Genomic DNA, 72,089 nt, shown 5'->3' on the forward strand with positions numbered 1-72,089 from the left:
GATTTCAGCTAATTATTCTCCTACATAATGGATCAAGAAAAATCTATATGTTGTTAGAGAAGAGACTATGATAGAGAAATAGTCCGGATACAAGGATTAGGCTAGATTAGATAAAGCATAATCGAACTTGGGCTAACCCTAAATCCACTTGGATAGGATCCAATTGGGGCCCAATCAACCAAAAGCATATGTGCCCTACATTATATGTGTCTATTAGAAGGCTCAACCACCAAGGTGCATGCTTCTAGAAAAGGCTTGTCCCTAGGGCCGGCACCCCTTGGCCTCCCAAAGTTAGGGTCCAAAATAGACTCCTTAAAGTGGGGCGGCATGGATGACGGTGCCAATTCCTTATTCTATCTCCTCTCTTCTTTGAGTCCTAAATAGGACTCTTTAGATTCAAACTTAGAAACCTTTCACCTCTCCTACTCTATAAATAGAGGCGGCACGTTAGTGTTTTGGGTAAGGGGATACACACCACCAAGAGCGAGGTAGAGAGAGGCACAAGGTTAGGATTTTTTCTTCTCCAAAAGAGAGAGTGAGAGAAAGAAAGAAGGCTTGTGAGATAAGTTTTTCTTATAAAGTATCCATTTGGCATGCAATTGCTAGAGACTAGGACTAGGTAATACTCTAAATAAGCATGTGGATTGAAGTGGCCGAGGATAGTAATTTTTAGAGGGCTTTATACTTTCGTGGCCTCAGTATCTCTTAACCAATATACTTTGCTTTTATTATGCATGTAATCTATATATTCATGGTGATTTATCAAAAAGAGCAATCTTGTTCCATATTTTAGATTTTAATCTGCTATATAATATTGTGTTGGATAGCACACCACACCCTTCAAGTGGTATCAAAGTGCCAAGTTTCCCTTTAGGTGAAAAATAACTCCCAATCTAGTAATAGATCTATGTTGGTATGGTTTCATGCTTGTTTGGGACATTTTAAATGGTGTATAATGTAGATCACATGAGATATGATCTATTAATTGTTTTTCCATCTTTAACTTGTGGTGATGATTATAAAAATATGATTTCCTAATTTTTCCAAATTTGATGTATATTGATTTACAACAAAATTTTATTAATCATGCATAGTGTAGCACTATATCAAGCATGGGGTGCAATTTGTTTTGGCATGAATCTCATTAGATGAGAATAGAAGGCCATGGATCTAATTTTAATCCACAAGAGAAAAGTTCAGATCTGATTCTAAATTAATAGATATGAAGGTATTCTTCTCATGGGGTGATAGAAGAAGGCTTTAGTTGCATGAATCAGTGGTCGGAATCATATAGATCCAGTTTCATTAAATCTATTTCTTACTTTTACACGATTGTATCTTATGTAGATAATTTCTAGATCTAAGTTCTTAACTCTTCTTCTTCATTATATAAGATAGGAAGGTCCATCTTCTATGCCCATCGTGTCCTATTAGGAATAGGACACGTGTATGTTTATCAGTTTGATTAAAGTTGGCAAAATCCCTTGTGTTGAGGCTTTTCAGTTTGTTGTGCTTATATCTTGTATTTCTAAGAAGCCATGGAGGTCTTTATATGTCTATGAATCACATATAAACTTACATAATGAGTTTTATGAGCCCTAGATGTGAGAAAAGTAGATTCTAGTAGGAGCAGGACTCCAAGGTTTCTTATTGGATCCTTAAGATCTTCATGATCCGATAATTTCTTTGCTTTTCTATCTTTCTCACATTGTTTGGAGGTGATTTTTCTTTAATTTGGTGGCTAGGACCTTGTTCTCCCATATCTGCACACTGAGAGAAGAAAATCTACAACTAGTAGCTTGGTCAAGGCCGGAGGCACTAATAAAGGGAGCCTAATGATCAGACAAAAGGCATCAAAATGGTATGGAAAACTTGTACAAAAGGGACCATGAATGTTAATCCCCCCCCAAAAAAAAAAGATTGAAAGATCAGAATAGGGCAAGGAGAAGTTGGGGTGCGACCATCACTAACATCAACCTCAACAAAAAAATTTCTCCAGCCAACAAACATATGGATCCAAAAGATTGCATAGTGTAACACATGTTTAGCTTCATAGACACCTTAAATCTTATATTTCTATTATGGAATGCTTTTTCTTTTCTTTTTTTTGATACACCAGCTGCTCACACTAATCTCGTGTGAGCATAGCCAATAGAATCAAGAGAAAGAAGACATCTCAGTGGAGAAGGAATGGTAGAATGTCGAGTCCAAATAACTTCTCCAGAATGGTGGGCGATATGGAGGTGTTAGAGTGGGAAAATGACTACATCCCGACCAGAGATATTGTCCGTTTTGGGGAAGTGTGTATGTATCGCGCGACGCGTGTCGTGTGCAACTCTTAATGGGCAATATTCCCCTCACGACTTTGTCCTTTTTAAAAGGGCCTTCTAGAAGGAAAGGGGTGGCCCCTCCTTATAAGGCATAATCCTTTCCGCTCCTCTTTCAATGTGGGACTGAAGTCCCGGATCTCCCATCCGCCCTCCAACACTACCCCCCAGCGGGAAGGATTCGTGCGGAAAAGTTTCGGCAGGGCCCTTTCTCTAGCGCCATCTGTTAGAACAGAAAAGTGACTGCATCCCGACCAGAGGTATTGTCTACTTTGGGGAAGTACGTAAGTATCGCGCGACGCGTGTCGTGTGCAGCTCTTAATGGGCAATATTCTCCTCACGATTTTGTCCTTCTTAAAAAGGCCTTCTGGAAGGAAAGGGGTGGCTCCTCCTTATAAGGCACAATCCTTTCCGCTACTCTTCCAATGTGGGATTAAAGTTTCGGATCCCCCATCCGCCCCCCAACAGGAGGCAACCCAGTCCACAGCCTTCTTTGCCTCTCGGTACACATGTACGGCCTGGAATGCATCACACTCTCTCACCAGCAACCGAATATCGCCAAGAAATGGATGGCCATCCCCCTCTGCCCCTCCTTCAGTGTCCACTCAATCACCATGGCTAAGTCCCCCTCAAGGATGATGCTCCTAGCCCCTAACACCTGTCTCGCGTAGAAAATATCCTCCCACACCGTCCTAAGCTCCGCTCCAAAAGCTGATGCCTCGAAAGAGCGTCGCCCTCCCACCACAACCAACTTAGATCCTGATCCTTGATCACAAATGCTACACCAGCTCTGTCACCACTATTAAGCAGGCTGCCATCAAAATTCACCTTAAGATGACTGGGGTTGAAGGCTCCCAAGAAGCAAGCACAGACCTGGGAGGTGTAGTAGTAGAGAGGGGGTCTCAGATTTTTCTAGTTATTTCATATGAAGCATCCAATGTAGCCTCAGTGACTGCAACAGCCTGATAGAGTGCCTTCTCCACAATAGTCCTTAGAGGTGCCCTCCTGTCCTCAAAGATCCTGTCGTTTTTATCTAGCCGGATGTGATAGGCCAAATAGGCACAGGTAATACCCTACCCAGCTGTGCTCGGTGACTGCATGGTTGCTCTTATATGGCGCAAAAGATTCTCTGCTGACTCAGTGGACCTAGGGAGGAAAAATGAGGCCCTCCTCCAAATCTGTGCGGCCCGTGGAAAATGAAGCAGAGCATGGCTGACCAACTCCACCAACTTCGAGCAGTCTGCACACACCGAGGGAGTCTTGACTCCTCTCCTCGACAACATTCTCCCAGTCGACAGGCAATCTTAGGCCACCTTCTAGATGAACAAAGTCACTCAGGGGTGGACCCACCTCCCATAACCACCTGTAGGTCTGTTGAGCATACCTTGGCCCTCCCAGTGATCGTCCAGACTAATCTGTCCTCTGAAGCACCATAAGATAGCGAGATAGTTAGAATCCTCTAAGCCAACTGCTCCCCGAAGGCCTCCCTGATCAATGCCTCATCCCACTTGCCCTCCCCAGAAACGAGCAGGTCACAGACTCTAGAACCAGCCAGTCTCGTTGCATCAACCATCGTCGGCAATCGACTTAGCGGTTGCTCAGTCACCCACATGTCCTCTAGAACATCAACGGCTTGTCCATTGCCGATCACCCATCTGGTCACCGTGAGCACCGACGGAGCATGTTAGCAGATCTCCCTCCATATGAAGGAGCAATGGTGCCCTGCCTAGAAGCAAGTCGCCATCACCTGCACTCCATACTTGGCGCTTAGCAGTGCGCTCCACAAGTTTTCCAACTCCACAATTTGCATGGCGATATCTCAATAGAAAGGAGCTCGGTATTACAACTCAAGGGTTGAGGTTATGCTCTTCCGACCTAGCGACCTCGTCTTGAAAAAGATCGAAGCATCACAACCAGAGAAACTTGAAAAGCTGAGCCCAAATTGCCAAATTGGAAAGGCCCATACTGAGTAGCCGAAGCAATACGACTAGGAACGTATAGGCTGGAGGATCTTGACAGCACTCTAATCCCACACTTGGAACTCCAAAAACCTTCGTATCTATCACTAGTAAGGTTCATTGTATACTGAGCTTATTTCTAATAAAGACCTTCTTGTTATGTTTCTATCTTTTAGATTGGACAATTATGATAAGCATATTTGACTTGGATAAAATAAGGAATACCTCAGAAATGCCTGAGCCCCGACCTAAGACTTCCAAGGTCAACGATAGTTCGGTAACAAAACCAACTATTTTGGTGGAGATACCTCGGACCTGTCCGGGACCTCCTTAAGCCTAGCTTGCTCGGAATTCGAAGTAAATCTGGAGACAAACTCTAGAAAATCAACTGAGGAGCCTAAGATTGGCTAGAAATCCTTGCCGATCATCTGGTCGTAATTATCAGAAAATCAACCGACCCTAAGATTGGCTGGAAATTCTTGTCGATCCTCTGATCAGAATTATCGTAAAATCAATTGAGGAGCCTAATGGCTGAAAATCCTTGCCGATCCTCTGGTTGGAATTATCAAAAAATCATTCGAGGAGCTCAAGATTCGTTAAAAGTCGTCGTCAATCCTCTAGTCGGGATTAAGCTAAAAAAAGGCACCAAAAGAAAGTTCGGTACAATGAACCGGACTCAGATGAAGAAAATAAATCATGCAAGAATGAACTAAAGATGGGTACTTGGAAAAAATTTTACTTTCATTACTTTTAAGTTTATACATCAACCTCAGAAAAAATGGAGCAAAAGCAAAGTACATTAAGCTCCATCTATTTGAGCAAAAAGAAACAAAAGAAAAAAGAAAAAAAAGACTTTATTCTTTGAGCCGCTGTCTTCATCGTTGCCGTCTTCATCATCGTCGTCTTCATCGCCGAGGTCAGGTTGAAGGTCGAAGAAATCCATCCTCGAGAAGAGCCGATGTGCTTGAGCTTAGCACTCTTCAAAGCACTTCGCGAATGCATCGGTCGCATTCTCAACGGACCATATTTGAACCGATCCGAGGAGAGATACTCCTCGGCTTGGACGACAAGCTCCTCTCCGGCTCGGCCCGAGCAAGTTTCATAGAAAGCTCCAGAACCTTCTGTTCGGCAGCTAGGAAGGCCTCCCTAATCGTGGACAAACGGTTGTCAGAGTTCATCACCTGGCTCCGCGCGGCTGAGGCTTTAGCTTTCGCCTACTTGATCTTATACTTGGCCTTCCTTGCTCGCTCCTCGGCCTGCCGAGCCCACTCCTCGATTGGCTCTCGCTTCATCTCGAGCTCCGAGCCATGCCTCTTGAGTGCCAGGATCGACTTGTACATGTAGCTGACCTCATGAGCATGCTGAAAAGAAGAAGAATTAGTGACCGAAGTCAAAGTGAATGACTTGGCAAAAGTTCACAAATTAAAAACTTGCCCAGATGACCGAGAAGAAGGCCCCATCGATCAGGTCATTGACGGTGAAGGAGCACATGAGCTTCTTGTTGTCCCCAAGTTGGATAGTTTAGACCACCTCCCTAGCCACCCCGAAGTTTGTCAAAGCTGAAACGGTCTCTTGGATCGACCACCTCTTGATGTAGGTCCTGGAAGCGCAGGCTAAGGTTGAAGGGTCGTTCTCAGCTGAGGAGGGCGAACTCGGATAGGACCGAACCATGGCATGAGCTCGGAGGATGACAGACGTGAAGACGCGGCAGCGGCAGACGGGTGGGCGAGGACGACCCCTTCGGAGGGGCCGACCTAATTGGAGATACAATTTCAACCTCAAGGTCGAGCTCCACATTTTGCTCCCAAGATACGAGCACTCGAGGGAGACCTCTGGAACCGAGTCCTTAGCAGCTTCGGCGACAGGGGCCGAGGAGGATTCTCCCCTCAACTTCTTTCTTTGGGGGGCTTCACCCCTGAAAACTGTGGCTGACCTCTTGCGCATCTTCTTGCGGATCAGCGCCAGGTCAGTCTTCATCACTGCAATAGTTGCAAGGCCAAAGACAAAGGCAAGAATCCCAAAGAGAAAAGATAGAACAATTTCTAAAGAAGTTTACCCTGGGGTCAGCTGGGCTCAGACCGATGTTGATCAACATTCCTCTTGGACAACAATGTTAGATGTATGCCCTAGAAGCCAATTTGGCTGACACATTGTTGATTCTAGGGACATAATTTTGTACTTGACTGTTTATTATTGAATAAATAAAAGGCATCTTTTCATTCATATTATTTATGTGTCTATGAATCGTCCAAGAAATTAATAAGATGATGATACATATTCTCAAGAGTTGAGAATTTGAGCCATGTATCATTGGTGATTAATTTCTAAATGCTCCTGATCAATGGATCATCACGAGGACGGTAATCGATCCGATCAGTGCACAGATCACTTTCCTTCTGGATGGACGAGACTTGAGTCCACAGTGTAGGGACACTGAAGTGATAGTGCAGGTGCTTGTTAGAGAACAAGGGTACTGAGCGTGACCAAGACAAGAAGTCACTTGGATGTCTATCCACTCGTCAGTGACTTGCTTGATGTTGTAGTAGTGTGACTGGTCCTTTGACCTGCGGTGCTTCGGCTACTCACAGTGAGGTTATTGTAGTTTGACTGCACACATACATGGTCTCTAGCCATATGGGTCCATGCAGTGTAGATTGGCTGCAGTAAGTTCACTGTAGGAGTAGGGTATGCGCCTATAAGGAATCTATCGACCTTGATAGAAGAGGAGTGATCCTATGTGATTTGTTAGACTGAGTTCTAAGACCTTGGCCAGGGCAGTAATATAAAGTGGAAAAAGAGTTTTCCACTATCGAACTCAAGTCGAATAAATCTTGACATATGACAGACGATGGGGTTTGACGAGTTGTCCATGACCTCCGTCCTGTAGGGATCCACGATAGTAGGACTGTATCACATGATAACTGCACCTAGAGGTTCATCATTCCATTCTGCTGGGTAGCCACTACATGCTGCTAGGTGTCACTGGTGGATGGTGAGACTCACAGGGATTATCTCGATGATCGATAAACCCTAATGAGTTGAGTTGGAATCGTTCCAACCCATTGAAAGGAGTTTTCAATGATATTGTGATAGAGATCGCAATATATCTCACTACCAGTCAGAGTAGAACCTATGGGGTCACACACACACTAGAAGTATTGACCGATCCGATGGTTGAAAAGTGATTATGAATCACAAATAATCAATTCGATTGATAAGAAGCTGAAGAAGGAACAAAGGGAATTAATTAATTGGACTTAAACACAAATCCTACTTCGGGTAGGATTCCTAGAGTCCTAATTGGATTAGGACTGGGAATCCTAGTTCGAGTAGGACTGAAATTCCTACTTGAAATAGGATTCCTACAATCCTAATGAGATTAGGAATTTTGAATTAAAATCGGATTCCTACTTGGAGTAGGATTCCTAGAGTCCTAATCGGATTAGGACTTCGAATTCAAATATAGTCCTAATTGGATTAGGACTAAAATTAAATATGTCCTAATTTGGATTAGGATTCCTTAAGTCCTAATTAATTATTAATCTAATGAATCAACATGACTCCTAATTGGATTAGGATTGAAGAGTTCAATTGAGTCATGGTTCATTCAAGTCCTAATTGGATTAGGACTAGCATAGATTAAACCCGATTGATTCATGATTTGGTTAATCCTAATTAGATTAGGACTAAACCATGAGAAGGGCACCTAATCCTCTTTGGAAGAGGATTGGGTTAACCAAGTAAGAGGGGCATAAGCCCCTCTCATCCTTGATTAGGTGCGGCATGAAGAGAGGGGGCCGGCGCCCCCTCTTGGAAAGTATTCAAGGGCTCCTAACTTGTTGGAGCCCTTCATCCTTATTAAAGGAGGACTAGGGCCGGCGCCCTAGTTGAAGCTTTTCTCCTCCTCCAAGCCGTGGCCATCCCTCATCCTCCCTTGTTTCAGCCGCAAGCAAGAGAGAAGGCAAAAGAAAGGGTGGCGGCCTCCTTCCCCTCTCTTCCTCCATCCAACGCAGGGAGATAGAAAGAAGGCTGCAGGGGCTTGAATCTTCTTCCTCTTCTTCATCCTTCTTCTTCCTCCTCTCAAGTACAATCAAGGGTTGATTGAAAGAGAGGAGATCAGCCATCAAAAGAAGTCTTTGCAAGGGAGCTAGCACTCCGGGAAGACAAGAAAGATTTGATCGGTCCTCTACTTCGTGTGGATACCCGTAGAGGCCGGACGTTTGAACGGCTTCAAGCGAACCCTCTACCGAAAACCACGAAGTCAGATTTGCGGTGATCATCTACCCGCGCAAGGTGAAGATCTGATCTTCCTAATGGTTTTAAAAGTTTTAATTCTTACCTAATTACGAAAGGTCTCGAAACAACGTTCATGCGATGAACGTTGATCCCGCACATGCCCCCTTTCCGCTGCCATCTGATTTTTGTTTTGAAATATCAGCGGCATGGGCGGGTTCACAACAGTGATATCAGAGCCTAGGCTACGTAGATTAAGGTAAGAATTAAATATCTAAAGGCTTATTAGATCTAAAAATTGAATGATCATGCATGCTGAAAATTTCTGCATGCAGATTTTTCAGGGGTGCTGATTTTTGCATGCTGATTTTTATGTGATAAAATGATGATTCTAATTGCGTTGTTAATGAGATTACAAAGTTTAGAATCATGATTAGCATGATCAGCAACCTATGTCATGACATAATCAGTTAGTTTTCAGATCTGAAAATTATAATTGTTGCATATGGTGATGATCATAGGATTCAAACCCTTTTGGTATCAAATGTAAATGACCTGCGATGTGATCTGCGATGTCATGTAATTTTTCAGATGCTTGCATGCATCTTATTTGATGTTTTGAGAGGCCTGCGTGCCTCCTAAAAGGAGATGTAATTTATTTTTATTTTTATTTTACATTTGGTTGTATTTCTGTGATGTGATGTACGTCAACGATCAAGTCGAAGACGATGCATGAGATGAACAGGGGTCTAAGCGGTTGATGGCGATTGGATCAAGAGTTGGTCAAGGATCGAATCAAGGAGGCTTGGAACCAATTCAAGAGTTGAAGACCAGTTGATCGATTGACGTGCATGTGCTTGTAATACGACCTAACTAGAATCCATGATCATCACCTATTTAAAGTTTAGCTTTATTTGATGCTGCGATTATAACTGCCTGTGATGTGCCGTTTGCATGTGATGTGAATGCGAGTCGGGTAGATAGGTTTACATGTGATGTAGCAAACCCAATTGAGACCTAAATCAAAACCTCCTCAATCAAGTCGAGAGTGAACCGACATGAGCGAGTCATATTAGATTAATTGATCTAATTGGTGTCTAGGAAAGCATAAAAGGTGGTTACTTAATTAGGACCTTAGTCTCTGAGTAAGGGGAGCCTCCCACCTGCTTACCTGGCCAATTGTTCGATTACCTCTTATGAAGGGCTCAAGTTGCAAACACTAAGACCTGATTAACCAATATTAAGTCAATAGGTCTTCCACTGTAGTAGAGCTGCTAAGGCCTTTCTGATGTTGATTTGTCTCGGCTGGACACAGTGGTCAAGTTGCATCGGGGGGCTGGACCTCTCTATAGACATGAGATGTTGTAGGGTAAAGGTGGGGTTGGGCACCAATAACTGTTAGGTGAGGACCCAATGACAACTTTATTCCTACGGTTATACGGTGGGTCTGACTTAACTAAGAAATGGGACCAATAACTGTTAGGTGAGGTCTTCATGGCTTAGAGACCAAGTTACACTGCACCATGCTTGAGAAGCATTGTACAAGAGTTGTACACTCATCCATCTATGTGTCACCAATAACTGTTAGGTGAGGTGGCATGTAAATCGGTGGGGCCGCAGTACCCACTAGAAACCCTAGTCGTGTGGGATTTCCGTTTTCCTACCAGGGGAGTGTGAGGGATTCGAGAAAATAGTGGGAGTTACATTTGTTCTAAAAGACCTTAGAACAGATTAGGATCAAGTACAAAAGTCTAACTAGAATCTTTACTCTCTGCAGATACAATGTCAGCTTCAAACCCTTTGACTCGTATTCTTGAGACCAACCGACTGACCGGAACCAATTACAAAGACTGGCTTAGAAATCTCAAAATTGTTTTGGACTGTGAGAAAATAGGCTACATACTCGATTCAGATATCCCCACACTACCAACACGTCCTACTGATGTTCAGCGTGAGATGCATAAAAAGTGGTTGGATGATGACATTAGAGTAAAATGCTATATGATGGCATCCATGTCAAATGAACTCCAATGCCAGCATGAAAATATGAAGACTGCTAGGGACATACTGGCACACCTGCAAGAGTTGTATGGTGAGCAGAGTCGCACAGCTCGTTTTGAAGTGTCCAAGAGGCTTTTCAAAACAAAGATGCGCGAGGGGCAGTCTGTCCATGATCACGGTCTGACTATGATCAAGGATCTGGAGGAGCTTGAGAAGCTCGGTATGGACATGCACAAGGAATTACAAGTGGATTTGATCCTACAGTCACTTCCTGATTCATTTGGTCAGTTTATAGTAAACTACCACATGAATAAGATTGAATGCACTAAGACTGAACTAATCAACATGTTGGTAACTGCTGAGGGAGCCTTGAAAGGTTCAAGGGGTAATGTCCTTGCTGCTGAGTTGACTTCTGGTTCCAAGAGAAAGTCTACTTGGAAGAAAAAGAAGCCTGCTAAGAAGCAGAAGAAAGACAAGAAGCCAAAGAAGGAAGTTCAAAAGAAAAAGGCTAACGACAAAGGAAAATGTTTCCACTGCAATGTCGAAGGCCACTGGAAGAGAAACTGTACTTCATACCTCGAGAGCCTGAAGAACAAGAAAGGTGACACGCCTTCAGAAGGTATAGACTTGCTCATAATTGAAACTAATCTAACGGTTTCTTCTACTTCTAGTTGGGTTATAGATTCTGGTTCTAGTGCTCATTTGTGCACTACCATGCAGGGTCTAAAGGAAAGTAGAAGGCTGGCGGAAGGTGCGGTAACCCTTCGGGTTGGCAACGGGGCAAAAGTTGCTGCTGTGGCTGTGGGCACCTACCATCTGCGACTACCGTCTGGATTTAGTTTATTACTTAGAGACTGCTATTGTGTACCTGCTGCTAGCAGAAATTTGATTTCTGTTTCATGTCTAGCACAGGAAGGTCATGTTTTTACTTTTGACAAAGACTGCTGTTCTATTTATTTAAGAAATAAAATAGTCGCACGTGGTTTCATGATCGACAGTCTCTATCATTTACATATGGATGTATCTGTGAATATTACCGAGCAAGAAGTGAGTGCCAAAGGATCCAAAAGATCTAGAGATGAGATAAACCAAAGATATTTGTGGCACCTCAGACTTGGCCATATTGGAGAGGATAGGATGAACAAAATGGATAAAGATGGGCTTCTCGGCTCATTGACTTCCGAGTCATATCCAGTTTGCGAGTCCTGTCTTCGAGGAAAAATGGCTAGACTGCCCTTTGTAGGACATGGAGAGAGGACCACTGAAATACTTACCCTAGTACATACAGATGTATGTGGCCCATTCGATGTGCTAGCCAGGGGATGTTATTCTTACTTCATTACCTTTACCGATGATTATTCACGATATGGGTATGTGTATCTTATGAGACACAAGTCTGAATCTTTTGAAAAGTTCAAAGAGTTCAAGAATGAAGTAGAAAAACAAACCGGAAAATCTCTTAAGGCTCTTCGATCAGATCGAGGAGGAGAATACCTTAGTGGGGAATTCCGGGACTATCTCAAAGAAAACGGCATAGTCTCACAATGGACACCTCCGGGTACACCTCAACTCAACGGGGTGTCAGAGAGGAGGAATCGGACCCTGTTGGACATGGTCAGGTCCATGATGAGCTTTACTGATTTACCTATGTTCCTTTGGGGGGATGCCTTACTCACATCGATTTATTTATTGAATAGAGTTCCCTCTAAATCCGTTCCTACCACACCGTATGAGATATGGCATGGTAAGAAACCAAGTCTGGGTCATCTCAAGATTTGGGGATGTCCGGCCCACGTCAAGAGACTACAGGCGGACAAGTTAGAGGCTAGGACCATAAGTGCTCGTTTTATAGGATATCCTAAAGAGTCATTAGGATACAATTTTTACGTCTCAGAGGATCACAATGTGTTTGTGAGCCGTCATGCCATCTTCTTGGAAAATCAGTTTATCCTTGATAGAGGCAGTGGAAGAAAAATTGAGCTTGAAGAGAAAATCTCTGAAAAGCAACGAGTCATGGATCCTATAGAACCCATTCATAAAGAGCCAGTACACGATGTCCCTCGACCACCTCGTAGATCTAGTAGGGTCTCCCATCCTCCCGATAGATACTTAGGTATACTAGAAGAGGATATCGAGGAAATGTTCCTAGTGGAAGATAGGGATCACATACAGGATCCCAAAACCTACAACGAGGCGATATCTGATATCGATTCCGAGAAATGGCTGGAAGCCATGAAGTCAGAATTAGACTCCATGCATTCCAACCAAGTCTGGACCTTAGTAGACCCACCAGAAGGTATTGTACCTATTGGATGCAAATGGATCTATAAAAGGAAGATAGGTTCGGATGGAGAGGTAGAGACCTATAAGGCAAGGCTTGTGGCGAAAGGGTATAGTCAGCGCGAAGGCATTGACTATCAGAAGACCTTTTCACCTGTAGCCATGCTAAAATCCATCCGAACATTGCTTGCTATTGCAGCATTTCATAATTATGAAATCTGGCAGATAGATGTGAAAACTGCCTTCCTGAATGGACATCTTAATGAAGATATCTATATGGAACAGCCTTTGGGTTTCACTTCCAGTGATGGAGATCACAAGGTCTGCAAGCTGCAAAGGTCCATCTATGGACTAAAGCAAGCCTCTCGGAGTTGGAACACTCGTTTCGATGACGCAATCAAAACGTTTGATTTCATCAAAAACGAAGAGGAACCGTGTGTTTACAAAAAGGTTAGTGGGAGCGCTGTCGTATTTCTCGTATTGTACGTGGACGACATCCTACTAATAGGGAATGATATTCCCATGCTAACCTCGGTCAAGGTCTGGTTGTCAAAAGAATTCTCCATGAAAGACCTTGGGGAAGCATCCTATATTTTGGGAATAAAGGTCTATAGAGATAGATCTAAAAGGATGCTTGGCCTTTCACAGAAGATGTACATAAAGGAGGTGCTGAAGAGGTTCAGCATGGAAAACTCCAAGAGGGGTCTCTTACCCCTTAGGCATGGAATTCATCTCTCCAAGAAGATGTGCCCCAACACATCTGAAGAGATTCAACGCATGAGCAAGATTCCCTATGCATCGGCAATAGGAAGCCTCATGTATGCCATGCTGTGTACACGACCTGATATAGCTCTTGCTGTGAGTGTCACAAGCAGATATCAGTCGAATCCAGATGAAGAACACTGGACAGCTGTGAAGAATATTCTCAAGTACTTGAGAAGAACTAAAGATTTATTCTTGGTTTTTGGAGGATCATCAGAGTTAAAGGTAAAAGGGTACACAGATTCAGACTTCATGACTGATGTCGATGACAGAAAGTCAACATCTGGATATGTGTTCTTGTGCAATGGTGGTACGGTAAATTGGAAGAGTTCTAAACAACCGATCATTGCTGATTCTACTATGGAAGCTGAATACATCGCCGCCTCTGAAGCTGCTAAGGAAGGCTTCTGGTTCAAGAAATTCATTACAGAGTTGGACGTGATGACATCAGATGCCATAACACTCTACTGCGATAATAATGGCGCCATAGCCCTTGCTAAGGAGCCAAGGTCTCATCAGAAGTCTAAGCATATAGAGCGGCGCTTCCATCTCATACGCGACTATGTTGAGAAGAAATATGTAGAGGTGCAGAGAGTAGACTCCGCGGATAACGTGGCAGACCCGTTCACTAAGCAGCTGAGTCAGCAAAAGACTGAAGCCCACCTTGAGAAGATGGGCCTAAGATATATGACCAATTGGCTTTAGTGCAAGTGGGAGATTGTTAGATGTATGCCCTAGAAGCCAATTTGGCTGACACATTGTTGATTATAGGGACATAATTTTGTACTTGACTGTTTATTATTGAATAAATAAAAGGCATCTTTTCATTCATATTATTTATGTGTCTATGAATCGTCCAAGAAATTAATAAGATGATGATACATATTCTCAAGAGTTGAGAATTTGAGCCATGTATCATTGGTGATTAATTTCTAAATGCTCCTGATCAATGGATCATCACGAGGACGGTGATCGATCCGATCAGTGCACAGATCACTTTCCTTCTGGATGGACGAGACTTGAGTCCACAGTGTAGGGACACTGAAGTGATAGTGCAGGTGCTTGTTAGAGAACAAGGGTACTGAGCGTGACCAAGACAAGAAGTCACTTGGATGTCTATCCACTCGTCAGTGACTTGCTTGATGTTGTAGTAGTGTGACTGGTCCTTTGACCTGCGGTGCTTCGGCTACTCACAGTGAGGTTATTGTAGTTTGACTGCACACATACATGGTCTCTAGCCATATGGGTCCATGCAGTGTAGATTGGCTGCAGTAAGTTCACTGTAGGAGTAGGGTATGCGCCTATAAGGAATCTATCGACCTTGATAGAAGAGGAGTGATCCTATGTGATTTGTTAGACTGAGTTCTAAGACCTTGGCCAGGGCAGTAATATAAAGTAGAAAAAGAGTTTTCCACTATCGAACTCAAGTCGAATAAATCTTGACATATGACAGACGATGAGGTTTGACAAGTTGTCCATGACCTCCGTCCTGTAGGGATCCACGATAGTAGGACTGTATCACATGATAACTGCACCTAGAGGTTCATCATTCCATTCTGCTGGGTAGCCACTACATGCTGCTAGGTGTCACTGGTGGATGGTGAGACTCACAGGGATTATCTCGATGATCGATAAACCCTAATGAGTTGAGTTGGAATCGTTCCAACCCATTGAAAGGAGTTTTCAATGATATTGTGATAGAGATCGCAATATATCTCACTACCAGTCAGAGTAGAACCTATGGGGTTACACACACACTAGAAGTATTGACCGATCCGATGGTTGAAAAGTGATTATGAATCACAAATAATCAATTCGATTGATAAGAAGCTGAAGAAGGAACAAAGGGAATTAATTAATTGGACTTAAACACAAATCCTACTTCGGGTAGGATTCCTAGAGTCCTAATTGGATTAGGACTGGGAATCCTAGTTGGAGTAGGACTGGGATTCCTACTTGAAATAGGATTCCTACAATCCTAATGAGATTAGGAATTTTAAATTAAAATCGGATTCCTACTTGGAGTAGGATTTCTAGAGTCCTAATCGGATTAGGACTTCGGATTCAAATAGAGTCCTAATTGGATTAGGACTAAAATTAAATATGTCCTAATTTGGATTAGGATTCCTTAAGTCCTAATTAATTATTAATCTAATGAATTAACATGACTCCTAATTGGATTAGGATTGAAGAGTTCAATTGAGTCATGGTTCATTCAAGTCCTAATTGGATTAGGACTAGCATAGATTAAACCCAATTGATTCATGATTTGGTTAATCCTAATTAGATTAGGACTAAACCATGAGAAGGGCACCTAATCCTCTTTGGAAGAGGATTGGGTTAACCAAGTAAGAGGGGCATAAGCCCCTCTCATCCTTGATTAGGTGCGGCATGAAGAGAGGGGGCCGGCGCCCCCTCTTGGAAAGTATTCAAGGGCTCCTAACTTGTAGGAGCCCTTCATCCTTATTAAAGGAGGACTAGGGCCGGCGCCCTAGTTGAAGCTTTTCTCCTCCTCCAAGCCGTGGCCATCCCTCATCCTCCCTTGTTTCAGCCGCAAGCAAGAGAGAAGGCAAAAGAAAGGGTGGCGGCCTCCTTCCCCTCTCTTCCTCCATCCAATGCAGGGAGATAGAAAGAAGGCTGCAGGGGCTTGGATCTTCTTCCTCTTCTTCATCCTTCTTCTTCCTCCTCTCAAGTACAATCAAGGGTTGATTGAAAGAGAGGAGATCAGCCATCAAAAGAAGTCTTTGCAAGGGAGCTAGCACCCCGGGAAGACAAGAAAGATTTGATCGGTCCTCTACTTCGTGTGGATACCCGTAGAGGCCGGACGTTTGAACGGCTTCAAGCGAACCCTCTTCCGAAACCCACGAATTCAGATTTGCGGTGATCATCTACCCGCGCAAGGTGAAGATCTGATCTTCCTAATGATTTTAAAAGTTTTAATTCTTACCTAATTACAAAAGGTCTCGAAATAACGTTCATGCGATGAACGTTGATCCCGCACATGCCCCCTTTCCGCTGCCATCTGATTTTTGTTTTGAAATATCAGCGGCATGGGCGGGTTCCCAACAAACAATTCTTACAATGCAGAAATTTTGGATTGAGATTTAAGAAGAGCGTCCAAGGACCCTTCATTGCCAGACAACCTCAGGGTTCGATTCAAAGATTTTTGAGGTGCCTTCCACAGGATTTCAAACCGCCATGGCTGCTCGGAGAAAACAAAGAGGAACCTCCTTTTCCATCCATGAATGGAAGAGGGAGTATTTCGGATCAACTGGTGGCCCTTCTAAGAATAAAAGTACCACGGGTTGCTGTTCCAAGGATGCCTCTTCAGAGTGAAGCATCCTCGGAAGAGGGAACTTGAGGCCCGGATGTTCAAGAAAAGACAAAAAGAAAGAAAAATGACGTAGATTCGCCAGGAGTTCGAAACTAGCTGGGTTTGGACGAGGCTGTAAACCCTCATAATTGGACAAAGAAGGGATGAAGAGGTAATCTCAACCCATCCCTGAGAGTTTCCTCATACAGGACAAGTCGAGAGGGAGAAGGACTTGTTACCTGGTCATCAGGACCGACAAGTTTAAAGGTGAACTTAGGAGGTATGAAGTGTTGAGTTTGGATAAGGTCTATTTCCTCTTGGATGAGGATGGACACCTTATAGTCTGGTCCAAAGCGGACCTCGGGCTCCGCCTGACCTGGAGGTGAGGACTGCTAAGCTCAGGGAGAATGGTTGAACGACCAACTCCCTGCCGAGGCGTTGACCTCGGCATCACTCATGCTAGCGAAAAAAGGGAAGAGAAAAGATGAAGGAGAAATCAAAGGAAGGAATTCGAGCAACCAAGAGTGGGTACCCACCGAAAAATGGAGGAGCACGGAGGACACCGAAGCCAAAGAAGAGAAGCCTCGTCGGAGCGCCACCTGAGAGCTTGCGCACTCATGCACTCAGGAAGATCTGCAAATGAAGCAAGGGTGCTAACTGAGGGAGGGAGTTACTCTTATATAGAGGCACAGACGACCCTGATCAAAGCAACAGTTTGACTACTCGAGCAGATTCAGCCACGTGTTAAATTGAGATATGACGTAAGCGATTCACCAGAATTGCTGCATAAACGACGCCTTGGGATAATCCCGGAATAATAGCTCCTCGGGATAGCTTACAATATGGTGACGATTCGGAAAGATCAACTGGCACATTAATGCTCTCTTTTAGAAGCTTTGCCCTCGATCGAGATGATGATATGACTTCCGATGCTCGAACTAAAATGCAGCTCGGTCTCGAAAGTGGAGGGCAAGTGATGAAAAAAATGTTGGACATATCGACCTCAGATTAGGCCGACTTTCTTGACCTCAGTATAAACCGAGGTGAACAATATTTTGATCTTAGATTAGGCTGACCATCTTGACTTCGGTGTAAACCGAGGTGAACAACTTTGGTGATAACCGAGGAGCTAATCGGCACGTGCCGATAAAGACCGACAGTTTTAGCAGCCAACAATCATGACAATACTATAGTCGCCGCATGATCAGTGTCGTATGCCGCCCAAGCTGAATGATTTCCACGCTGTAAATGTACAACTAGTCATTAACACACGTCACATCAAATCATGTAATGACAAAATAGACTATCCTATATACAAGGGTAGTTTAGGGGCCCTCATATATATGATATTCACTCAGAGAGAACTTCACTCTGCTAAATTTTTTTTTTCTTCCACAATATTGCCTTTCTATTCTAACTTAGGCATCGAAGAGTTCTCCGCCGGAAACTCTCCGACAAGCAAACTTCTTGTAGGCCGTCTCCAGAGGAGATCAACTTCTCAACACCTCGGCTGCCTTGTTTAGCTCGATTCTCGTCGATTTCAAGATCAGCCGAGCTGCGCTCTGACCTCGGTCCGGAATTCCGTGGCAACATATGGTATCTAAGCTCTCTTGCTTCTCTATCATAGCATCCAGAGCACTCCTCTTGGGACAATTTCTAGTCTAATGTGAACCATTCCATGGGAAGCAGTTACCTCCGGGCTTCTTCTCTTGGACCACCTTCTCTGCCTTTGGGGCTTTCCTCCACCCTTGAGGTGCCCAACCTTAGAGTGGTCTTCCCCCGCGTAGTGAGATGATTTTGGCTATTGCCCCCCAACTCTTGGCATAATCACCTTCGGACTCTTTGGTTTGAAAGACTCGAGCCCTTCGAACTCCACCAAGGAGCAATTAAACTATCTTTCATGCCACGCCTATGCAGCTCGATTGCTGCCCATGGTTTAAGATCATTCAAGATAGTGAAGAACTGGAAACTTTTGGTCAAGAAATACAAGTACTGTGGTTCCATCTAGGCCAAAAAACTGATATCTTATAAATAGGATTTATCAATCAAGATGCCAGTAAACAGGTCAAATAGAATGTTGGAAAACTAAATTGTTTCTCATCCCAGCTAGCACTATGATATCATGTCGGGAGATAAATAGAGATATATTGGTTTAAACCAGCCAAGATAACCTGGCGGAGATGAAAATCTCGCACCAGCTAAACAAGTTGGACTTTCTTTAATCAAAATATATAATTAAAGAAATAAAATTTGTTGAAGATGCATATCAACCCAATCAAGGCCTATTTTTCATCGATAGCTGTCTTAATCTGATCCTAATTATTTATAGAATTATCCTCCTAGGAGGTCTCAATCTCTCCTTTTCCATGGTTTTAGGGTCACTTTCAAGTTACTCAAGAGGACGTAAATGCCTAAAAATATGACTAACAAACAAGTCTCCACGGATGAACTGATTGTCTAATACTCACAGCTCAGTCCTTATAAATTATTCCCTAGCATTATGTAACTTGTGCCATAAACTTTATACCTACTTTGCCAAGCATCCTAAAACTGAGATTTCCTCGGACGTGCCGCTGCTAAAGTTGCCTTGTGACAAGATTTCACTTACAATATTCACACTAACCAGTTAGGACCATGGAGAGGTCTTGTAGGTTCACATTTTTGGTCATTTAGTATATTTGTGGAATCATAAATGGTGAATTGACAAGTGGGGCCTCTAAACATTGAATAATAGATGGAGTGAGCCTTTCAGGCCAAGCATGTCTTTCGTGAAGCTAATGAAATTGTGGATTGGGTGGCCAGCTATACGGATAGTACCGTGTGAACTGGGGATGAGGAGCTGCCTCTGGCACTTGGAGATATTCTATTTTCTGACTTTATTGTATGTATTCATACTCGTCAGACATGAATCGCTCGTTTTAGCAACAAAAAAAAAAAAAACCTAGATAAATTGCATGATAGAGTGAAACTAAACAAGTACCAGCTGGCTTTTCCATTTTGGATCAGATTGAGAAGAAGGCAGCAAAGCTTTCGAGGGTCCCTGTTTGGAAAGGGCTCCTAAAAATAATTGCTCATGCCATACATCAAAGAGGTAAGAGAGGTTTGCGACAGCTGTCAAGCGACCAAAGGGCCGTCCTTTTCACCCCAGGGTCACCCTCTCTCCGATAATAGGTGGACGCGTGTCAGTAGCTAGAGTGTCGTAATGCGTGAAAGGGGCCAACCGAAGCCACACCTAACATGCTGCACCCAGGGAATGGAGCCGAGCATTGGCCTGCCCACGTCTACTATGGATAGGGTTTGTCCCCCATGGGCTCATAGAGTGGTCCAACCATTTTCCTGGACCGTTTGATCTATGATGGCAGTCGTTGGCAATAGAAAGAGAGAGAGAACATATAAATATACATGTGACGAGGTCGAGATTCCTAGCCCATACGGTGACGTTGTCTCGTTGGAAAACAAAGGCTAAATTTGGTGACAGAGATGACGGCATGGCTGCCGATTATTTTTCCTCTTCTTTCCACCGGAAGAGGGGATTTCCGGCGGACTTCAATGCAAGAGCTCAGCAATCATACATGGACCGGCAACCTCCGGAGGCCAATCAGGGAGGCAAAGGGCTCGTCAGCCCCTTGTTTTTCAGAAAATACGAGCAGACAGGAGGACGTGGGCTGAGTAGTTTTCGAAAGTGACCTAAGCTTTGGATTTGTATAAGCTACAGGCCAAGCAGACTTAGCTCAGCTGATTAGCGTCTATCTTTTTCCCGTGGAAGATCCTGGATCCATCATTTCAAAACCGAAGGCCGAAGGCTAGTGACGATGGGTGGTGGGCCTGACAGCGGCCTGGTTTGCTTCCCGTACGAGGGTCCAGAGCTATGATGGCTCCGCCTTCCAGATGTTGGGCACACGAGGAAGCAAAAGAGATGGGTAGGGCTGGGGGTTGGGGGGTCGCTGCTTTCCCAAAAGTAGATATCATAATTGCAATAATTACTACTCCGTCATCGGTGTTAGGGGCTATTACTGTTTGTCATTATTAGAAGGACCCTGGATTGCTTTATTCATGGCCAAGGATGATTCATGCCTTCACACTCCAATAAAGGGTCCCCACTTTTAAAAGGGAAGCGTGTAGCCTTCGTGAAAGCTTCAGGGTTTCTTCTCAGTAACAACATTCGTGAACCCAAATTAAAAAAGATGGCGCAACGACTGTGGTGGGGAGGGAGGGGATGTCGCCATCTTGGAGGCAGGACCAGGGGCTTTTTGGCGCATGTTAGATCCTAAAGGGAACGCAGAGGCTAACGTGCGCTTCAGATCCCGAGAGGGAGAAGGATAAGGACGGCGCGCTTTGGCATAACGGGCTCTGAGATGCCAGCTTGCGAAGCCTGGGAAGTTTCGAGAGAGGGGTACTTCCGTCAATTTATCAATTCGCTTCGGACCATGGAAGCAACGTTCACGGTGCTCGAGAGCGTGCCGTCATCAAACCCGCGTTCCGTTTTTTTTTTTTTTTCCAATATTATACTTTATCGAGATCTAAAAACAATTATTAAAAAAAAGGAGGAGGACATAAAAGGGGAGGAGAGAAACCTTTATTCCATCGCTTGTCATCGCTGTTTCCCTTTAAGAAACCGCCGCTGCCGAAGCTTGTTCAGTTGGAACAACATGAACAAAAATAAATTATTAATTAATTAAAGCTGAGAAATGAAATGAAATAAAATTACTATAAACGCGTACCAGATGCTGGTCGGCCGGGGCGCCCAAATTAGATATTTACAAAAGATATGTTACTCTATGATAATATCATATTAATCAAGGGGAGTTTCTCTTCTCACAAGCCCACAAAAGGGCGCCAAACCAAAAAAAAAAAAAAAAAGAGGAATTTTTCCGGTTTTATCTATTTTTCTCAGGAAGAAAAGCCAAAAATTCGAAGATCAGGGTTTCTCTTTGAGAACAGAAGCCAAACCGGTGACTACCTTCGCCCCACTATGAGCGGCCTTCGGCTTCACCGCCGGCGGCTGCCACGGCAACCCCGCCACCGTGACCTCCTCCGCTGCCGCCTCAGCGGTGGCTACTACTTCCTTGGCCACGATCGAATGGGCAGCGCCAGCGCCGCGGCCGCCGCTGTTGTCATTCTCCTTTCCATATTCCGACTCTCCTCTCGCTTGGACTTCTCCTTCGCCGTTGGATCGTTGTTCCCTGGTTTCTGAGGAGATGATCGGGGCCGTTCGCTCGTAGGAGGAGAGCCACTTGGCCCGCATGTACTCGGGCTTCCGCCACGGCGGAAAGTGGAGGCCCTTCTTCTTGAGGCTCTGCCGCGCCGCCTCGCAGACGACGGCGACGATCTGCTGCAGCCGGTCCTCCTTCCCGACGAAGATGCACGGGAGCGATTGCAGCACAGCCCGATAGCTCTTCGTCGACCGTGCGATCTCGAACTCCGATCGGAAGTCCACGTCCACCAGCAACCGCTCCCTGGTCACGATCACGTCCACGTACACGTATTCCCCTGCCGTCGAGTGCAACATAACGCCGTCAATCGATCGAACGAAAGAAAATATTTAAAAAGTTACGGCGATTTGGATCGAAGTCTACCGGCCGGAAAGGAGGTGGATTTCTCCCAGCGAGACTTGCAGACGGCGGCGTCGTAGCCGAGGGCGCGGAGGCCGTCGGCGACGGCCCTTCTGGAATCTTCTGTCCATTTTCCGCCGATCTTGGTATTCTCCACGATTCTCGACGCGTCCGCCAAGAGATTCCTCTCCGCCACACTCGTACAGAGCACCAAACCCTGGAGAGCATGTCGATCCCATAGAGATGAGTAACGATTTGGGGCTCAAAGAAATAGAGTGAGAAGCGATTGAAGATCGAGGTGTTCCTCCTACCTTGACGAACTCAGCGGCATCGGAGGTGGTGGGGATTATCGGAGGGGCGTCGCCTGTGACGGCAGGGAAGTCAGTGTCCACGTCAGGGCTGTCGTCGCAGTTACCATGGAAGCAGTTGCAGCGGTGGCGGCCGCAGCGGGACGGCTTCTCGCTGTTGTTGTCCTCCATGAAGCTCTGGACCATCTTGTCTAGGCACAACGAGCTCGGCTCCGAATCAACGGCCGCGGCGGCAAGCTTCTCGGCCGAAGATATCCTCCGCACGGCCGGGAATTGGAATTGCCGCTCGAAGAGCCGCTTCAGCCGTGATTTCGCCACCGGCTTGGCCCGCTCGCTCCTCAGAATGTCCATCGCATCGATCGGTTGGATCTTCATGGGAAACGGCATGGTTTCCCCAAAATCCAAGCACCCTCACTCCTTAATCTCTTTATCTCAACCCAAGCTAAAGAAATCGAGTAGAGATCACTACCGCTCCATTTCTAAAGTTCGGAAGCCAAAAATCCTCCCTTAAATGGAGCCAAAAATGGTGGAATTAACCCTACGAAAACGACTCCAGAGCACGAATTAACGCAACGACCAAGAAAACTCGGATGAAAGAAAAGGCCATCAGGAACTCATCAAATAAAGGGGAGGAAAAGAAGAAATCAAATGATCGCGACCGACGCCATTAATAACCCATCCCAGCTGCAATCGCCGCGCTCGACTTCCAAAGCAAAAAGAATGGAATAACTTCCCACCGCCATAAAGCGTGTCACTTTCGGAGTCCTCCGGTGGCCGTCCGGCGATACTACCGGCCGGAGAATTCGAATCTCCTGTTCATCTCTTCGGCCTTTTTTTCCCAACGAGGGCGATCGGACTAGTTGGGGTTTGGGGTTGCGAGGAAGCGAAATGGGGAGGGGGTTTTAAAGGGGAATTTGGGGAAGTGGAAGTGATGACTAGGACTCTGCTTGCCTACGTGGCACGATGACATGTCCAAGGTTAATCCTTAAGCGTCTCGAGGACTGGTAGCTCGGCTACGTGCCGAAGCCTCTGGGGATGGTTCCCATCTCCCACCACGGTCTCGCCGCGTGTCCCTCACCTGAGCCCATGGATTGAAATGCCCAATTTACCCTCGTTTCTTCTCGCTTATTACGTACTGCCGTGAACCTGGACGGTGCGGACAGTTGAGGATAATAATCAGTGGCATTTTCGTCGTTATCTGATTTTTTGAGGGGTAGTTGTAGAAGAGGAGCCTGTACTGGGCTCCGGTTTTCGGAACCGCGGCCCATGGGTTCATACTTGGACAGCTGTGACTCGCCACGTAGCACTACAATGTTCTCGCTTGAGCTCTAGAACTCACCAGAATATTATTTTTTTCAAAATAATAATAATACGGCGAAAGTGACTTAATATTGATAAGTGATAACCCTGGGGCATTTTCCAATAATTAATTGAATAATTATATGATAGCGTGTGGATAATGTAGCTCCATCCAATGAATGATGAATGCTTCCACTCAAGCTTTGCCTGCCAAACCAGACCAGGCCAGTTTGGAGATGGGGAAGAAGATGGGAGTTACCACGCCTGCAAGAAATTTGTCTGGATCAAGTCATTAAAAAGCTTGGTCGTCTCACAAGTTTGTACTTATCCCTGCCTAGGATATACAATTTATAATGCGCTACGTATTAAACAAAGTATAGTATATGATTAAATTCCTTGTGATAAGGGTTTAGCTTCTAAACTAATAGGAATGAGTTTAGAATAATGCATGTTCCCTTCCGCGTGCATTCACATTTTAATTCTCGACAGCTAAGATGTGGCGTCTTTGAACCGTAAGGTTGCACGTAGTTTAGTATCGTTCAAGTTAATGAGGCTCACGTAGTTTAGTATCGTTCAAGTTAATGAGGCTCGATCTAATTTGCATTAGATTTTTGTACGTGGTTTCCGTCCATTGGTACGACGAATTTACTTTGTTTGATGAGTTTGGGGTTCAAGTTTAGCTTGTTCCTATAAAATCTAAGCCAGCATATGATTTCCATATTGCAGCTTCAATCTCAAATTCTCATTCATATTGTGTTTCAGGGCAAGTCCATGTTTTAGAGGCTCAACTTGAAATTCTGAACTAACTTATGTAGTATTGATTCCAGTCCAATGAAGTTTGATTTGGTGAAATGGAATTTCAAGAAATGATGAAATCTAGACCCCACAAGACATGCCCAGTATGGCATTTTGTCGGATTAATGTCTATCCAAACTACTACCACGTAATATGTGAATGACAACTAGCATAGAATAATATATGTCTGGGGAAGACCCAGCCTAGATTGGAAAGGACCAGGCCTAGACAAGCATCAAAATGGCCTAGCTCCTTCCGGGACATACCCTGTTCAAGTTGAAGGAGATACTTTGGATCCTCCCTGTCTTCGTTAGCCTCCACTTTTATCAAACCACCCCCAAACCTACGATGCATCACGATGGCCGCCAGTTTCTTCTTCAATTTTTTTCACTATACTATGCCAAGCCACTATCTCGTCGGCGATCCACGGGGCTCATCGGTCTCAATATAAACCATTTTGGCCAATTTGGAAAGAAAAGATTTGGTCTAAGAGCTAGATTTCCGTATCGGAAAACCAAATTATGAGCCAAACTTCTAATGATCATAACTTGTATATGAGATCCGATTAAGATGCCCTATTTTTTGAAGCTTTTCGAGCTTTTTACGATATGACACTACCCCGTAAAGAGTATAACGTACTAAGCGATCGGGACTAAATTCCATCATTTATGCTCTATTACATGCTGGTCAAACCAATTTTTTTTTTTAGAAAAAAATTTAATCAGATGTATCTTTCAATCAAGAAAGAATTAGACGAAGCAACTAAAAGCAAAGTCGATGTAGAAGTCTAATATACCTCCTATAAGATTTAATTTCTTCTTTTTTTATAATTATTTCTACTAGTCATGCCTATTTTGAGAAAGTTGTGTTCTCTTTTAGCTAGAAGAGAAATTTGATCTGATTGTGTAAGGGTGGACTTTACCAATATAAATAGGGATTGTGTATCTAAATTTGATATATATTAATGAAAGAAAATGGGACATGGATCCAACTTTCATGATTTTTTTTTTTAAAAAAAAATTTATTAAGAGATTTGTGTTGAGCAGGTTGAAGAAACTATTACTTTTTTTTGATTGGATTAACCAGAGTTGATGTCGTCACTACTGATGCCCCCTCCACTGCTATGATTCTCTCTCTTTCCCTTCGTAACCTTGCATGGAATCGTTACCACCAACTTGGATCTCATTGCAAAATCATCAAACCGCATCAATGGTCTCCCCTGTCTCCACGATCCACCCATATCTTTCTCTATTTTTAAGATAATGTCAAGTATTCATAGGTCCTCTATAATGAGATATCGGATCTCAACCACTAGTGAGCAAACTGAGCCTCGACCCGATGCTAAGCAATCATCAATCCCCTATTTTCATCCACACTTCTTTGTTTCTTTTATTCTTATTTGCCCTCTGGTTGCCTTTGTTCCTTTATTACCCATTGTTGCCACCCAGTCGACTGCTAGCCTTCCAACTATTACCGACCACCGCCACCACTGATCCTGCATCCTCCTTTTTTTTCTTCCTCTTTCTCATCATCGGTTAAGCCCCTACGAAGGCCTCCTCTCTTCTCTTTGGCTTTCTCTCTCTTCCTCTTCTCTTTCTCTCTCCTATGTTATGTTGGATCCTAGCAGATGGCCTCTTTCACTCTATTTCTCTCTCTTGCGACCGCCCATTGTATTGACCTCTATCCCATCCTTCATCGAGTATTAGACCCCATTAACAACCCTTGTTGAGCTATCTTCACCCTATTTGGACTCGTGTTTCTTGATTTGCTAATTGTTGCCTAGATCATATCGATACCATTTTGGCATTGTCCTTCTTCATTTTTTTTATTGTTGCCCTTATTCCCTTGGTAATCTTTTCTAATTGTTGGTCTTGATTCTATACAAAGGTACAATCATCTGAACAATAAGTTGTTTGGCAATGCATATATCACTCTACTGATCCTTAAATCAAGGTAAATCCCTAAATATTTTTGTTTATTAGATTTGGTAATTAATACGGATCAAGGTAAGATAGGGAAAACCTATAGTTAGAGGTAGTTTGATCATCAAAATTTAGAAACTAGAAAATTTGTAATTAATTAAATAAATTAATAATGTAGTTTGGATATAGGTGAATTGGTTTCTAATTATGTCAAATTATTGGATACATTAGGTGTACGCTTGAGCTAGTAAGCATATTATTTTTCTTGTTGGTAGAGGTAAATATTCTCGATGGATATATTTATGTTTATTTATGTATATGTGTACTATGTATCAATGATTTTGGATTTTGATGGAATGATGTAATCATTTGTCCTGAATTTTGCATGGAATATAGTGTTAAATTATACTCTTGTTAGAAAGTATGAAATTAAATTTTATATAATTGGATGGTTTGATGTGGAGCTTTGGAATGGTCATGCTATTATTGCCTCATTGCAAGCTAGAAATATGACATTATTGTTACCCATCATAGGCTAGAAATGTAACATTATCATTTCTTAATCATAAGGTGGAATGCGGCATTATCATTATCTTGCTAAAGACTAGAAATACAGCATTATCATTCTCCTTATTATATGCTGGAAATATGGCATTATTATTTCCCCATTATAGGCTTGACATATGGCACCACCATTTTTCCGTCACAAAATAGAAATGTAGAAACGTGACTGTGGTTAGTCCAAAGCTGAAAAAATAGCTATCGTCGGATCTAAATCATACCAATAAAAAATCACCTGATAAGTTATATGAAATTATTGTACATTGAACAGAGCAATTGTTTTGATGATATATGATATATTACTTTAAAATAGAATGATTTTTTCAATGATATATGATATATTTATGTCTATTGGTTTGTTTGAGGAGTAACTATAAGTGTTTGATACTTGTTTTGGTTGCAGAATTAGAATTTATTTAGAGGAAGTTGTTTAAGATATGGGCTAAGAAAAAGTCTCATGAGAAAATCAAGCATGAAATTATGGATAAAATTTGGAAATTGGATAGTTGAAAGGGTTGAAACGTTGTGTTAAAAAAAAGAAAATAGAAAGAAAAGTTGAAAAGCTTGCTCAAAGATATTCTAAATGAGGAAAAAACTCTTGGGTGATAGAGATCGAGACAGAGTTGGTTCAAGAAAGGGACAGAGATAAAGCGTGTTTTTCACTCGATGGCAAATGGCCATCATTGATTAATTTTATTAGCCAGTCGAAAAAATGGGGCGAACTGTTACTAAAAGGGATGAAATTATCAAATTTTTCATGATTGTTTTCTTCTATATTTGATGTTTCTAGGTCCTGTAATTTGAAACGGACTAGTCTCTTATTTTCTGATAGTTTAGAAAATTTCAAGTTTTTGATCAACCTTTTGAATAAGAAGTTTAAAATAAAAGCATAGGATACTGCAAATAAGCAATTTCCCCATTGATAGAATTGATTCTATTGTGAAGCCGTAGGACATACAACTTTGGGGAAATTTCTCATAATTTTAATTACCATGTTTGGATTAGATAACTAGATTTTTGTTATATTTGTTAAAAACTGTTAGATCTGCTCAATTTAAAATCAAAGTTCAGGTCTACAAGTTGCCACTATTGTTAAAGCCGCCGACATAATCTAATATTGAATAGAGAAATTAATTTAAGAGACTTACATGAGTTTTAACTTAGGTGTGAGAAGTCATAGAGTTGACTCGGGCCTTTGAACATGTAGGAATGGGTTTGATCCTTCTGAAAAAAAACATGTTTCTCTTCTCCTATCTTTCTATCCTCAGTTAACAAGCCACTTGATAGGTGAACAACTAAAAGTTACACAGCTGTTCTTTTGATATTAGCGTGCATGCCGTAATATTCCCTTTTTTAAGCCTAGAAAAAAGAGTCAGGAGACAGGATGCAAATTTATTACTATCTATGGCTTCTTTGGTGACATCTGTCTTCAATTAAATATTGCCAGTTTATAAGATGATTTTTAGTTTATAAGATTAAGTGTGTTAGATAATACATGAAAATACTTATTTTTGAGAGAAAAGTTGGTAGATGCTGTGTTTCCAATGAATGTTAATATGATACTACTATGGAGGTTATGTATGATATGCCCTTGATTAATATTATGTATATTATGTTAATTGCATGATATACCTTTGATTTACAATCAAGTGTATATCATACCAACCTACCTTCAGTGTATTACGCCAATCCTTGTCGTATGGTCCAGGAATAGGCAAATTCTATGCACTTTGAGCATAATACAAAGCTTTTTTTTCCCCACTAAATTGCAATCTAGATCGCCAAATCTCTTGGGAGGAAGTCTTTTTCTGCGAAGCTTTTATGGTTGAGGATGATGAATAGTTCATGATGTGGGCCCCAAGGCAGATGAGATGTCCTACTCACGTGGGACCCCCAATCCCCTCTCCGGTGGGACTTTGCTTCCTTTGCGACATCTTATGCTTTGGGGCCACAAGTTCTGGGAGCATTTCTTGTAGCTATAAATTAGGTGTAACAATAGGTTCATTTAGATGGCCACAAAAATTGCACAGACGGTTAGGACCATGCAGCCATATGTTCAGTCTTATATATTAGTTAAATTTTGTAATAAAGGGAGGGCGCTCCCCTGGCTTTAAGCCAGGCGTTATATGCCGTTTTGCCTTTAGGCAAAATGGCCCAAATAATGGCCATTGGTCGGATTAAATCCGACCATCAGTTATGGTTTTGGAAGCCTATAAGGCCCCCCTCCTCCCTAAAAAAAAAAAAAAAAATCTCTTCTTGCTCTTTGTTGTGTTCTCTCTTTGTTGGGGCATTCAGGCTATGGAAATAGTGGACGTTGATCTTATAGTGCGCTCCTTCACTGAGTAGAAACTCTGGCAGATCAAGCTTTGGAGGTTCAAACTTTGGAACGCGTGAAATAACCCTTGGAGGATTAAATTTTTGGAATTGCTAGGCATGCAAATTTCTGCTGCAATATTCATTTGCATATTTGATATTGGTTCATTATATTTCTAACAGATTTTGAATATTTATAATATCAGAATGGACCTAAATTATGATCTATATGAACTAAGGGATATTACAGCACAGGGTCATTTGGGTTGTCACGAACTGATATTCGTGATATTTATGATAGGATTTATGATACTTATGATTAAATTTGAATAGATTTGGATCTTTAGCTCAGCGAAGATGCTAAGATTTAAGCAGAAGAAGTATGTGAAAGATGTATTCGGAGATAAAGAATGTATATTGGAGTAGGTCAATCAATAGAAAATTATAAACAATGTTACAATATTAAATTGCTTGTGCATTCTTATATAGCTTGTAAATATAAACAAAGAACAACCATGTTGATGCATTGCTGGTTTATGTACGGATTCAATATCTAAATTCCATGATTAAGTACAGATTTGTTGTACAAAGCTTATGTTTGAGATAAGTAATATTTGTACCAAAATTAGGGCATGTTGAATGAGACATCATCATGTTTTCCACACGAATCTCTTTTAGGGATGACCAAATTTTTTAACTCAATGGCACTTCCATTTGGAGGTGGTCACTCTCTCGAAGCTCTTTTAGGCTTTGCTCTCCCGAGGGGCATTTGCTTTTTTTTTTTTTTTTGCTATAACGGGTGATTCATACAATACATGTATGGATACATCCAATAAAATCGGAAAACAAAATATCATGGAGCTCCCGATGCAGCTCTCTATCCTCTGCCACATGGTATTGTCGGCGTGATTGGCCACGTAGGTGGCCATCCAGTCCGCAACTCCATTGGCTTCTCCAAATACATGCTTAGCCTGGACAATTTCTCCATCTCTCATTATCATTCAGATATCACGAAGCAATAGATGGTCACCGGCAGCGACTCTTGGACCTCCTAGATCTAGCTGATAACCGTAGCCGAGTCACCCTCTTTTGTTTTCACCAATGGTTAGGAGTGTTGCAACTTGCACCTGTAGAATTTTATACAATATTTCCCCTTCATTCACACAAATGAAGAAGAGCAGAAAAAACTGAAGGGGTACTCATGAATGTTGAAATAATGGCCCGGGTTTCTTTCATTGTTGAGCAAATATTAACCTAAGGGCCCGTATGGTATCATTAATATCATTACTGCTCATCATGTGTCTCCCACAGCCCCCCAGAGAGAAAGAGAGAATTACATTCACACATGCATAGGGTGAGAAGACTAGGACTATAGGTACCCTTTGTTGGTCCACCAAACTATGTTTGATTTAATAGCCTAACCCATTAGAAATTGGTCCACATCTTCCATAGCTTGTGGCACTAGATAAAGCCTACTTGCTCATTGGTTTATTGCCTACTTTGCTTTTTGGCCAAAGAAGATGACAACATAACGCACCCAGAGTCTCTTTTTCTTGCAAGAAAGCTCCTATCTTTTGAATGCCACAATGCAATAGCTCTGGAGAGAAAGATGCGGATTACTTAGTATTATATTAATTAAATGATAGAGACACAACTATACCATGGATAATGAGTGATGCAAGATTATTTATCATCGATCATCCCCCGCTGATCCATAAATATTTTATCACTTAGCTATATTTGATTGCTAATATAGTTGGATTGTTCCATTTGGTCGGTGTCATTCTTTCAACTGCAGATAAGACTCTAAAGGTAAGGGAATTTGACTTTAACATACAATCTATTGGAAGTGCTTTGAACTTTTTACTAAATGGTTTGGCTTTGCAACAAAGAATGTTTTTGGATAGCGTGTGAGATCGGTTTTTTTTTGGTTTATGAGGTTGTTGTTGTATCTTTATATCACCTAGATGTTTTGCTATTTTTTAAGTAGCTCATTGATAAAGGTTGTATCCGTTCTTGCTAGTCTAGCGAAGTAGTATTACTTCATAGGGATATAATTGACTGCAAACTGGAGTTTAGATGATGGAAATCTATTGAACATATACTTTTTTCTGTAAGGCACCGCGCATGCACGATCATACACACATATGTAAATTCTTGAGAGCAAAGTGTTGGAATTTATCCGATTGAGCCCATCCGATTGTAGCTCACACTAATACACATCGGGATTTATTTTAGTTGTTTTAATTTGATCTGGACTCTAATTCAAGATAAACCTCCGATACAGTGATGGATTCTGTTTTGTAGTGGTTGTGGGAAAGTTAAATTCTACATAAGCATAATAGAGATGATGCCCCATCATAATCCCTGTAATTGACTTTGATGCTGCCTTTGATAGATGAGCCACGTTATAAAAGGATATTCCTATGAAATTGGTCCCTAACTTCTCAAAGAGTGCTTGTGAGGTCCTCCCCATCGAAAATATTCAAAGTTGGATTTGGAAAATCATGGTGCTACATATGGATGGCGAGGGGCACATCCGGATCTTCTTCTCGTCATTGCAATCAGGCTGGTTTTGAAGATCCATGCATCAACACTTCGTCTTCATGTATGTTTTATTGCCCCATATAGTTTAATACTGTGGTATCAAAGCCTGGGGTTATTAGGCTTGAAGATTGAAGCCTCTTATTTCCTTAAATTAATTGTTCATAAAGATTCCATGGAATTAGACTTGTTACCAGCGACCCTGGTTGGTCGCCATGATCGATGACAACCATTAAACCCATCTAAGGAGCCATTCTTGGACTCCATGGCCTCCGGTCCATATCTAGCAACTACCCAAGCGAGCCGATGTCATGTCGCGACACCAGACAGCCACCTCCAAGATCCATTGTGGCACCTGACAGCATGATCTCCCTAATTATCATGCCGGATGGCCTTCCATCTAGCACATCGGCCAACAGTGCTAGCTCTCGGGAAGCACCGAAACCAATCCACCTTTGATTTCCTCGTTCCACCTTTTTTCCTCCACAAATCTTTCGGAGCTCGTTTGATTTGCGGAAAAAGAAGAGAAGAAAGTGTGGTCAACAGAAAAGTAATGAGATGATTCTTGTTTGGTTGAAGTTTTCAAAGGAGAAAGATGGAAAAGTTGTATTCCCATGAAAATATGATTCCCACATTTCATAGGAAAATCTTTTCCATAAGAAATATGGAAAAGTTACTTTCCCATCAGGCGGAAATCACTCCATCTTTGTTTTTTCCCAAAAAGGTCCTTCAGCATTAAAGAGGCATTAAAGACCTAATTTTTATTAAGGGTATAATAGGAATTACACATAACTTTTTCAGCAAAGTGGATGGTCAACCAAACATAAGTGCTCTGGAAATCTGTCACTTTCTCATGGTTAACCAAACATGCAAAAAGTACTTTTCCAGGCATCCTTTTTTTAGAAATCTGCTTCACAGGAATCATATTTACAGGAGGAAAATACTTCCCGCGAACCAAACGAGCCCTCATAGAACCTCCCAATCACTGGTAAATCAAAGGTCAAGAGGAACGTTTGGGCCGATAAGTGGCGGTTCAGGCTCAACCGGTGGGCCACTAATGGAGATTAGCTAAGGAGGGGGCATCTAGCTTCTCGCTCCCTCCGTCACTCTCGATCGGAGGAGGAGGTTGAAAGGAGAAATGGGTTTTCGGTTTTGGGTTTCAACCCAAAATATGAATCCCGATTAGTTTAATAACAAAGAAAAATTTACATTGCAGTCCCTAAAGAAGTATTTTATTTCATAAAAGTGTTAGAATGGCAGCTCTGGCTCCTTGAAAAGTACCAAATAAATGACTATTCGAATCAGAATGTTGAGTATAAAGATTCCACTGATCCGTAAAAAGTGGTCCCAACCCTTAAGAATACGGTAATACGTCTACGAAATTATTCCATCTGACGTACTCTCTCCTCCTTCGGGCGTGGTTTTGAGGCCAGAGAGCAGATGCATTGGCAAAAGTACTGATCTTTCGTGCTTTTTGCTGGGAGGACAAAGCGTGAGGCTTTCGTGTCGAGTTGTAGTACCCGTGGTTCAAGATCAGATTCTTTTGATCTGTCTATAGACTCATCTAGCTCTTTTGGCATTTTTGGTGCAAATCCAATCACCTAGATTTGAGATGAAAAGCAATTCCCCATTGGGGGCAAATGGTTATCCATTAAGCGGAGGAAATGGTATTATAAGAAGCAAAAAGGTTATACTCCTATTCTTGAAAGAACGGACTAACAGGTCGGCTACCTAGCCAATTTTCATAATTAAATGCCGTCACTGTATGGATAACTCTTATTGTGAAAAGAACTATTACTGTATAATTGATGGGTAGAGCCAAAGAGTGTGAACTATACAAGTTAACAATAACATTTGATAAAATGAAAGAGGGGGTGCTGCTATGCCACCAGAGGAAATGCAACACGATAGAAGAGTTCGCTCCGCAAGAGCACTAACTAGATAGATCACAAATACGACATGGAACCATAATGAATAACTTCTTCTCTTAAAATACTTGATATTCTTTTGGACATGAGCAACTCTTTCAGTGAGTACTCGCCCATATGTGCCCGGAGAGCTTTGGCTTTTAGCATCTTTTTAGTCGTATTCGATGACCGAGAAAGAGCATTAGTTGATCGAATGTGTAGGATAGGTGGGAGGTGGTGATATACAATGACCAATCCTGAAAAAACTACTCTTTCGTCTAAGGATGCCTAACCGCTGTACCGATCATTCCAAGGAGGGGGGGACACTATGAGGTGGGTAGTCTACTCTTGTAGCAGTTGGCTTGCCATATCACTTCCAAGCTCTCTCATTTCCTGCCTTCTCAAAATCCTCCTGAATCACAAGTGGAATGCTAAGCAAGAGTGAGGAGGCTACAAGCGGAGTGTCAAATAGAAGGAAGCATGTAGGGGAGAATCGATGTGTTGTCGTAGCATTTTTCATCCGGAATAAAAGGGGCCAAAAAGAGACGGGATTAGCTTTGCCAACTGACTATTTCTAACAACAAAAGCGAACCGAGGGGCCAAGAAGGAACTGCATGAAGTAACTTTACAATTTCTAAGTGCTGGACCTTGAAAAAATGCATTATGAAACCTACAATAAAACTTATTACATAAAGGTTCCTAGATAATTGTTTTGTCCCGTGTTCCTCCAGCAATTATGTTATGGTCCCTATAATATGGTTTTATTGCATAAGAGTTCTTAAATATGCCATTACAAATTTTTGGTATTCTCATATTTGTATTGAATAATAATGTGTTGTTTAACTTGTTTATATGCAAATAAAATATTGTAGGCTAGATATCATGTTCTTGATGATCGATTATTTATCTATTCATGCCATATGTTACATGTAAAGTTGATTGACATTATTTATGAATATCAAAAAGTTTTTTTATTTGATTGCTCGGTGTGATCACCAAAGTGACCTTGAGCATGAAAAACCAAAAAAATTCTATAGTATATAACTTTGAATAAATATAATTGATCCAATAAAGTTTTAATAGTATCATAATTGCATCTAAGCTATTGAAATGTTGATCAATCTCAAAGGAGTATCTTCATGTTCGATACTAAGATGGTGAGAAGGTAGGATGGTGTATTGGATCAAGCGGCACTTTCATGCCCAAAGATGTGGTGTTTTCTTGTACTTGATATGCATGCCTTGCTAGATTCACTCATGATGATGATATATCACTTATCGGGTATAGCCACTAGCATGTTATGATACTCGGTTAAAGGAGAAACATAATGATGCATCTAGTTCCCCGCCAAAATTAAATATAAATAAATTTAAATTACTTTGGATCAAGTTTAATTATTATTTAATTTAATTGTTATAATGTGAGCATGTGTTATTTACAGCATTAATATCTACAATCATTGATGGTAGTGTTGGAAAAATTTCTTTTCTTAATGGATCAAATTTCTTGGAATGGAAAAAAAAATAACGATCACATTAGGATATTCTAACCTTTTCTTGTGTTCCGAGTTGATGAAGCTTTACCACTTACGGATAAAAGTAAACCAAAATAGAAGAGTTTTTTCTTTTGAGAAATGGAAGTGTTCCAATCGCCTCAGTTTGCTTTTAATGAAATCCAACATGGCTAGGCATATTAGAGGATCTATCCCTTTATGTGACAGCATGTGATTTCTTGGATGCAATGGAGCAGCAATTTATAAGCTCTGATAAGGCTAAAGGAAGCACCTTAATGATGAGATTAGGAGATGAGGAATATTGTAGTGCAATTAAATAATATTAAGATTTTCATATCTTATGTATTCTTAGTTTACTTTATGTTCACTTCTCTCCCATCTGAGTTCGATCTCTTTAAGATCTCCTATAATACACACAATAAGGATTAGATAGTTAATGAATTACTGACCAAATATGCGCAAGAGGAGGAGTGATTGAAGGGGAGAAGATTGAGAACATGAACTTTGATTCATATCAAGCTAATGGAATGGCAGGTAAAGGAAAAGGTATATCTAAATCAAAAAGGGAAGAAAGCACACATTAGGTAAAGCCAGCAATAATGTTATGAAATACTTCTTCTACAAAAAGAAGGGGTACCTAAAGAAAAATGTATAAAGTATAAAAAATGGCTGCAAAAGAAATGTACCCTTTACTTTTATGTGTGTTTTGAATCCAATTTAGTAAATATTTCAAATTCTATTTGGTGGGTTGACTTTGCCACATCTATGCATATTGCCAATAATTTACAGGGCTTCATATCAAGAAGGACCCATTATCACTGGAAATCAAGCACATTCATATATTATTGCAGTTGGATGCTATAGGATAGTCTTGGATTACGGATATGTCATAGATTTAGCTAGGACCTTTTACATTCCTTTTTTTAGAAATTTAGTTTTTGCTCCTACTTTGTACCATGTTGGCTTTCATATTTCTTTTGGAAACTCTACATTTGATTTAATAAAGGACTCTATAGTTGTTGGTTCTTGTTTGCTATATGATGGCCTTTGCAAACTTTTCTTGGATCACTCGTTTGAGCAATCTTTCTATGCAAACTCTTTTATTGACAATAAAAGAGGTAGAATTAATGAAAACTCCTCTATGTTACGACATAGAAGGTTGGAGCATATCTTCGAAGAAAGGGTCCAAAGGTTAGTGAAGGATAGGGTCTTAGGATCATTAAACTTTGTTGATTTTGTGATCTGTGTTAACTGCATAAAGGCAAGGCAGACATACAAATCTAAGAAAGGTATCAGGAGGAGTGAAGAGATCTTGTAAATCATTCACACTGATGTATGCAGACCTTCTTTCCCATGTCTAATAGGTGAAAAGCATTTCATCATATTCATTAATGATTATTTATTGTGTTTGTCTCTACAACTTCTGATGACCCAAAGATTGATTCATAGATTGATTTTGATGATTACAAAACCTTGAAGTATAGATACTAATGTTTATGTTGCAAGGAGAAAGATATTTATTTTGCAAGGAACATAGCAAGTTGGAAGAACACAAGAAGGCCTCCAAAGCTCTCAAGTTGGAAGAAAGCTACAATTTATTGGCCCAAGTTTAAAGTTCAAAGGATTCAAATTGGAGGAGTAAAATTCAAAAGAACAGTCTTCGAGTCGACTCCAGTGGAACGCAAGTCGACTCCGATGGTTGGTAGGTCGACTCCAAAGAAAGCAAGAGTCGACTCTCAGCGGAACACAAAGAAAAAGTCAGAAAGCATTTTTGGGACTCTGAGGTTCGAGTCGACTCTCGCATTGCACGAGTCGACTCCGAGACTCCGCGACCATCAACAGACAGAAGACCAAGTTACTGCCTCTGAGAGCCGAATCGACTCCGAGGAAGTTCGAGTCGACTCCAAGACTGGACGAGCCAAAAGATAGAGGATCGGAAGTTCGGGCTCTGAGATTCGAGTCGACTCCCAGGACAGTCGAGTCGACTCGAGTGGATCAAATTCAAAATTGGATCCACGGACTTCAGTGGATGAGCCGACTCCGAAAATGCCAAGTCAGCTCCAGATGTTGGCGAGTCGACTCCGGGTTAAGTCGAGTCGACTCCCAGTCAAGGCATGCACTTTAATTCAAATTTGGAACAGTGGCCGAGTCGTCTCCAGTAAAGCACGAGGCGACTCCTGCAACAGGCGAGTCGACTCCTGATCGCGCGAGTCGACTCCGATCCCAACGGTAATATTGTCAGGAAGTGCAGACTGTGTCCAACGGCTCTATTTTTGTCTCTAACGGCTATATTCTTGCTTCCACGCCATCTAAAGCTATAAAAAACAAGAAGAGAGCTAGGGGAGAAATCATGGAAGTGTGAGAGATCATCTAGGAAAGAGATCTCAAAGAGATTACAAAGAAAATCTCCCATAAGCATAAAAGGGCCATCCAAAACGAAATAGAGAGAAGAAGAGCATCCAAGTGAATCCGAAAGCTTCCTCTCCATCCGTGTGCTGCCTCGGGGATCCTCTACTTCATGCCAAATCAGAGGAGGATCAAGTAAAGAAGAAGCCGAGCTCCTCCATCTTCAAAACTCGTTTGAGGGGTTCTCTTTACTCTATTTGTTTATATTGTCATATCTGCTTGTTTAAGAAGCTTTGATTTGTTTTTATTCTTTGTTTTAATATCTTGTAACTTGATTCAATCAAGGGATTGAATCAAGGGGTTAAAGGTTTGTTGGTGAGCCAAAGGGAAAACCAACGGGATTAAGGTTTGTTGGTGAGCCAAAGAGAAAACCAACGGGATTAAGGTTTGTTGGTGAGCCAAAGGAAAAACCAACGGGGTTTAGGTTTGTTGGTGAGCCGAGGGTAAAACCAACGTGTAAGGGTTTGATTGTGAGCCCGGGAAAACAATCGGGGTTGGTTCTAGTCGGTGAGCCTGGGAAAACCGACCGAGTTCGTTGTGCGCTCGTAAAACAACAAGTTGGGTTGTGAGCTTGTAAAACAACCGGCTGTAATCGGTAGGATTATAGTGAAATTCTCAAGAGGTCTTGGGGAGTGGATGTAGGTGCTGGGGTGCACCGAACCACTATATGTCCTTTGTGTTTGTAATGCCTCTAGTTATTGTCTAACTAACACACTTACTTACTTAGATAAATTGCTTGCTTAATTCTTATCCGCACATCCTTTAGTTGCAAGCATATTTAATCAAGTCGAAGTCTATACATCAAAACCTTGCTAAGTTTAACTTTCACTGTGCATCTATACAACTTAGCATAGTTAATCAAAAAGTTTTAGAAGTAGCATAAAAGTTTTAAAAGACCCAATTCACCCCCCCTCTTGGGTTGTATCTACTGGGCAACAAGTGGTATCAGAGCAGGTGCTCTAAGTTTAATTATTGATCTCACGATCAAGAGCCAAAGATCATGACAAGTCAAATAGATAGTTTTCTAGGAGAAGGACAATCAATTGATACACCTCCACTATTTAATGGCATAAACTATACACATTGGAAAATACGCATGCGCATTTTTATTCAATCACAAAACTATTATTTATGGAAAATCATAACAAATGACCTTCACACACTCTCACAAACTATTAATGAAAAGGACTTAGCACAATTGAACGCTAATGCTATGAATATGTTATATTGTGCTATTCAAGAAACGAAGTTTAATGAAATTTCTGCATGCTTATCTGCTAAGGAGATCTGGGATACTTTAGAAAATATTTATGATAAATCTCAGACTAGCTCACATGTGCTTCAAATATATACTAACAATGAGACTGCAGAAAAGGGTGTTGAATCTCCCTCAGTCGAGTCGACTCCAAGTATCTCAGAGTCGACTCTCAAGTTCACCGAGTCGACTCCAATAAGGTCCGAGTCGACTCCGAGGCAAATCAGCTTCCTAAAGACAAAGAAGAAAAGGAAGCAAGAAGAAAGGAAGAAAGAGATAAAAAGGAAGAAAGCCTTGACCAAGAAAGAGTCAAGCCAGAAAATAAAAGTTAGGAGCGACAATGATGATATTAGCTCCAAGAAACTACAAGAGGTAACTGACTTGTGCTTTATGGCGCAAGAAGACAAGGTAAAAACTGAATCTACTCTTACATCAAATAATTTTCAAGAAGAATTTTCTTATGATGAATTATTAAATGCTTTTCATGATTTGTATGGTGAATGTAGAAAACTAGCTGTAAAGAATAAAAATCTTAAGAAACTAAATCTGAAAATTTCAAAAGAAAGAAATTCTAATGATGAAATACAAGAGAAACTAAATTCTGAAAATGAATGCTTAAGGTCATTTTCAGAAGAATTGATTCAGAAAAATCATAGCTTAATTAAAGAAAATCAAAACTTAAGCAAAGAAATTAATCAATTAAAATCTTGCATTAACAAATTCACCGTAAGCTCAGAAAGATTAAAAATGATGTTTGAAAGCCAACATGCTGATTTTGATAAATCAAAATTTAGCTTGACTCCTTCACTTAGCCATAAATCTCTAGAGAAAAAGGTTATCAATTTACCAAGCAAACCATTAAATAAGATAACTTATTTCAAAAATGAAAAGGATGGGAATAACAACTTTACCTATCGTTCTAGTATAATTAAATCAAATGGTAAAGTTATTACTATTAAACAGATATGGGTTCCAAAAGGAACCATATGTCCTAACTCTCAAGGACTCAAGCAAGCTTGGGTACCCAAAATGAGAAAATGAGGATGTACACATAGGTGTACCAAGGTACCCATGGAACATAAAGAAGCTTAAAAAGTTATTAACAAAAAAATAATAATGAAATCAGTAATTCTTGCATCTCATCATTATTTGTGCTTTAGTATTTGATATGATTTGCTAGTAGTGATCAATTTTGTGATATAGAAAATACTTTTGGAAATATAATCAAATCATTTCATTTTACTCACTAGTGGATAAGGTGCTAAATGATTAATCAACTTATTAAGAATAACTCTATGAATTCTCTATATGCTTGATTGAGAGTTTTTATCTATGGCATTATTGTTTATTGATCATAGATATGATAATGTGTACTTGGTATGCTTTTGAATATATGCACTATGAATACCAAGATTAAAGAAACCATATTTGGTATATGAAATCAGCTCATGCTAGAATATACTTAATCTCAAAAGACCTTGCCATAGGCTTACTTAGATTATCCTCTTAAAGGTCAAAGTTTTACTATGCATGCTAACTAAGGAAACAAACAAAAATAATTTCTAAATCTAGAGTTGTTGTTTCCAACACTAATTTTTTCAAAAGCTTACATTAGCCTTGTTCTTGGCACTCAAATTAAAATATTTTCTGCATTGGCACAAACTCACAAGAAGCGATCAAATGATAAAGGTTTGCAAACTATGAAATCATGGCATAGTGATTGAAAACCAATTTTGTGTTAAGTTGTGCACAGAAAAATAATATTTTCAGCACCAAGGACACCTTAAGTAAAACAGGATTAATAGAATTCTTGAAGAAATGAAAAAGACAATTGTGTATGATAGTCATCTACTTAAATGATTTTTTTTTAAAAAAAAAGCTATCATCACTGCTTGTCATACATATGATTTCTATTAGATCTATTTTTGATGAAAACTCCTTTTGATCTTCTGAAAAATGGAAAAGGAACCATTGCATATCTTTCATATTTTTCAGTCGTACATGTTATGCTTGATATGTTCTTATGAAAAATAATGCCAAATCTGATAGAGATATGTCTATCCTTGGATATCATTCATCAAGCAATGCATATAGAATATTCAATGAAAAGATTTTAGTTGCAAAAATATCAAGTCATCTTATTCTCTATGAAACTAAGGATTTATTGTCAAGCTACTAAGATCAAATTATATATGGTTAATCTTTTACCTATAACAAACTAAAAACTTGTTAATAATTATAACAAAATTGAGTTTTTCAGAAATGCACTTAATGAAGAAAAATTGATAACTACTAAAAGACTAAATCAAGAAAAGATGTAATAGATCTTGATTCTTGCATGATTAAAAGTAAAGATCACCACTATCATTTGCTTGCCTCATGAGCTTTATATTCTGTCAAATGAATGTGTAGAATTCACTCCTATGTGGTTATTTCATTAAAAAGGAGATCTAAATAAAATAACCACCATATTTAAAGATTACACATTACATATATGATAAAGCAATATGTGATTTGGAACAAGCATCAAAAGCATGATAGCTTAAGTAACCTTTTTGATAGAAAGTAATCGTGATAAATCTATGCATCAAAAAGAAGAACTTGTGATGTCTTATTTGCTCAAAGTATACATAATTTTTGGTTCTACTAATGAAAAGTTATATGAAGATTTTACTTAGCTCATGTTAAGTGAGTTTGAAATATATATATGATGAATGAATTAACATCTTCTCTCAAACTCCAAATTAAGACAAACAAGAAAGGGGATCTTCATTGACCAACATTAGTCCACAAGAAAACTCTGATAGAAGATTGGCATGAAGAAGGTATGTCTATGACCCCATCTTGTAGAATTTGTAAAGGATGAGCAAAGTAGATCTATTGTTTAAAGCTGTATTAAAGTATGATAGAATAATTATTTTATCATACAGCTAGTAGACCAGATTGTATGCTCATTATGTGACCTTGTGCAAGACTTCAATCTAACTTTAATTAATCATATTTTATTGATAACAAATACGTCATAATCTGAATTTTGATAGAAACAAACGTTTAAAATAAGTTGATTAAAACTTAGTTAACACATCTTATTGATAATTATCTTAAGCAAATAGAATCTAAACTAAATTGATTTGACCTTGATAAATCTGTCTATTGCCTCACATGCTTGTCCTTGAACTATCTTGGTTAATGAATTTATCTCTTTAGTTCAAGTGATATGTGCTTGCTTATATTTAGGCAATCTCTTGTGTAAAGTGACTCAACATGCAACTATTGTCATATCTCATATTGAGTCATCTAATTAAAAAATATATATATATGTTGGATGAATGCTTTGTATCTTAAAGAAACTAATGACCTTCCTTCAAGAAAGAAAAATGAGAAATTTCAACTTGAAGGATATCTTCATGTAAGATACACTAAACATTCACATGCAAACAAGAGAGAGGACCTTCTTCAGCCAAAGGTTCATACATAAGAAATCTAGTAGGTATTTGATTGAAGAATGCAGAATGAATTGGTAATTCTAGATACTTCTTGAGCAAAGTCAACAACTTAAACCTTATTATGGCATGATTAAGGTCTTTAATTATTAATTTTTGATATCATGGCTCTATATATATTGATTGACTTATGCTCTTAGAAATTGTTTCATGGTTTGCCCAAACTAAATGATTTCTTTGCCTATATCATAACCATGAAATACACAAGTATATGCTTAAAATTTTGATGTAAAATAACTTGTGAGAAGTTATGAACCCATGAGCATAATGAAAATGTTGTTTGCATGATACACATATATATGATACACAAGATTAATTCTTTATTCTGCTCTTTCATGTAAATTACTTGAGAATAACAAAAAGAGAGAGAGATAAAGAAAAGAAAATGGACATTGTTCAAGAGATGAAAAATCTGAGAAAAGGCAAATACTTCAATCTTAAGGAAAAGCAAAACAAGCATAATATATTCGGCACATTTGGAAGGAATAAAATCCATAATTAATTACACTTAAACAGGGAGAATTTGAAGTAAACATTTTAACCTTTCTATATTGCTCATCATAGGGATGGTGCCAATGGGAAGGCTAGTGGTAGTACCCGGCACTATTTGACCCAACTATTCGGTGTAGGGCATATTAGGGACGGCACAAGAGGGAGGCTAGTGGTAGTACCTCGTGCCCCTTCCCAACTCCACCGGATAGGGAGCAAATAGAGTATAGAGCATAAGAAAGTAAACATGAAAGACAAAGTTAATGAAAGTATATAAGAAGAATCAAGTCAATTTTTTTTTAATCACTTGAAAACACAATTTAGGGATCAAATCAATGCAAGAGTATATTTAAATAGGGGGAGTTTTATTTGAAAAGAATTGATTTTGATCATTGACATGCTTGTTATTTTAATATATGACTTAACACATAATATATTTTGCATGTGGCATGATGTCTTGAATTATGGGCTTTCAATATTTTGTAATGCTCCATGCTTGGACAATTTGATTGAATGTTTAAAATACTACATAAATTTTTGTTTGGTATTATTGAAAAGAAATACTTCACAATCATTGTTAAAATCTGAAAGGTGAATAAATTTGTAAAAAGGAGAAGAGAAGGATATCTCTATTTAGGCAAAATAAATTGAGTTTGTTTTATCCTTCAACTTGCTTAACTTTGGTATATAATGTTCTAATTCATACCAAAACTCAACTTAAATGCAAATATTCTGAATATGCTCTTATATGTTTGAAATATGTGTTTTCAATCGTAATGATTTAAGATGAGCTACAATGTGGAAGATACATATCTCAAATTATGACTTTGAAAGCCTCTATTGAAAATCTTTATGAAATTCAGAATCTGATTTTATATAAAAGCTTATACTTAACTTAAAAATGCTTATATCGTTACATCATTATAACCTTAGTTATATGCTTCAATGATCGTGTCATTTTGAAGAATAACTCAATATGATTTCTAAATGAAAACTTTAACACAAGAAAAACAGAATTAATTTTAACGCCTTGGTTGATTGTCTCGATACGCATCCGAAACATATCTTTTCTTATCGTTAAAATGTACTAATATTGGTCTAAATGATGTGTCTTTCAATGATCTTGATTGCAAACAAATATTTTTTAACTATATGATTTCATTTTGATATTAAAAATTTATTGGGCTTCATGTATACATTGCTGAAAAACTATGATTAAGAAATTAAGATCTATAACTATATATATATATATATTCTTAAAAGAGTGAATGATCTTAAGTCTAGAAATATTTCAGCTCACTCAAATGACTCTTAAAAGAAAGAAAATGTAAGTGCTTTTGAAAGAATTTGAGCTTCAAATGAATCATTTTCTGATTAATATTTCAGTACATTTTCTCAAAGATTAAGAGGAAGCATAACTTATTCTTGAAAGATTAAAAAGAGTGATTGCTATAAATTTTGAATAGTTCTAGATTACTCTACATTCTCGATATCATAGAATTTCAGTTTTATTTACGCTTGTCATTAAAATCTGAAATTCAACAAAAAAAAAGAATGATTAAAGAGGAATGCATCTTTTGAGGGAGAGCTTTAGATATCTTATCCTAAAGTTACTTTAATTTGATGCATACCTTAATTTTTATGGATTGATTTTGATGAACCTCCTTATATTGCAAGACTTGCTTTAATTATATAATAAGTTTATACCTTGAGATGAGTTCTATAAAGGTTGTCTTATCTCAAACCTTGAGTCTTATGAAAATAAGCTGAAACTTATAGAAAATATTTTTTTGAGATTGACAATTTTATTGAACATTATTTTCAAATTCTAAACTCTTAAATGGAATGATCAATTGAGGGGGAGAAAGAAAATTTCAGAAGGAGAGATCTTATGGAACTTAATCGCATAAATCTATAACTAAAGGAGAGAGAAAGAATACTAAATGAGATGTGATCCTAATACTCTCCAATATGTATCATTTGAAATTTAAATTTGAAAATCTTTATGATACACCTTGAGGCTTGTTATTTGGTTAGTATATCTTATGCATCAATCATGAACCAAATTACAATTCAAACAGTTGATCTTAAGAGCCTCTAGTTTAATGAAATAGAGGAAGAATAATGTGTTAAATTTTCTTGAGTATCTCTTAGAAAATCTATTTTTTAAACTTCACTAATGAGCTCTAATTGGCTTGCTTTTTGGAACTTCAATTTTGTGCAAATTCATTATTTTATGTATCAAATTGTGCTTATTTTCTAAAGAAATAAAAGAAAGTCTTTAAAAGAGCTCTAAGATGTATCAAAAATTGCATGAATGTATATTTTGATATTTGTGCCCCAATGCTCCTATTATCATAAAAGAACTTTGAAGTCATTAAGAAAATTAATTAATTTGCTCTCATGGTTGATAAAATACTTAATAGATTGGGCAAAAGGTCTTAAATGAACAAGCTTTCATACTTAGTGAAGAGAGGTTAGATTTCCACTCATGTTTTTCCTTGAATATCATTTGTAGTACTTCTTGAATTAACCTAAGGAAGATTCCACCTACACTTGTTTAGAAAACTATCTGTGGTATCAAATTAAAAAAAAACCTCTTGAATTCACACTCGGTGTGTTCTGCTCTGATCTTTGTACTTAATGTTTCACTATCTTTTTGATGTTGTCAAAAAGGGGGAGAAATATCTAAGTATATGCTATATACTCAGAATGCTTTATTACTTTGAATTGAATACAAATCAGCTTAAAATTTAAATATGTTGATTGTGTTAAGCTGATTAAATCTAAAGCATTATCATGAAGTATGTTTTTAAATATATATGTTTTCCACTTCATGCAACTTAGCTATGTATTACTTCTAGAAATCAATATCTTTTATATTGCATATACTCCAAGTTTTGTCATCATCAAAAAGGGGGAGATTGATGACCCAAAGATTGATTCATAGATTGATTTTGATGATCACAAAACCTTGAAGTATAGATACTAATGTTTATGTTGCAAGGAGAAAGATATTTATTTTGCAAGGAACATAGCAAGTTGGAAGAACACAAGAAGGCCTCCAAAGCTCTCAAGTTGGAAGAAAGCTACAATTTATTGGCCCAAGTTTAAAGTTCAAAGGATTCAAATTGGAGGAGTAAAATTCAAAAGAACAGTCTTCGAGTTGACTCCAGTGGAACGCGAGTCGACTCCGATGGTTGGTAGGTCGACTCCAAAGAAAGCAAGAGTCGACTCTCAGCGGAACACAAAGAAAAAGTCAGAAAGCATTTTTGGGACTCTGAGATTCGAGTCGACTCTCGCATTGCACGAGTCGACTCCGAGACTCCGCGACCATCAACAGACAGAAGACCAAGTTACTGCCTCTGAGAGCCGAGTCGACTCCGAGGAAGTTCGAGTCGACTCCAAGACTGGACGAGCCAAAAGATAGAGGATCGGGAGTTCGGGCTCTGAGATTCGAGTCGACTCCCAGGACAGTCGAGTCGACTCGAGTGGATCAAATTCAAAATTGGATCCACGGACTTCAGTAGATGAGCCGACTCCGAAAATGCCAAGTCAGCTCCAGATGTTGGCGAGTCGACTCCGGGTTAAGTCGAGTCGACTCCCAGTCAAGGCATGCACTTTAATTCAAATTTGGAACAGTGGCCGAGTCGTCTCCAGTAAAGCACGAGGCGACTCCTGCAACAGGCGAGTCGACTCCTGATCGCGCGAGTCGACTCCGATCCCAACGGTAATATTGTCAGGAAGTGCAGACTGTGTCCAACGGCTCTATTTTTGTCTCTAACGGCTATATTCTTGCTTCCACGCCATCTAAAGCTATAAAAAACAAGAAGAGAGCTAGGGGAGAAATCATGGAAGTGTGAGAGATCATCTAGGAAAGAGATCTCAAAGAGATTACAAAGGAAATCTTCCATAAGCACAAAAGGGCCATCCAAAACGAAATAGAGAGAAGAAGAGCATCCAAGTGAATCCGAAAGCTTCCTCTCCATCCGTGTGCTGCCTCGGGGATCCTCTACTTCATGCCAAATCAGAGGAGGATCAAGTAAAGAAGAAGCCGAGCTCCTCCATCTTCAAAACTCGTTTGAGGGGTTCTCTTTACTCTATTTGTTTATATTGTCATATCTGCTTGTTTAAGAAGCTTTGATTTGTTTTTATTCTTTGTTTTAATATCTTGTAACTTGATTCAATCAAGGGATTGAATCAAGGGGTTAAAGGTTTGTTGGTGAGCCAAAGGGAAAACCAACGGGATTAAGGTTTGTTGGTGAGCCAAAGGGAAAACCAACGGGATTAAGGTTTGTTGGTGAGCCAAAGGGAAAACCAACGGGGTTTAGGTTTGTTGGTGAGCCGAGGGTAAAACCAACGTGTAAGGGTTTGATTGTGAGCCCGGGAAAACAATCGGGGTTGGTTCTAGTCGGTGAGCCTGGGAAAACCGACCGAGTTCGTTGTGCGCTCGTAAAACAACAAGTTGGGTTGTGAGCTTGTAAAACAACCGGCTGTAATCGGTAGGATTATAGTGAAATTTCCAAGAGGTCTTGGGGAGTGGATGTAGGTGCTGGGGTGCACCGAACCACTATATGTCCTTTGTGTTTGTAATACCTCTAGTTATTGTCTAACTAACACACTTACTTACTTAGATAAATTGCTTGCTTAATTCTTATCCGCACATCCTTTAGTTGCAAGCATATTTAATCAAGTCGAAGTCTATACATCAAAACCTTGCTAAGTTTAACTTTCACTGTGCATCTATACAACTTAGCATAGTTAATCAAAAAGTTTTAGAAGTAGCATAAAAGTTTTAAAAGACCCAATTCACCCCCCCTCTTGGGTTGTATCTACTGGGCAACAACTTCTGTTTGATAATGCTGATGTTTTTGAGGTCTTTAAGAAATTTAAAATAGAGGTAGAGCGATAATTAGAAAGAGTGATTAAAATGGTTAGATCAGTTAGAAGTGGCGAATGCTATGGTAAACACATAGAGATGGGACAAAGATTAGGATCATTAGCAAAATTCCAAAAAGGTGAGGGCATTGTATCATAATACGCACACTAGGTCAAAATGGTGTAGCGGAAAGAAGGAATCGAATGCTTAAAAATGGTTGGGGCTATGATAAGTTACTTTACCCTTTTTATTTTCTTGTGGGGTGAGCTGTAAAGATAGCTAAGTATATCTTAAATAGAACTCCTACTAAGGTAGTTTAAAAGTCTTCTTACGAGCTACGGATTGGTAGGAAACCTACTTTTAGATATATGCATATATTACGATGTCTCGCTAAAGCCAAAGATTAGAACCTACAAGAAAAGGCATTTGACCTCAAAATGACTAGCAGTTTTTTAATTGGTCATACAAAGAGGTCAAAAGGTATACATTCTACTATCCATCTCATACACCATAAATAGTATAAACTAATAAAGTTAGATTTTTCAAGGATGACATTTTAAGTGTTAGATGTATGCCCTAGAAGCCAATCTGGCTGATACATTGTTAATTCTAGGGACATAATTTTGTACTTGACTATTTATTATTGAATAAATAAAAGGCATCTATTTATTCATATTGTTTATGTGTCTATGAATTGTCCAAGAATTAATAAGATGATGATGCGTATTCTTAAGAGTTAAGAATTTGAGCCATGCATCATTGGTGATTAATTTCTGAATGCTCTTGATCAATGGATCATCACAAGGACGGTGATCGATCCGATCAGTGCACACATTGCTTTCCTTATGGATGGACGAGACTCGAGTCCACAGTGTGGCGACACTGAAGTAATAGTGCAGGTGCTTGTTAAGAACAAGGGTCTGAGCGTGACCAAGACAAGAAGTCACTTGGATGTCTATCCACTCGTCAGTGACTTGCTTGATGTTGCAGTAGTGTGACTGGTCCTTTGATCTGCGATGCTTCGGCTACTCACAGTGAGGTTATTATAGTTTGACTGCACATATACATGGTCTCTAGCCATATGGGTCCATGCAGTGTAGATTGGCTGCAGTAGGTTCACTGTAGGAATAGGGTATGCACCTATAAGAAATCTATCGATCTTGATAGATAAGAAGAGATCCTATGTGATTTATAAGACTGAGTTCGTAAGACCTCGGCCGGGGCAGATTACACAGTGGAGAAAGAGTTCTCCGCTTTCGAACTTAAGTCGAATAAATCTTGACATATGACAGACGAAGGGGTTTGACGAGTTATCCATGACCTTCGTCCTGTAGGGATCCACGATAGAAGGACTGTATCACATGATAACTGCACCTAGAGGTTCATCTATCTATTCTGCTGGGTAGCCACTACATGCTGCTAGGTGTCACTGGTGGATGGTGGGACTCACAGGGATTATCTCGATGATCGATTAACCCTAATGAGTAGAGTTGGAATCGTTCCGACCCATTGAAAGGCGTTTTCAATGATATTGTGATAGAGATCACAATATATCTCACTACCAGTCAGAATAGAACCTATGGGGTCACACACACTAGAAGTATTGACCGATCCGATGGTTGAATCGTGATTAGGAATCACAAGTAATCAATACGATTGATATTCAGTTGAAGAAGGAACAATGGAATTAATTAATTGGACTTAAACACAAATCCTACTTCGAGTAGGATTCCTAGTGTCCTAATTGGATTAGGACTGGAAATCCTAATTGGAGTAGGACTGGGATTCCTACTTGGAGTAGGATTCCTACAATCCTAATTAGATTAGGAGTTTTGAATTAAATTTGGATTCCTACTTGGAGTAGGATTTCTAGAGTCCTAATCGGATTAGGACTTCGAATTCAAATAAGAGTTCTAATTGGATTAGGACTAAAATTAAATTAGTCCTAATTGGATTAGGGCTTCTTAAGTCCTAATTAATTATTAATCTAATGAATCAACATGACTCCTAATTGGATTAGGATTGAAGGGTTCAATTGAGTCATGGTTCATTCAAGTTCTAATTGGATTAGGACTAGCATAGATTGAACCCAATTGATTCATGATTTGACTTAAGCCTAATTGGATTAGGACTAAGCCACAAGAGGGACGCTAATCCTCCTTGGAGGAGGATTAGGTTAACCAAGTAGGAGGGGCATGAGCCCCTCTCCTTTTCTTGGTGCGGCATGAAGAGAGGGGGCCGGCGCCCCCTCTTAGGAAATAACTCTAGGGCTCCTAAATTGTAGGAGCCCTAGATGGCTTTATAAGGAGGCATGGGGCCGGCGCCCTAAGGTGTGATCTCCCTCTCCTTGCAGTCGTGGCCTCCCTCTCCTCCTTCTCCATCTTCAGCCGCAAGCAAGGGAAAGCAAAGGAAGATTGTTTGGTGGCCTCTTCCTCCTCCCTTCTTCCTTCCAACGCAGGGAAAAGAAAGAAGGCTGCAGGGGCTTTGATCTTCTTCCTCTCTTCATCCTTCTTCTTTCTCCTCCCAAGCACAATCAAGGATTGATTAAAAGGGAGGACATCAGCCATCAAAGTTATCTCTGCAAGGGAGCTAGCACCCCGGGGAGATAGAAAGCTTGGATCGATTTTCTGCTTCGTGTGGATACCCGTAGAGGCCGGGCACTTGAACGGCTTCAAGCAAACCTTCATCCAAAACCACGATCATCAGTTTGCGGTGATCATCTACCCGCATAAGGTGAAGATCTGATCTTCTAATGTTATTTAAATTTTTTAATCCTTATCTATCTACGAACGGTTTTTAAACAACGTTCATGCAATGAACGGTTGATCCCGCGCATGCCTCTTCCGCTGCATCTGAAATTTTTTTAATTTTTTGAGGCATGGGCGGGTTCTCTAACATTAAGTGGGACTGGAGAACCTTGAGACATCGTCTTTGAGGAAATGCAGGAAACAATCTCTACAATTGAAAAGCTAATTGAAGTGATGATAACCATTGATGATAACCATTGCTATTCCTCGAGATAATATTCAGGAGGGACCAACAAACACTTCATCAAGTTCCACCCCATGAGGTTTCTACTGTCGGAGAAGCAATTGTCCAACCACTGCCACAAGTGAATTAAGGGATAGCTCTTTGGTGATCCACCAGAATAGGAAAATCTGCTATACCTTCATATTATATGGTGTATTTGATTGATACGGGTAAAAAAGATGATGTCCCTGAGACATTCTTATAAGCCATGAAAAGTGAGAATGCCTTACAATGGTTGGGCCTTGATGAGGCTGGCCTGGCCTAAGAAAGGGTTGTGATATCCCCGAAGCCTACAACATCTTCCCCATAAGGCGACCCCGATCAGCACCGTCATTTTCCACTAGCTCCAACAATAACTTCCATGTCGGGGGTGTTGGGAATTGTGTCCCAAAGCCAATTTTTTAATTGTAAGAAATTGAATTATGTATATGTTTTATTAAAATGAATAAAAATTTATTCTGGCAATTTTCTATTCATCACAAGTGTTGCATCTTCAAATTGAACTCCTGTGTATTGTGATGAAGTCCTTAGGACTAATTTAGTGGATAAAAGAGGTTTTATCATTTAGTCCTTAAACCAGTTCGCGACCAAATGACGAGCTGTCAATTGGACGATAGCTATGTCAAGTATAGGTCGTTGTGTGCCATTTAGTTGGTTGTCCTCTTAAACCAAGGAGTGTGGAGACACTGTATGGCATACAGGTGAGATGTAGGAGTACATCGTCACTGAATAGTGACTCACCTGCGTAGCACTCCACTGTCGGGAGTTAGCTCGTAAAACGTATGGGCATAAGTACCCCTTAGACCTGAGACTGTCACGGTGACTTGCAAGCAACTCACTATACTTAGGCACTGGATGACCTGAATTTCTAATTCAGGGATCGGAAGGATGCTGGGTGCAGTCAAGTACTCGCGAAGTCTGTGTATAAGTCAAGATGGGATTGACCGCTCCAGATTTTAGGAGTTGATGTCTCACTGTATTTCAATTCAGTAAAATCTTGGCCAGGGTAAACCAAGTGATAGGTCACTTGATTTGATTATTTGAAATACACTATGGATGACCGGACCCAGAGGTCGACAGTCCTCTCTGAGGTCATCTTGAGCATCGAAGGTCATAGGGATGAATTATGCAACAACCATACGTCTAGGTTCTTGAATGTTGCTTTGCATATTCGACCTATCCGGACGTCGGGTATCATTGCTAGATGGTCACCTCGATTAGTGTATGGAGTAGTCCATGTACTACCGGCTTAGTGTTCGAACCTATCGGAGTCACGCACATAAGTCAAGTTAAGTAGGAAGGACTTGATCCAATTTAATTGAGAATTAAATTGTGGATCATTTGAGATTTGATTTTGTCTATGTTCAGCTAGCACTGAACATGAGGTACATACTGAATTTCATGGATGTGTATTTAATTATGTCTGTATTCTGGCTTAATCAAGTTTCAATTAATGTAATTGAAATTGATTTGGACTCATTTGTTGAGTTTGTTTTTGAATTGGATTCAAATGAATGTAATTGGGCTTCATGATGATTTTATTAGAATTTATTCCATATTTATTCTAGTCCAAGTGTGACTTGGATTGATCCGAAAATTGAACTAATTGGAGTTCACATGAATCAGATTCATGTGGAATTTTTCCGGATCCAAAATCTTTCAAATTGGTCTTTAATTTGGTTTAGAACCAATGATGGACCCAAGCCCATTTGATTCAGCCCATTTGAATTAACCCATTTACAAGTTTGCCCCTCTATTTAATTGACTCTTTCCTGTGTTTCTTCTTCGGTCCACATCAGCCGTGAACCACTTTTTCTGCTGAATCGTTCTCCCGTGAACCACGTTTTTTCCCTTCTTCGAAACACTTCAATTGACCGCTTGATCTTCCTCATCCTGCAACCATTTGAAGATCTGAAGAGACGTGTCTCTTCGGTTTTGAAACCTCTTTAACATAGGACTGATTTAATTGAAATCAAACGGTTCAAAAAAAATTCAATAAAATCATGAAACGTTTGGCGTTCACTCTTCCCTTTTGCCGTTTTCTCTTCCCTGGTTCAGCCTTTTCTTTGCCTATAAATAGGCTGAGGTTCTCTTCATTCTTTGCTAGAGATTTGATCTGGGGAGAGGGGAGATTCGTGATCTTTTGAGTAGCTTGAAAGGAGAGGAAAAGGAAACGGGAAGAAAGAGGAAAAGGAAACAGGAAAAAAAAAAAGGAAGAAAGAATTTTTGAAATTCTTTTCTTCCAGGGGCTTATTTGCAAAAAGGTTTTTTGCACTATACAGACATCATCCTACCTTCCTGCATTTCTTGGCGTGCGTGTGAAGTAGAGGGTCCGTACATCCGGGCCTTGCATAGCACCAGATCCATCAGACCAGATCCGGCACCAGATCCAGTTCCAGATCCAGTTTCCGATCCAGTACCAGATCTAGCATCTGATCCAGTATCTGATCCAGCACTTGGCCCTGTACCAGATTCTGTTCCTGTGTACCTTGACCATCTTCCGCTGCGGGATCGAGGTATGGTAAACATAATATAGTTATGTTATTTATTTATACCTGTTATAAATAAATAGATAAAATTTTAAAACTGATTTTCTGACCTGGCATCCGATTTTATCGGATTTTGCGGGATATTTTCCCTTCAACTGGTATCAGAGCCAGGTTGGCTGGTGAAATTGGCCTATAATATCTAGAATTATGCATGATTTAATTTTTAAATTTAGATTAGATCTAGATTTATTGATAAAATATCAATCTTGTGCTGAATTATAAGGTTGTCCTGCTATAAGGTTAACCCCTTATAGTGAAAAGGTTGTCCTAGCACAAAATTGAGATTAATTTGTATCATAAAATAAATAGTTTATTTTTGTGAAATTATGCATAATTGATGTTTATGAAATTTCAGTTTTAAATTTATTATGACCACAAAGTTTAAATATAAATTGTTTATATTTGGAATAAATTGACACCTTGAATCCATGATCATAATACATTTAATAAAGAATTAAATGTTGAATTTAAAATTTAAAATTTGAATTTCAAATAAAGATTTAAAATTCAAAATTTGAAATTCGAATTAAAATTTAAATTTGAACATGGGATTTGGGGATGGGTTAGCACAATCAGATTAGTTGACTAGGTTAGACATAATCATGAAATCAAATTGAAATGGACTAACTTAAGAAACATGATTTAATCTAATCAATAGTTGAACTAGACTAAATCAAGGTTTATAAAATGATCAAACTCAATAGTTGTAGTTTATCATATCCAAACATTTCAATTGGATCTGATTGTGGCTTAGTGGTCGAGCCCGAGTTCCCAAGGATAACCTAAATCAACTTGATAAACCAATTGGTGTCTAAGGTAAGTCGGCATTTGATCATGGTTTTTAATTGGGGCTACCTCTTTCCTGGCCAACTCTGTTGGTGTCTAGGAAAGACGGTTAATGGCGGAACCCTCCCGTGATCTCTCTTACCTGGCCAATGTGGTCGTTCAAGCTTTGATTTAGATATCTTGAGACTTGGTACTCACCCATGTCAATAAGGAAATCAGTATGACTGATTTAGATGTCCATAGACCAATGATATTCTATGTCCTCTATATGACTCTGTGCAGTCAGTGGGAGGATATAGAATTATCAGTCTCTCTAAAATTCTCTAAATTATTAGGTCCTTAAAATGATATAGTTATATAGATAACTAGGTCATAGCCTCCCATTAAAATGGATGATAATTGGTCCAGTATTTCAGTTGGACATGCAGGACGCTTCCGTCTGGTGTTCATCTGAATATTGGAATTATCCTTCATTATATGATAGCTCTTTGAGCTATCTGATTGTGATTAGGTTGGCCGAGCTTTCCTCGGGCCTGATCATACATTAGGTAGTGTCATCGAGTTAGTTCATTAATGGTTGGATCTGACCAGGATTTTCAGTGGAGGCCTCCGCCTACTGATTACCACCTGGGGCAAAATAAAATACTAGAAATTATTTAGAGAAATAATTGGTAATGTACCTACCCTTAGATGCATATGGGTTGGCCGAGCTTTCCTCGGGCCTGTATACAGTCCATGTGGATTCTAGTACCCGCTAAGGAATTAAAGTAATTCCTCGAATTAAAGGTAGAGGCTATTAATTCGATTAAAATAGTGGGAGAAAACTTTAGACTAAAGTCCAAGTCTTTAGGATTAAATAAATCATATACTGATTAGTTGGGTTTTTCCTTTATTTTTCAGATATGGCTAACTCATTGTCCCTCCGAACACTATTAGACAATGATAAGCTTAATGGACCTAACTTCGATAGCTGGTATCGAAAGATGAAAATAGTATTGGAGCATGAGCGGATCCTGTATGTGATATCGGATCCTGCACCTGAGGAACCTGCAGCCAATGCACCACGTGCAATCAGAGACGCTTATCAGAAGTGGCTCAACGATCGCACTACAGTGCGTTGCATCATGAGGGCCTCGATGAATGACGAGTTTAGTCGTAAATTCGAGGAAGCGCAGCCAGTGGAAATCCTTCAAATGTTGAAGGAGTCTTTCGGTACACCTGATGATGTTGAACGACATAAGACCTCCTGCGCTATATTCAATGCCCGCATGAGGGAAGGGGCATCGGTCACCGATCATGTATTGTACATGGTCGAACAAATTGATCGCCTAAGTAAACTTGGCTTTCCTTTGCATGAGCAATTGGGCAAGGATGCCATTTTGAATTCACTTCCTAAGTCCTACCTGACCTTCCTTAGTCATTATAGAATGACTAAACCTGAAGTATCCTATCATGGTTTGCTAGGATTACTGCAGACCTATGAGAAGGATCACCAACTCAAAAAGGAGTCGGTGAATGTGGTAGGTGGGACTTCTGCAGGACTTTCTTCCTTTAAGAAAGGAAAGAAGAAGAAGGTGCAGAAAGCTCGTACTGGGGTCTCTAAGCCCAAACAGACTATGAAGCGGAAATCTGATCAGAGTAAGGCAGAATGCTTCTTCTGCAAGAAGCAGGGTCACTGGAAGCGGAACTGTCCGGCTTATTTAGCGTCCCTTGATCCAAACAGGCCAAAGAAGAAAATGCAGCAAACAGTTGCTGCACAAGGTAATTATATGATAACACCTTGTAATTTTTCTGTTTATGATTCTACTACCTGGGTATTGGATACCGGAAGTCCAATTAATATTTGCAATTCTTTGCAGGGACTTCAAGTAAGTAGAAGATTCAAGAACGGCGATCGATTCCTAAATGTTGGTGATGGAAGATCTGTTCCAGTCCTAGCTTTAGGAGTCATTGAGTTGTTTTTTGAGTCTGGAGTAGTTATGTTAGATGATTGTCACTTTTGTCCAGCATTCTTGATGAATGTCATCTCTGTAGGCTTTTTGGCCAAGAATGGTTATACCTTTTATATAAATGAAAGATTTTGTGATATCATTTTGAATGATACTAAAATTTTCAGTGGACAAATGAAATATGGCATTTATACTCTATCATTGCCTGTGAATGTAATGTACACATCTAATGAACACCCTAAATTAGATAAAGTCAATGAAACCTATTTATGGCATTGCCGGCTTGGTCATATAAATAAAAACAGGATAAACAGGTTAGCCCAACAAGGCATTTTAGAAATCAATGATTGTGAATCATTGCCAACTTGTGAATCCTGTCTTCTGGGTAAAATGACCAAGTCACCTTTTTCTGGAAAGGGTGAACGAGCCAGTGATGTTCTTGGCCTCATACATACTGATGTATGTGGACCTATGAACGTAAGTGCCAAAGGTGATTATGCCTACTTCATAACCTTCACAGATGACCTATCCAGGTATGGGTATGTCTATCTGATGAAGCATAAGTCGGAATCATTTGAAATGTTCAAACGATTTCGTAATGAAGTAGAAAAACAGACTGGAAAGAGTATTAAGATCCTTCGGTCAGACCGAGGAGGAGAATACTTTTCCGGTGATTTCTTGACTTATCTAGAGGAGAATGGGATTCTCTCACAATGGACCCCTCCAGGAACACCTCAGCATAATGGTGTATCCGAAAGGAGGAATCGAACTCTGTTAGACATGGTTCGATCCATGATGGGGTTTACTAGTCTGCCTCTATCTTTTTGGGGTTATGCTTTAGAATCTGCGTGTATAATACTAAATAAGGTTCCAAGTAAGTCTGTTGAGAAGACTCCATATGAGATATGGACTGGGCGTAAGCCGACACTTTCATACCTTAGGGTTTGGGGATGTCCGGCTTATGTTAAACGTTCTCAAACTGACAAACTTGGTCCTAGGTCCGATAAGTGTTATTTTGTAGGGTACCCCAAGCAAACTAGGGGTTATTACTTTTACCTTCCTAATGAACAAAAGGTGTTCGTAGGACTTAAGGCAACATTTTTGGAAAAGGAATTCCTTGGTGAAGGAATTGTTGCCTCTAAGGTTGAACTTAGTGAAGTTCAGCAGGTGGAAGATTTAACACAATCTACTGAACCCACAGAATCGGTTTTGATTAGATCAAACCCGGAGCCCAATGTAGAAGCACCATTAAGGCGATCCGGTAGAGTGCCGCGTCAAGTGGATAGATACTACGGTTTCTTGGTCCATGACGCGGATCCTATTGAGCTCGATGAGAACAATGAGGATCCGATCACCTATATGGATGCTATGCAGAGGTCTGACTCTGAGTTGTGGCTTAATGCCATGAAATCCGAAATGGAGTCCATGGAAATCAATCGTGTATGGACACTAGTTGATCCACCCAAAGGGATAAAACCCATAGGGTGCAAATGGATCTTCAAAAGAAAGAGAGGCGCAGACGGAAAGGTGGAGACCTATAAAGCCCGTCTGGTTGCCAAGGGGTATCGTCAACATTATGGTATCGATTATGACGAGACTTTTTCCCCTGTGGCAATGCTAAAATCTATTCGGATCATGCTAGCTATAGCAGCATATATGGATTATGAAATCTGGCAAATGGATGTGAAAACAGCTTTTCTAAATGGAGAGCTAGAAGAAGAGGTGTATATGATACAACCTGAGGGTTTCATATCCACAGACGAGTCCAAAGTATGCAAGCTACAAAAGTCCATTTATGGACTTAAGCAAGCTTCTCGAAGTTGGAACATACGTTTCGATAAAACTATCAAAACGTATGGCTTCGTTAAGAACGAAGAAGAACCTTGTGTTTACAAGTGGGCTAACGGTTCAGTGATCACATTCCTTGTCTTATATGTGGATGACATTCTCTTAATTGGGAATGACATTCCTGCATTACAAAATGTGAAACTCTGGCTGTCATCACAGTTCTCCATGAAGGATCTGGGAGAAGCATCCTACATCCTAGGGATGAAAATCTATAGAGATAGATCTAAGAGGTTGCTTGGATTATCCCAATCCACGTACATCGACACTATGTTGAAGCGGTTCAACATGGAGAATTCCAAGAAGGGCTATCTTCCGATAGGCCAAGGAATTTCTCTCTCTAAGAAAGATTGTCCGACAACTTCCGAAGAGAGAGAGCGTATGAGTAGAATCCCATATGCTTCTGCAGTAGGTTCTATTATGTACGCCATGACATGTACAAGACCGGATGTTGCTTACTCACTAGCAGTAGCAAGTAGGTATCAGTCTGATCCGGGTGAGAACCATTGGAAGGTGGTGAAAACCATCCTTAAGTATTTAAGAAATACTAAGGACCAATGGTTAATCTATGGAGAATCTGACTTAAAACTTGTGGGATTTACAGACTCTAGTTTTCAGTCAGACCATGATGACAGTAAGAGTATGTCAGGATTTGTGTTTACCCTGAATGGAGGAGCAGTCTACTGGAAAAGTTCCAAGCAGCATTCAGTAGCCGATTCCGTATGCGAAGCAGAGTATGTTGCTGCATCAGATGCGGCAAAGGAAGCTGTTTGGATCAAGAAGTTTGTAAATCAACTTGGTGTTGCTCCCTCAATCAATGGTCCAGTTCTTTTGTATTGTGACAATACTGGAGCCATTGCACAAGCAAAGGAGCCAAAGTCCCACCATAGAACCAAGCACATTCTGCGTCGCTACCACCTTGTACGAGAGATCGTGGAACGAGGTGACGTCAATCTTCAAAAGATCGATGGAAAGGAGAACCTAGCTGACCCATTCACTAAAGCCCTTTCTGTAAAGGAGTTCGATTATCACAAATCGAAGATGGGTATTAGATACTGTACAAATTGGCTTTAGTTCAAGTGGGAGTTGTTGGGAATTGTGTCCCAAAGCCAATTTTTTAATTGTAAGAAATTGAATTATGTATATGTTTTATTAAAATGAATAAAAATTTATTCTGGCAATTTTCTATTCATCACAAGTGTTGCATCTTCAAATTGAACTCCTGTGTATTGTGATGAAGTCCTTAGGACTAATTTAGTGGATAAAAGAGGTTTTATCATTTAGTCCTTAAACCAGTTCGCGACCAAATGACGAGCTGTCAATTGGACGATAGCTATGTCAAGTATAGGTCGTTGTGTGCCATTTAGTTGGTTGTCCTCTTAAACCAAGGAGTGTGGAGACACTGTATGGCATACAGGTGAGATGTAGGAGTACATCGTCACTGAATAGTGACTCACCTGCGTAGCACTCCACTGTCGGGAGTTAGCTCGTAAAACGTATGGGCATAAGTACCCCTTAGACCTGAGACTGTCACGGTGACTTGCAAGCAACTCACTATACTTAGGCACTGGATGACCTGAATTTCTAATTCAGGGATCGGAAGGATGCTGGGTGCAGTCAAGTACTCGCGAAGTCTGTGTATGAGTCAAGATGGGATTGACCGCTCCAGATTTTAGGAGTTGATGTCTCACTGTATTTCAATTCAGTAAAACCTTGGCCAGGGTAAACCAAGTGATAGGTCACTTGATTTGATTATTTGAAATACACTATGGATGACCGGACCCAGAGGTCGACAGTCCTCTCTGAGGTCATCTTGAGCATCGAAGGTCATAGGGATGAATTATGCAACAACCATACGTCTAGGTTCTTGAATGTTGCTTTGCATATTCGACCTATCCGGACGTCGGGTATCATTGCTAGATGGTCACCTCGATTAGTGTATGGAGTAGTCCATGTACTACCGGCTTAGTGTTCGAACCTATCGGAGTCACGCACATAAGTCAAGTTAAGTAGGAAGGACTTGATCCAATTTAATTGAGAATTAAATTGTGGATCATTTGAGATTTGATTTTGTCTATGTTCAGCTAGCACTGAACATGAGGTACATACTGAATTTCATGGATGTGTATTTAATTATGTCTGTATTCTGGCTTAATCAAGTTTCAATTAATGTAATTGAAATTGATTTGGACTCATTTGTTGAGTTTGTTTTTGAATTGGATTCAAATGAATGTAATTGGGCTTCATGATGATTTTATTAGAATTTATTCCATATTTATTCTAGTCCAAGTGTGACTTGGATTGATCCGAAAATTGAACTAATTGGAGTTCACATGAATCAGATTCATGTGGAATTTTTCCGGATCCAAAATCTTTCAAATTGGTCTTTAATTTGGTTTAGAACCAATGATGGACCCAAGCCCATTTGATTCAGCCCATTTGAATTAACCCATTTACAAGTTTGCCCCTCTATTTAATTGACTCTTTCCTGTGTTTCTTCTTCGGTCCACATCAGCCGTGAACCACTTTTTCTGCTGAATCGTTCTCCCGTGAACCACGTTTTTTCCCTTCTTCGAAACACTTCAATTGACCGCTTGATCTTCCTCATCCTGCAACCATTTGAAGATCCGAAGAGACGTGTCTCTTCGGTTTTGAAACCTCTTTAACATAGGACTGATTTAATTGAAATCAAACGATTCAAAAAAATTCAATAAAATCATGAAACGTTTGGCGTTCACTCTTCCCTTTTGCCGTTTTCTCTTCCCTGGTTCAGCCTTTTCTTTGCCTATAAATAGGCTGAGGTTCTCTTCATTCTTTGCTAGAGATTTGATCTGGGGAGAGGGGAGATTCGTGATCTTTTGAGTAGCTTGAAAGGAGAGGAAAAGGAAACGGGAAGAAAGAGGAAAAGGAAACAGGAAAAAAAAAAGGAAGAAAGAATTTTTGAAATTCTTTTCTTCCAGGGGCTTATTTGCAAAAAGGTTTTTTGCACTATACAGACATCATCCTACCTTCCTGCATTTCTTGGCGTGCGTGTGAAGTAGAGGGTCCGTACATCCGGGCCTTGCATAGCACCAGATCCATCAGACCAGATCCGGCACCAGATCCAGTTCCAGATCCAGTTTCCGATCCAGTACCAGATCTAGCATCTGATCCAGTATCTGATCCAGCACTTGGCCCTGTACCAGATTCTGTTCCTGTGTACCTTGACCATCTTCCGCTGCGGGATCGAGGTATGGTAAACATAATATAGTTATGTTATTTATTTATACCTGTTATAAATAAATAGATAAAATTTTAAAACTGATTTTCTGACCTGGCATCTGATTTTATCGGATTTTGCGGGATATTTTCCCTTCAGGGGGTGCTAGTCGCCATTGAGGTTAGAGGCAGGGCAGACCAGGCACCAGTAGCTAGGAGGCCCGGGTACTCGGAGTGTCGGGGCGGTTGTGGATGGAGGGCGATGCAGTAGAGACTTGGCCTATGGCACCAACGGCGATTGGTGAGGCGGCTGGGCCAGAAGGGTTGGTTGGTTGGTCCGGAGATGCCAAACTAGGTGGAGGTGGGCGACAACCACGTCTGAGCTGTCCGACAGCTTAATGTGCCTTAGCGGTTGGGCTTTAGGGCCCGAGCAAGCGTGAGGAGGTCCAAGGTGGTGCAACAAGGGTGCAAGCATTATGGGGGCTAGTGAGGGGATCGAGAGTGGCGATCAGGCGAAGGGATCCACCTCTATATCATGAAGCTATTATGTTGGAACTATAGTGTGGCCAAGAAGCCGTCCTTCCTAGCCACGTTCAGGAGGTTAGTGCAACTGAATGGGTTGGATGTTTGTGTTCTTTTGGAAATAAGGTTGTCAGGTCGGAGCCTCTAGCAAGCCAGGTGGCGATTTCCTCCATCCTTAGGTTTCTACACAATTGAGTCTCGAGGCTTATTCCGGGGCATAGTGGCGGTGTGGAAACTGGGTTTTGCCAATTTTGACATCCTCCATAGATGTAATCAGCAAGCTATTATGATCATTTTTGAAGGCAATGGTAGTCCTTAGTTTTTATCTGCGGTCTATGCTAGAATATATCACAAAGAGCATCGAAAGTTATGGAGTGAGGTGTCTTGTATGGTGCAGTAGGGTACCCCCACTATGGTGGAGGGTGACTTCAACTGTATTGATGGTACGCAGAAGAAGCAGGAGGTAGGGCATTCTCTGGCAAGGCTGAGGCTAAGGAGTTTCAAGACTTCATAGCTGCTAATAGTCTGGTGGACCTTGGGTTCACCAGGCCAAGGTTCACTTAGTACAACATCCACCAGGGTCGAGTGAGAATTTGGGAGAGGACTGACAGGGCTTTGGCCACAATAGGATGGATCCAGCACTTCCCGGACTATCACGTGCGTCACTGGCCTACATTGGGTTGGACCACTGTTCGATCCTCATCAGTACATTGTCCGCCATTCCCTATCACCGCCCCTTCTACTTCGAGAAGATCTAGTTCTCGTGTCCGAGGTCCTAGGGTATTGTCAAGGAGGTATGGCATATGGTAGTAACGGGTGACGTAATACATCAGGTGACTCGCAAGATTGAATTACCCAAATGCCATCTCTGGAGGTGGAACGAAGAGGAGGTGGGTGACATCATCAAGAGATTGAAAAAGACTGAAGGCTCAATTGCCTCTCTCCAATTCGAGGAGCAGGACGGGGGTCTATCTCTGGAGAATTTGACAGAGTTGGGACTAAAGCTATCTATGCATCACTCTCTCTTACACTAGCAGAGACCTTCTAGCGACAGAAGTTCAGAGTACAGTGGGTTTTGGAGGATGACTGAAATACCGAATTTTTTCTTCAGTCGTCAGTGATCCAAAGGCAGAGAAATAGGATTCGGAGCCTTAGGGACAGTACTGGATTGATGACAGAGGATGCGAGGTCCATCAGTTTGGAGCTATTGTAGTTTTTCAAATAGAGGTGGTTGGCCTAGCCAGAGAATGGAAGTTCTGTCTTCGGCCCTGCACTTGAGGCGAGAGTTTTGGAGGATAAGAATAGGACTCTCTGAAAGAGTAGATGCCCTATAAGCCAATCATTTGATGGGTTTCTCTTTGTAATCCTCCAAATCATGTACTTTGACACTCGATATATATCAATAAAGGCATTGTGTTTCATCATTTGCTGCTTATCTATTTTATTATTGGATGATGAACCCCATAAATTAGGACATTGGTTTTAGGGTTATGATGAGATCATACCAGTGAGACCTAAAATCCTAAAATTCTAATTTAGAATATTCCCAGTCAAATTGGTATATTGAGTCGGGGATCAATATTACCGGAAAGACTGGCACATCTTATGTATGCTCAATATAGAGGGTGATTGATCTCATAATCACTTGTGTGAGACACTAATACAAAGATGTGGGTGCTCATTAGAGGAATGAGTTCACTGAAATGACCAGCCATGAGAACATCTTATGGATTCTTACTTAATTATCAAAAGATGGTTCTCATAGTGGGAGTTGTGCAAGTGATCCTTAGACCTGAGATCACCATGGTACCTTGTGCACTTGAAGCTATGTTTTGGTTTACCCTCATTCACGACATTGCGTTGTGTACGGGGTATTCTGGATATGGTGGATTTTGTACGAAGGTTGTGAGTAGGTCAACAAGGAATCAGTCACTTCTAGTAAGAGAAGGTAACATCCTACTTACTCTAATCTTATGATGATTCAAGAAGCCTTTGATCAAAGCAAAATGAATATTAGAAAGAGTTTCTAATGTTTCATTGTTTGAATTATCATATAAAAGATTGAGAGAGACATGAATAAGTGATTGAGTTTGATATTGATCCATACTCATGCACTTATTCAGGATGTAGTATGACTGAGGGATTGAATTGTACAGTAACTTGCCACTGAAGGGTATGTTTGGATTTGTCCAATACATTCCTCATCTTCCGGGTAGACGTGATACGTTGCTAGACGTCAATCATGTCTTGTGGGTTGATCGGATCAAAGAGTTTGATTAGATCAAAGCATCAGAAAGGTTCTGATTGCTAAGTCAGGTTTAGCACTAAATTGAACCTAAATTGGATTAGAGGTATTCTAATCAGGTTAGGTCAACTTGCACCTGCACCTACTGCTGGCTAAGATAAGGAACCCAATGGGTCACACACAAGGGAATTGATCAAGGGTCTAATTAGATTAGATCATGTTTGCAAGATGAACATGCTAGCACATGTTGCAAATCCTAGCTCCTGATTCAAATTAAATTCGAATCTGATTCTTAGGTTAGGTTGATCTAATATGATTAGATCATGACCTAATATGGATTAGCCAAGAGTTGGAACCCATTTGGCTTTAATTAGACCTGATTTGATTAGGTTTAATGTTTTCTTTAAGTTGGTTAAACCCAATTGGATTGGGTTTGATAGGGCATTCACTTCTGGACCATTGGATCGCTTCCTGGATGAAGGATCTGGTCCACTGGTTGGCGCCTTCATCTGGACCATTGGATGGCTTCCTGGATGAAGGATCTGGTCCACTGGTTAGCGCCTGAATCTGGACCACTGGATGGCTCTCTGGATGAAAGATCTGGACCGTTGCTCAGCGTCTGAATCTGGACCACTGGATGGCTCTCTGGATGAAAGATCTGGACCGTTGCTCAGCGCCTGAATCTAGACCATCGGTGATGGCATCTTGCTTCTGGACCAGTGGATGGCACCCTGGATGATGATGCCTTGATCTGGACCATTAGATGGTGCCTAGATCTGGACCATTGGCTTTGGTTCACTGCATTTGGGCCCTTGGATCATCAGGATTTAAGAGGGAGACATGAGAAAGAAGTTGATACACCCTTCTCCTTAGCACCCCATCATGATGGGATGCCTCTCTTGGCACATGCCTCATCATGATGAGGTGTGTGGATGGGATGCATCCCTTTATGATGCATCCCTCCATCTCTTATAAATAAGGAGGTGCCTTGGGGTTCTAAAGATCATCCAAGAAAAAGCCTCTCCTTCTCTCTCCCTTATCCCTTCTTTCTTACAAGCCTCTCTCTTTTGTCCTAACCCAAGACAAGAGGGTCTTCTTTAGGACAAAAAGGCCAGTGAATGTTTTAGAGGTAGAAAGGAAGAAGGAAGTGAAGGAAAATCAGCCAATTAAATCCTTTGGAAGGATTGAACAATTAGAATCAAGTTTTGGTGGAGCTAGAGTCTTGAACCCATTCCTGTGTGGATCAACATCGGAGGGTGAACATTTGGGCACCTTAGGACATCTTCAGACATATTGGATATAGCATGATAGGTATTCTTCTATACCAAGATTATATTTTCTACATTATTTGGTTATACTATTAAGGCGATCTTGGCTTATTAGGGTTTCATATAATGGGTTTTATAAGAAAATTTTATAATCCCATATCTTCCGCTGCGCCCTAGGGCACTGGGAAACCCAACAGTGGTATCAGAGCCACCCTTAATCAGTTTAACCAAATGATAATACATGCTATTATCTTGATGCTATGAGATAGCTAGGTTGTTTGTATGCATGATTAGTTTATGCTATGAGATAGTGTTATATTCATGTTGTAGCACAGTATAATTGCTAGTACTAAATTATAGAATGTGCAATGAGACCAATATAGTAGTATGAAAACTTGGGCTGACCCATTCTGGAACAATCGACTCAATTGGTGTCTAGGAAGGAAGCCACAGGTGGTTACTTAATTAGGACCTCACTCTCTGAGTGAGGGGTGCCTCCCACCTGCTTTTCTGGCCAATTATTTGATTGTCCTTTATGGTTGAGCTTAATGTTAGTAATATACTACTATTTGAAAGCCCTCACTAAATTCATAATTAAGTCGTAGTGTTAATTGCTTTAAGCTGAGCCATTCTGAATCAATTGACTAAGTTGGTGTCTAGGAAAGAGGCTACAGGTGGTTATTTAATTAGGACCTTACTAAGTAAGGAGAGCCTCCCATCTGCTTACCTGGCCAACTATTTGATTGACCTCCATGGAAAAGCTAATTGCTGATATAACACTATAAAGGTCCTTCCTTCATGCTTAGATATTATTATGTCAATATCTACGCTAGCTTGTTGTGATTCCCACAAGGCTAGTATTAGGGATTGATATTGTAATATCTTGGTGCATATGATGCATATGGCATATTTTAATATGTTGCCTTGTTGTGATTCCCACAAGGGCAGCATTATTCAAATATGACTGTATAAAAATGAAGGGTTTGACTTAACTAGACACAATAGTTTGTTGTGATTCCCACAAGACTATATGTATGCTAGAGGACAGAATAAAGTTGGAAATTGCATGGGATGCAATTGAAAAGAGTTTCCTACCTTTGAACTTATAAGGGCTTGTTGTGATTCCCACAAGGTGTTTTATAAGGAATTTGGATCTCAACCCCACTAAGAAAATTAGTATTTTCTCGTTCATCATACTTGAGGGTTATGATATTCGATAAAAATAGTGGGAGTAACAATTAGATAAAAGTCCTTGTCTGATTGAATACATGTCATCATGATTGGTCTGCTTATATTAGTGTTCTTTGTAATTATAGATTAATTCTGCAAAAATGGCATCTTCACTCTCACTTAGAGGTATCTTAGATACAAACAAATTGACTGGTCCCAACTATGTGGATTGGTTGAGGAATTTAAAGATTGTTCTCACACAAGAAAAACTTTCCTACATTCTTGAAACCCCTGACCTAGGGTCAGCAGGGGAAGATGCAACTGAGGAGGAATTGGCCACATATCGTATGTGGAAAAATGACAGTTTGACTGTCAAATGTATCATGCTTGCTTCTATGAATAATGAATTGCAGAGGCAGCATGATAGCATGGATACTCACTCCATACTCCTTAACTTAAAGGAGTTATATGGTGAGCAGAGCAGAACTGCTAGATATGAGATATCTAAACAGTTGTTCCGTGCTAGAATGATCGAGGGATCGTCTGTGCAAGACCACTGTTTAAAGGTTATAGACTTAATCACTCGATTAAGTCAACTTGGTTTTGCTATGGACAGTGAGCTCAGTCAGGATTTGATCCTGCAATCACTACCCGACTCATTCTTGCAGTTTGTCGTGAATTATCACATGAACAAACTGAATTCCTCCCTGCCTGAGCTTCTAAATATGCTGAAAACAGCAGAGTCTCACATCAAGAAGGACAAGGGTCCGATCCTTCTTGTTGGTGAGAGCTCAAAGAAGAAGTCGGGCAATAAGGGTTCAAAGAAAAAACTAAACCCTAAGAGTCACATCAAAAAGAAGAAGGGAAAGAAAATCTCTGGACCCGGTACCTGTTTCCACTGTGGCAAGACGGGGCATTGGAAAAGGAACTGCAAGAGCTTTCTTGCAAGTGTGAAGCCTGATGTAAGTGTTGCATCAAAAGGTATGTTTTTATTACATGCCAATATGACATTAAGTTCTTCTGATTCTAATTCATGGGTATTGGATACCGGTTGTGGTTCTCACATATGCAAATCTTTGCATGGACTGCAGAAAATTAGAAGACTGAAGAAAGGTGACTTCGAGCTATATGGCGCTGGAGGAGAATCCATCCAGGCTGAAGCTGTTGGCACCTACATACTGGAGCTACCCTCCGGAAAGTTCTTGAAGCTAGAAGACTGTTATTTTATGCCAAAAATCATTAGAAATGTAATTTCAATTCCTTTGTTGCTTAAGAAAGGATTCGAAATAAATGGAAAGAGCAATGGTTGCTCTATTTCTTTATCTAATGAGTATTATTGTCATGGCACTATGGAAAATGGTCTTTTAGTATTATGTCTTAATAATGTTATGTTTCATATTGGCAAAGATAATAAAAGAAAAAGAGAGAATATTAATAATACCCTCCTCTGGCATTACCGATTATGTCATATTAGTGAGACAAGGTTACACAAGTTGTATAAAGATAAATTTTTTGACCCTTATGATTTTGAATCATTAGGAACTTGTGAATCTTGTCTTATGGGTAAAATGACCAAATCTCCATTCTCGGGACATGGAGAAAGGGCAAGTGAGTTGTTAGAACTCGTACACACTGATGTGTGCGGTCCTATATCAACTCCAGCTAGAGGTGGATACTCTTACTTCATCACATTTACTGATGACTTATCAAGGTTCGGTTTTGTATATCTAATGAAACATAAATCCGAAGCCTTTGATAAATTTAAAGAGTATCAAAGTATGGTCGAAAAACAAACTGGGAAGTGTATTAAAATTCTTCGATCTGATCGAGGAGGAGAATACCTTTCTAGTGAATTTTTAGATTATCTTAAATTAAAGGGTATACTCTCTGAATGGATACCTCCATATACGCCACAATTAAATGGTGTAGCTGAAAGAAGAAATCGTACCTTATTAGATATGGTACGGTCCATGATGTGCTTCACAAATCTTCCAATTTTCTTCTGGGGACATGCCCTAGAAACTGCTGCATTAGTATTAAATAGAGTACCATCTAAGTCTGTATCTAGCACTCCATATGAGATATGGAAAGGAAAGAAACCTAATCTTAAATATCTTAAGATATGGGGTTGTCATGCTTATGTCAAAAGAAATTTTGGACATAAGCTAAGTGCTAGATCAGACAAGTGTACATTTGTAGGTTATCCTAAAGACAGTTTAGGATATATCTTCTATGATCCTACCGAACAAAAGGTATTTGTTGCTAGGCATGCCACTTTCTTGGAAAAAGAGTTTTTCTTAGAAAAGGGCAAGGATAGAAGAATTGAACTTGATGAAGTTCAAGACCTACAAGGTGAGACACATAATAATCCTCAACCAGATGTACCCATGGAAGAGGTACAACCACTACACACTACTCCTCTCCGAAGGTTAGAAAGAGTGCGAAATGCACCTGAGAGGTATGGATTTATCATTGAGAATGATGAAGCCCACATCATTGATAACGATGACCCTCCGACCTATTCGGAAGCTGTCAAGAGTAGGGACTCTGACAGATGGCTAGACGCCATGAAATCCGAGATAGATTCTATGTATACAAACCAAGTGTGGACTTTGGTTGATGCACCTGAGGGAGTGATTCCAATAGGGTGCAAATGGGTATACAAGAAGAAGATAGGAGCTGATAGCCAAGTAGAAACCTACAAGGCCAGGCTAGTGGCAAAAGGTTTCAGGCAAAAACAAGGTATCGATTATGATGAAACTTTTTCGCCAGTAGCTATGCTCAAATCTATTCGGATTATGCTTGCTATAGCTGCATACTATGATTATGAGATATGGCAGATGGATGTCAAAACCGCCTTTCTTAATGGTCACCTTGAGGAAGAGGTTTATATGACACAGCCAGAGGGATTTATCTCAAGAGGGAGAGCAAATCAAGTATGTAGGCTTAAGAAATCCATTTATGGATTAAAGCAGGCATCTAGGAGTTGGAACATCCATTTTGACATGATAGTCAAAGAGTTTGGCTTCATTAAAATATAGATGAACCTTGTGTGTACAAGAAGACTAGTGGGAGTGCTATTGTCTTCTTGATATTATATGTGGACGATATATTGGTCATTGGAAATGATGTTCCAATGATGCAATCGGTCAAGACTTGGCTATCAAAGAAATTTTTCATGAAAGACTTGGGTGAAGCATCCTATATACTTGGTATAAGGATCTATAGAGATAGATCTAAAAGGATGCTAGGTTTGTCCCAGTCTAGGTACATTGATAATGTGCTGAAGAGGTTCAGCATGGATGGAAGTAAGAAAGGTTTCTTACCCATAGGACATGGCATACAACTCTCTAGGAAGATGTCTCCTAAGACATCTGAAGAGAGGAATAGAATGAGTTCTATTCCCTATGCTTCGGTAGTAGGGTCGATCATGTATGCTATGTTATGTACCAGGCCTGATGTAGCTTATGCCTTGGGTATGGTAAGTAGATTTCAGGCGGATCCCGGGGAGGATCATTGGAAAATTGTGAAAAGCATTCTCAAATACTTGAGAAGGACTAGAGATGTTTTTCTAATTTATGGAGGATCAGAATTGAAACTAGAAGGCTATTCAGATTCTAGCTTTCAATCTGATCCAGATGATAGCAAGTCAATCTCTGGATATATCTTCACTTTGAATGGTGGAGCTGTGAGTTGGAAAAGTTTCAAACAGCAAACTATAGCTGACTCAACTACTGAGGCAGAATACATAGCTGTTAGTGAAGCTGCTAAGGAAGCAGTCTGGATGAAGAAGTTCATCACAGAGCTGGGTGTAGTTCCTGAGATTGCCGGACCAGTCCCAGTTTATTGCGATAACACTGGAGCTGTTGCACAGGCTAAGGAACCAAGGTCTCATCATAGATCCAAGCACATTTTGAGACGCTTCCACCTTGTTCGAGAGATAATCGAAAGACAAGACGTCAAGATTGAACGAGTCGACACAAAGAACAATATAGCAGACCCATTTACTAAAGCTCTACCATAGCAGCAATTCAATCGTCACCTCGATTGTATGGGGTTAAAATATAAGGGCGATTGGCTTTAGTGCAAGTGGGAGATTGAAAGAGTAGATGCCCTATAAGCCAATCATTTGATGGGTTTCTCTTTGTAATCCTCCAAATCATGTACTTTGACACTCGATATATATCAATAAAGGCATTGTGTTTCATCATTTGCTGCTTATCTATTTTATTATTGGATGATGAACCCCATAAATTAGGACATTGGTTTTAGGGTTATGATGAGATCATACCAGTGAGACCTAAAATCCTAAAATTCTAATTTAGAATATTCCCAGTCAAATTGGTATATTGAGTCGGGGATCAATATTACCGGAAAGACTGGCACATCTTATGTATGCTCAATATAGAGGGTGATTGATCTCATAATCACTTGTGTGAGACACTAATACAAAGATGTGGGTGCTCATTAGAGGAATGAGTTCACTGAAATGACCAGCCATGAGAACATCTTATGGATTCTTACTTAATTATCAAAAGATGGTTCTCATAGTGGGAGTTGTGCAAGTGATCCTTAGACCTGAGATCACCATGGTACCTTGTGCACTTGAAGCTATGTTTTGGTTTACCCTCATTCACGACATTGCGTTGTGTACGGGGTATTCTGGATATGGTGGATTTTGTACGAAGGTTGTGAGTAGGTCAACAAGGAATCAGTCACTTCTAGTAAGAGAAGGTAACATCCTACTTACTCTAATCTTATGATGATTCAAGAAGCCTTTGATCAAAGCAAAATGAATATTAGAAAGAGTTTCTAATGTTTCATTGTTTGAATTATCATATAAAAGATTGAGAGAGACATGAATAAGTGATTGAGTTTGATATTGATCCATACTCATGCACTTATTCAGGATGTAGTATGACTGAGGGATTGAATTGTACAGTAACTTGCCACTGAAGGGTATGTTTGGATTTGTCCAATACATTCCTCATCTTCCGGGTAGATGTGATACGTTGCTAGACGTCAATCATGTCTTGTGGGTTGATCGGATCAAAGAGTTTGATTAGATCAAAGCATCAGAAAGGTTCTGATTGCTAAGTCAGGTTTAGCACTAAATTGAACCTAAATTGGATTAGAGGTATTCTAATCAGGTTAGGTCAACTTGCACCTGCACCTACTGCTGGCTAAGATAAGGAACCCTATGGGTCACACACAAGGGAATTGATCAAGGGTCTAATTGGATTAGATCATGTTTGCAAGATGAACATGCTAGCACATGTTGCAAACCCTAGCTCCTGATTCAAATTAAATTCGAATCTGATTCTTAGGTTAGGTTGATCTAATATGATTAGATCATGACCTAATATAGATTAGCCAAGAGTTGGAACCCATTTGGCTTTAATTAGAC

At 40.2% G+C, this 72,089-nt stretch overlaps 1 protein-coding gene across 1 annotated transcript; it reads right to left on the minus strand.

Moving 5' to 3' along the window:
• Window positions 1-21,541: 21,541 nt before the first annotated feature.
• On the minus strand, window positions 21,542-23,619 carry LOC103695730. The gene is made up of 3 exons (XM_008777122.3): window positions 22,738-23,619; window positions 22,451-22,643; window positions 21,542-22,364 (listed from the first exon to the last, which is right to left on the minus strand). The coding sequence occupies exons 1-3, from the start codon at window positions 23,119-23,121 to the stop codon at window positions 21,793-21,795; spliced, it is 1,149 nt and encodes a 382-aa protein (XP_008775344.1). The 5' UTR covers window positions 23,122-23,619; the 3' UTR covers window positions 21,542-21,792.
• Between the last annotated feature and the right edge of the window lie 48,470 nt (window positions 23,620-72,089).

Source organism: Phoenix dactylifera, chromosome 11 (assembly GCF_009389715.1).
Source record: "Phoenix dactylifera cultivar Barhee BC4 chromosome 11, palm_55x_up_171113_PBpolish2nd_filt_p, whole genome shotgun sequence".
In the NCBI taxonomy this organism is placed as follows: Eukaryota; Viridiplantae; Streptophyta; class Magnoliopsida; order Arecales; family Arecaceae; genus Phoenix; species Phoenix dactylifera.

Coding starts and splice junctions, on each gene's coding strand:
- LOC103695730 (XM_008777122.3), bottom strand. CDS start 23,121: ATGCCGTTTCCCATGAAGATCCAACCGATCGATGCGATGGACATTCTG. Junction 22,644..22,737: donor ATGCCGCTGAGTTCGTCAAG/GTAGGAGGAACA, acceptor CATGCTCTCCAG/GGTTTGGTGCTCTGTACGAG. Junction 22,365..22,450: donor ATCCACCTCCTTTCCGGCCG/GTAGACTTCGAT, acceptor ACTCGACGGCAG/GGGAATACGTGTACGTGGAC.